This window comes from Mugil cephalus, chromosome 13, assembly GCF_022458985.1.
Source record: "Mugil cephalus isolate CIBA_MC_2020 chromosome 13, CIBA_Mcephalus_1.1, whole genome shotgun sequence".
Taxonomy (NCBI): domain Eukaryota; kingdom Metazoa; phylum Chordata; class Actinopteri; order Mugiliformes; family Mugilidae; genus Mugil; species Mugil cephalus.
In genome coordinates, this window is record NC_061782.1 from 523,722 (window position 1) to 595,024 (window position 71,303).

At 44.0% G+C, this 71,303-nt stretch overlaps 4 protein-coding genes and 1 long non-coding RNA gene across 5 annotated transcripts in view; 1 reads left to right on the forward strand and 4 right to left on the reverse strand.

Annotated features, from left to right (window-relative positions):
• Positions 1-1,844: 1,844 nt before the first annotated feature.
• LOC125018501 (NACHT, LRR and PYD domains-containing protein 3-like) lies at positions 1,845-13,026 on the forward strand (the record flags this gene model as incomplete). Its single annotated transcript, XM_047602467.1, has 6 exons — positions 1,845-3,583; positions 4,170-4,287; positions 7,676-7,740; positions 9,998-10,171; positions 11,306-11,479; positions 12,867-13,026. Coding segments are annotated over 6 exons (2,430 nt in total), but the record flags the coding sequence as incomplete, so codon positions are not given.
• Positions 13,027-21,409: 8,383 nt separating this feature from the next.
• Positions 21,410-37,878, reverse strand: mmrn2a (multimerin 2a). The gene is made up of 10 exons (XM_047602440.1): positions 37,614-37,878; positions 33,030-33,152; positions 32,268-32,374; positions 27,771-27,989; positions 26,360-26,775; positions 26,092-26,277; positions 25,138-25,599; positions 24,596-24,917; positions 23,326-23,871; positions 21,410-23,165 (listed from the first exon to the last, which is right to left on the reverse strand). The coding sequence occupies exons 1-10, from the start codon at positions 37,844-37,846 to the stop codon at positions 22,774-22,776; spliced, it is 3,006 nt and encodes a 1,001-aa protein (XP_047458396.1). The 5' UTR covers positions 37,847-37,878; the 3' UTR covers positions 21,410-22,773.
• Positions 37,879-40,331: 2,453 nt separating this feature from the next.
• On the reverse strand, positions 40,332-41,495 carry LOC125018526. The gene is made up of 3 exons (XR_007113956.1): positions 41,471-41,495; positions 41,034-41,204; positions 40,332-40,393 (listed from the first exon to the last, which is right to left on the reverse strand). It is a non-coding gene; the product is annotated as an uncharacterized LOC125018526 (long non-coding RNA).
• A 3,729-nt stretch (positions 41,496-45,224) lies between these two features.
• LOC125018518 (ribonuclease inhibitor) lies at positions 45,225-46,431 on the reverse strand. The gene is made up of 3 exons (XM_047602491.1): positions 46,227-46,431; positions 45,952-46,125; positions 45,225-45,489 (listed from the first exon to the last, which is right to left on the reverse strand). The coding sequence occupies exons 1-3, from the start codon at positions 46,337-46,339 to the stop codon at positions 45,240-45,242; spliced, it is 537 nt and encodes a 178-aa protein (XP_047458447.1). The 5' UTR covers positions 46,340-46,431; the 3' UTR covers positions 45,225-45,239.
• Positions 46,432-70,550: 24,119 nt separating this feature from the next.
• LOC125019005 (NACHT, LRR and PYD domains-containing protein 12-like) overlaps positions 70,551-71,303 on the reverse strand; it is a 13,360-nt gene continuing 12,607 nt past the window's right edge. Inside the window, exons 7-8 of the mRNA XM_047603503.1 lie at positions 71,010-71,183; positions 70,551-70,728 (exon numbers count right to left, since the gene is read on the reverse strand). Coding sequence (XP_047459459.1) covers positions 70,551-70,728; positions 71,010-71,183 — 352 coding nt within the window. The remainder of the gene's footprint in view (positions 70,729-71,009; positions 71,184-71,303) is intronic.

The following is a 71,303-nucleotide window of genomic DNA, read 5'->3' on the forward strand; positions in this document are numbered from 1 at the left end:
TGTCCTTCAAGAGCAACTGGTCCAAGGACTTTATTGAATTTAAACAAAGTCAGAGGTAAGTTGTTGACTCCTTCCACCTGATGAACCAGGCACCAGGTTCTGCAGAATGTTCTGTAACTAACCACCAGTCAGTCAGTCGTACAACAGGGTGTGTTTTAATGTCTCTAAAAGATCAGACTTTAATCTATAGAGATAAATGTCCAAGTGTATTTTATTTAAAATAACATGCAGACAGACTAGAATTTCACAGCCAGAACGTCAGAATCTGTTCTCGTGTTCTTAAATGAGGCTCTTTGGCTAGCAAGGTGTCACAGTGTCAGGATCAGAAAGAGCAGACTGAAGGTTGTCACAGATGTGGGAAGTGTCAAGGATCATTTCTATGTCCGGGTGGAAACCATGAACCTGTTTAAAGGCTGCTGATGAAGTCAGAGTAACCAGGCTTTAGGCTCTGACCTGATGAAGAAATACATTTCTCAACACAGGGATTCTCCAATGTTGTGAGATTCAGTTGTATAACAGTGGTTGGTTATGGTGTTGTGTTTCAACCTTGTAGTGGAGCTTGGACACTAGTTAACCAAACCAGTGGTGACCTACTATATGGGGACTAGCTTCTCATGTAAGAAGACAGGTTATAGCACCATCTAGTGGCTCTAGTAGGCGTAGTAGGCTGGACCAGACACTAGCTGAGATGCTCGGCAGTAACAGTCAGGGAATTATCTCCAAACGTTGACTCAACCTGGAACATGTGACAGTAACAGCTAGGTCTGGAACTGTTTTACAGGCTGGTAGCTGTGGCTCTAGATTTCACTCTGTTTCTCACTCAAACAGAAATGCATGGCAGTAACAACCATGTTTTTACATGCTACAAGGGCTAAAGCTAATATTGTATAAAGTGACTGACCTTAAATGACGCGAGCAAACAGAGATGCAGAGGAAGAGGATGTTGTTGGAATGTTTTGAAGCTACAAACTAAATGAACTTGTCTGTTGAAGAGTAATCAGCGTTGTGTCTCTGGAAGCTGTTGAACCTTAGAAAAACATGAATATTTCTTTCTTGTGTTCATGGCAGTAGTTGGGGAAACACAGCCTTAGAAGATGTGATCAATAAGTGGATATTTGAAGCAGAGTAGTGTCTTCAATCTTGTAATGGATGAGAGCTAATGGTTGATGATTGGTCCACAGAGTCCACCAGCAGAGCTCAGAGGTTCTCAGTGGTCAGTCTACCCAGCAGCATCAGACACAGCTGGACTCCATCTTTCTGGTCTGTACATGTACAACAACTACTTTCCATCATGTCCATGCTGCTCTTTGTAGACCAGTGGATTGTCAGTGTGTCCAACACGGATCTGATGTTTGTCTCCATGGTTTCAGTCTGCTTGTGTCATTCATATCGTCTTCTGTTCCAGCTGCTGGAGGACAACATCATCACTTTTGTGAAGAAGGAGCTGAAGAAGATCCAGAAGGTTGTGAGTCCAGATTACCCAGAATGCTCAGAGAGTCAGAGGGAGGATGAGGAGGTGTTGGAGTGTGAGGATGAAGAGCAGAGGAGCAGCAGAGATTTATTAGTGAAGATGACAGTGAACTTCCTGAGGAGAATGAAGCAGGAGGAGCTGGCTGACTGTCTGCAGAGCAGTAAGAGGATTTCTCTAAACATTGAAGCTGCTGGAGAAATGAGACATTTACTAATGTCTCAAGAGATGAACCAAGATATATTCACACACTCATTCTTTACAGCAATGACATGTTGGAATATTTACTGGAGAGTTTATTCATTCACCTTATTTCTTTGTTCATTCAGGACTTAAAGCTGCAGTTTGTCAACATAAAGTTAAATCTGGTCTGAAGGAGAAGTTCCAGTGTGTGTTTGAGGGAATTGCTAAAGCTGGAAACTCAACCCTTCTGAATGAGATCTACACAGAGCTCTACATCACAGAGGGAGGGACTGCAGAGGTCAATGATGAACATGAGGTCAGACAGATTGAAACAGCATCCAGGAAACCACACAGACCAGAAACAAGCATCAGACAAGAAGACCTCTTTAAAGCCTCACCTGGAAGACATGGATCAATCAGAAGAGTGATGACAAAGGGAGTGGCTGGCATTGGGAAAACAGTCTTAACACAGAAGTTCACTCTGGACTGGGCTGAAGACAAAGCCAACCAGGACATCCTCTTCATATTTCCATTGACTTTCAGAGAGCTGAATGTGGTGAAAGAGAGAAAGTTCAGCTTGGTGGAACTTGTTCATCACTTCTTCGCTGAAACCAAAGAAGCAGGAATCTGCAGCTTTGAAGACTTCCAGGTTGTGTTCATCTTTGACGGTCTGGATGAGTGTCGACTTCCTCTGGACTTCCACAAGACTGAGATCCTGACTGATGTTACAGAGTCCACCTCAGTGGATGTGCTGCTGACAAACCTCATCAGGGGGAACCTGCTTCCCTCTGCTCGCCTCTGGATAACCACACGACCTGCAGCAGCCAATCAGATCCCTCCTGAGTGTGTTGACATGGTGACAGAGGTCAGAGGGTTCACTGACCCTCAGAAGGAGGAGTACTTCAGGAAGAGGTTCAGAGATGAGGAGCAGGCCAGCAGGATCATCTCCCACATCAAGACATCACGAAGCCTCCACATCATGTGTCACATCCCAGTCTTCTGCTGGATCACTGCTACAGTTCTGCAAGATGTGTTGGAAACCAGAGAGGGAGGAGAGCTGCCCAAGACCCTGACTGAGATGTACATCCACTTCCTGGTGGTTCAGGCCAAAGTCAAGAAGGTCAAGTATGATGGAGGAGCTGAGACGGATCCACACTGGAGTCCACAGAACAGGAAGATGATTGAGTCTCTGGGAAAACTGGCTTTTGATCAGCTGCTGAAAGGAAACCTGATCTTCTATGAATCAGACCTGACAGAGTGTGGCATCGATATCAGAGCAGCCTCAGTGTACTCAGGAGTGTTCACACAGATCTTTAAAGAGGAGAGAGGCCTGTACCAGGACAAGGTGTTCTGCTTCGTCCATCTGAGCGTTCAGGAGTTTCTGGCTGCAGTCTACATGATCCACTGTTACACCAACAGGAAGACAGAGGAGCTGCAGGACTTCCTGGGAGGAAACTACAATAACTCACCTCTGGATGAGTTTCTGAAGAGAGTCATGATTAAATCCCTGGAGAGTAAAAATGGTCACCTGGACCTGTTAGTTCGCTTCCTTCATGGCCTCTCTCTGGAGTCCAACCAGAGACTCTTAGGAGGTCTGCTGGGTCAGACAGGGAACAGTCCAGAAATCATCCAGAGAACCATCAACAACCTGAAGGAGATGAACACTGATAAAATCTCTCCTGACAGAAGCATCAACATCTTCCACTGTCTGATGGAGATGAACGACCTCTCAGTTCATCAGAAGATCCAAGAGTTCCTGAAGTCAGAGAAAAGATCAGAGAAGGAACTCTCTGATATCCACTGCTCAGCTCTGGCCTACATGCTGCAGATGTCAGAGGAGGTTCTGGATGAGTTGAACCTGGATCAGTACAGAACATCAGAGGAGGGACGACGGAGACTGATCCCAGCTGTGAGGAACTGCAGAAAGTTTCGGTGAGTCCTGATGTGATCATCAACAGAATCAATCAGTGGAGATCAGTAGTTTAGTTCTTCACACGTTCTCATTCTTCTTCAGGGTTCCACTTGTTCTCTGCAAACATTACAGTCAGTTGTATTTAGTCCCAGATGTTCTCCAGCTGTTTAAAGCTGTTCTTCTCTTTATTTCTAATCCTTATTACATTTGACTCTTTTATTTCTATTTCATTATATTCACTGTGAATATTCACATGTTCACTGAGCTCAACTAAAAAGATCCAGAGTCCATTAACCAGTGAAGACAGTCCAGATGTTTGTCTCATCCAGATGTCCTCATGATGGATCAGATCCACTGACAGACTGTGGACAGTCTGGAAGCCTCAATGTAACTCAGTCTTGTCTCCATTCATCTAAACAAAGGTCTGAGAGAGATGATGACAATGATTGTTTCCTGTCAAACACAGTCAGAGAAGATGAGCTCAACCACTGATGTGGAGACAAAATGTCCAACAGGATGTGTCCAACTGTCCACTCATCAACACATCACCTTCATAGAAATGTCTTCTTCCATTATAACACATTTTATTTATTTGTCTCATTACAGACTTGTTAGATGTGAATTGTCAGAGAGTCACTGTGAAGTCGTGGCCTCAGCTCTGAAGTCCAACCCCTCCCATCTGAAACATCTGGACCTGGGCCACAACATCCACAAGGATTCAGGAGTGAAGCATCTGTCTGCTGGACTGGAGAGTCCAAACTGTAAACTGGAGACTCTGAGGTCAGTTTTCATTTCTTTTCTTCTCAGGCTTCTGAAGAATGGAGATCCAGTTTAGATGAGTTCTCTTGTCAGGACTGTCAGATAGAAAAGGAGCTGAAAGAGATGAAATGAAGGAGCATCATGTTCCTGAACATCAGCAGGTATCTCCTCAGTCATCGGTGGTGGGTCTGATCACAAACCACATCAAGTCCAGTCTTCACATGTGTTGACATTAACAGAGTTCTTGGTGTCACTGATCATTCTTTCTGTCCATACTGTCTGTGGACAAATCCCCTTATAGTCTGACTCCAATCAGACCAGATGGAGGACAACATCCACAGTGTAGTTGTGTTGTGTTGATCTTCAACTCATCTTGTTCTTCAGCACATCCAGTCAGTATCAGTTTGTGTTTCCACAGTGTTTCCTGCTGAGCTGCAGTGGAGGGACAGGAACTCAAAGAGGAACTTTGATTAGTGTCAGTCAGACTGCTGAAGTTTCATATTAGTGTCAGCTCAACAGTGGAGTTGTGTTAGGAAGAGACCACTTCACAGTCAGTGTGGACAGCAGGAATCTCAACAACTCTGGAATCAGTCCATATGACATTTGACTGTTGTTGGAAGACACACTTGAACATGTCAACTTGTCCTTTAACATTTGAATGACACAAACCTACTGAGACACCAAATCCAGGAAGAAGAAGGTCCTGGAATCAAAGAACTAATCAACAGTTTGTAGTCCAACATGTGTGAGGAGATATTGATCCTGTAATGAGGTCAGCAGCATCTTATTGATCTGTGTTGACATCAATAGTTGAATGTTGTGCTGACGTTTGGATGATGTCTGTAGAAGTCAATATATCTAATGCAGTCGTCAATTTCTATGCTGATGGCACTGTTACTTAGTTTTGACCAGTTACAGTCTGCTTTTAACGCTGTGCAGCTTACTTGCAATGTCCTAAGTTGGTTTTAAATGCCACTGTAGAAAAGGCCTCAAAGTTACTGTATATATTGCTGCTGAGCAAGTTACCACCTGAGCACAGCGACCGACCCACGGGAGGCAGCCGAGTCCTGCTGAAAGTTGTTAAGGTTTACATCCACTATGGTGGCTGAACGCTCCACATCTACACCATATTGGATGACAGTTCTCAGAAAACTATGCTGCTGCCGGGTGCAGCAGAGAAGTTGGGAGTGCGAGGACCTCTAGAGGGCTTACCTCTGCACACCATCAGACAGAAGGTCCAGTTACTCCAAGGTGCATCTGTGTCATTCTCCATTTCTTCCCCCTCAAAGCCAAAGATCAAGTTCAAGAATTCAGGTGCAATCACCACAACTCGCATCCAAGTGACTGGTCATTGCTGCCATTCACACAAAGCTGGGTTGGACACTACAGGGCCTGGCTAGTGTAGTCCGCCACCTTGCCCAACCGCAGCAGTGGCTCTTCACGGAGGTCGCATCCCAGGTGAACAAGTTGATGAGGCACGTTGAGAGGCTATGGCAGGTCGATAATGTTCCATTGTCGTCATTCAAAGCAAAATCAGGAGGCCATCAGTATCCAAGACCACCAGAGAACAGGTCGAGGGCACACTCCGTTATGCCACCCCACTGCTGTGCCGGAGGAATATGCCGCTCCTCCAGGCAACCGAAGCAGCTGTCATGCCCACCCTGCGGGGCGTGGAACGGTGATTGGCCAGAGATCCTGCACAGGCTGCTGTCTACAGAGTAGAGATGGAGAAGTGGATCAAGGGAGGCTCTGTCATTAAGTGTCCAGCTGAGGGAGGTTGAGAGGCTTGGTACATCCCCCACTATATGGTCAGTCATAATGGTAACAATAGAATGGTCTTTAACTGTTCCTATCAGTACCGAGGACAGAGCCTTACCGATTACCTGTTCCCTGGGCTGACTTTAGGAGCATCGCTCTAGAGTTGCTCCCATGTGGTCCCACTCCATGTCCAGATTAGAACTTTGTGCTGACCTTACCAGGGCACAGCTCACACAGGTTCTAAGCAGAGAGTTCACACTCAACATTGACCAGATGATCCTGTGGTCTGATACGACAACTGTGCCGATCTGGTTGAAACCTGAATCCTGCCAATTCAAGGTCTTTCTCAGCACCCGCATGGCCGAGATTTAGGAGTTGACCGATGGGCAGGTTTGGAGACATGTTGATTCAGCAAGGAACCCTGCAGATGATGTGACCCGAGGGAAAGGACTGAGAGAGCTTAACCAATACAACTCCTGGAGGGAACTGCTGGAGGCTACAGCGCAGGAGTTGCACGGGGCGGCCAACGTTAAGGGTCACATTACTGCTGAGGATTATCGCCAAGCTGACCAGTTGATCCTTCAGAGAGCTCAGATGGATAGCTTCCCACAAGAGTACGGCTTGCTGAAAGTGGGGAAGTCAGTCCATAGAAGTAGCTGATTTCTCACTCTATCTCTGGAGGTGGATGAGAGCAGAGAGTTCATCCATGTGGGAGGACGTCTCCATAGATCAGAGGACCTGGAGCCAACCTAGGTCAGCCAGGACCCAAGCCATCCAGATACTAAGCTTCTGATTCACGACGTTGACATCCAACTCCATCACCCAGGTCCAGAACGGGTGTTTGCTGAGCTTCGCCACTCTTTCTGGATCCTGTGTGGGCTTGAGGCAGTTCGGCTCCACCAGTACGACTGCGCAGACTGTCAGCACTGGAGAGTCAAACCAGCTGTACAGAAGATGGCCGACCTTCCATCAGCCTGTTTGCACCTGTTCAAGCCTGCTTTTTACTCGACGGGGATGGACTGCTTCGTGCCCTTTAGTGTCATACCAGGCCGGCGGCGTGAGAAGAGATGGGCAATCATCTTCAAGTACCTTACCACCAGGGCCGTGCACCTCGACCTTCTTTCTCTCTCTTTGGCGATTCATCGCCCGCAGAGGCCCTCTGGGTTATGTGTCTTCCGATGCCAGCGACCTGCACTGAGTTACTCCCAATGTTCTTCTGATGGGGTGGCCGGATGAATCCTTACCTCAAGTCGTCTACCCAGGGAGTGAGCTCGTCAGTTGCTGTCGCTGGAACCACTCACAAGTTCTAGCTGATCACTTCTGGGACTGTTTCATCCAGCTCTATGTGCCAAGTCTTCAAGCTCGCCAGAAGTGGGAGGCTTCACCAGCTGACATCGTTCAAGAATGTGTGGTGATGATCGCTGATCCACCACTTCCCAGGGCCCTGTGGCCCATAGGGAGAGTGATCAAGACTCATCTGAGCCCTGATGTGCACATTCGGTCGGCTGATGCGAAAGGGTTAGGGTTAGGGACCAGCTCTGAAGTCCAACCCCTCCCATCTGAAACATCTGGACCTGAGTTACAACAACCTGAAGGATTCAGGAGTGAAGCAGCTGTGTGGTTTTCTGGAGAGTCCAGACTGTAGACTGGAGACTCTGGGGTCAGTTATTATTAGTTTACTGAATTGGGACAATGCACGTTAATCAACATTGATGCATTAGTCATCAGTGTAAATGCGCTGGATTTAGCACAAAAGCTAATTTTCAGCATAGTCCCAAGATAACACAGACATAGAAGACTATAAAACAACAATCATACAACAGACAATTAGAGAACCAGACACAATCCGACAGGCATTCCAAAATATTTGTTGAGGTGCAAACAAGACTGCTTAAACCAGTGAGATACAGGTGTCTGTGCTGCTGATCATGTTGCAGCAGCTTCTTGTTTTGTTTTTGCATGGACATATAGTTCGATATCATCAGCATAAAGTTGCAGACTGACATTTGGGAAAACGTTAATTTACATAGACTGAATGGAGTGGGTCTGAGAATGGAACCTTGGGGTACACCAGTGGAGTAGCTGAGGTGACATTGAGTTTTCAATCTGCACAGTGTGTTTTCTGTTTGACAGACATGATCTCATCCAGCAGAGTGCTCCATCTGAAAAGTTAAAGAGTGGGAGGCTTCACCAGCTGACATCGTTCAAGAATGTGTGGTGATGATCGCTGATCCACCACTTCCCAGGGCCCTGTGGCCCATAGGGAGAGTGATCAAGACTCATCTGAGCCCTGATGTGCACATTCGGTTGGCTGATGCGAAAGCGACAGAAAGGGATTACACCCGGCAGGTTGCCAGGCTGGTTGTCCTCCCTGCACTTCCATCTGAAGAAGATGAGGACAATTCCCCTCCTATGATCTCATCCCAACCATAGACCTTGTTGCCTTCATTGATGAGCAAATGTATTATATACATTTGGGGGCGGCTGTAGAAAAGGCCTCTATATTGTTGTTGTTAGACATGTCAGATATTTTAGATATAGTGTTGATTGATATGGGATATGGGTCCCCTGCTGAGCTTATATCGTAATTGACTGCATTCGGTCGGCACAGTGTGTGTGGCCACAATGAATGACGAGACAGAAGTGAGTAGTGAACGTTGGGTCGTCGGGTCATGCTACGGCGATTGGTGTGTGTGTGAATGAAGCATGTAAGTGTGTGTGTGTATGTTGAAAGTGTTGGATGTCTTTGCTGCATTAGTGGACATTTTGGCCGTATAATGCGGGGTTTTAACGCTCACAGTGCTGTGGCCGTATATGCTAGTTATGACTGCACTGCACTGCACTTATACTAACTAATCCTCCGACCGACAGATATGGTGTCACATGATATGCCCGTGTTTACCAATCGTTATCATGTCGGTTATTTAGCACAATGCTGCGCACAGTGTTGTGTTAATAATGAGAGGGATTTATGATGTTGTTCATATGTGTTGATCTGATCTTGATGTGCTGGTTAGCTAATATATTTTCAGAGCTGTAATTGTGTTGGTGCTCATGCTCTTTTATGTTTATTGAATCTGATTTAAGTGGTTTGATTTATTAATGAACACTCATTCATTTATATATTTGTCATTTGTGTTTTGAATCACAGAACAAATTGCCTGTAAGGAGAATATAAAACAGGATCAGAAACATTCATCAGCCTCCTCTTTATTGATTCTCTGAAGAGTGGCTAAAAGTGGTGTCCTGGCCGACACGCCGAAGCAGACTCTGTGATAACCCCCTGAACCAGTTACATATACCTAGAGTCTCCACTATAGCCATCAAATTAAAAATCATGGTTTTCTCAAAAGCTCCTTATTTGAACGGAAATCCATCGACTGTTAAAACTACTCTAGGTAGTATTTGGGTGCCTGTCAGGTGAAGGACGTGAGGACCCAAATGCAGGAAGGATGAGATAAGGATGAGGCAGGGGATCGAGAGAAAAGCGACAGCAAACGCGACAGCAAACAAGGGAAAGACCGAGCTATATATACACACAGGGGCAGAGAGATGATGAGACACAGGTGAGAGAAAAAAGGACAATCACATGGAGAGAAACCAATAAGCAATCAAGGGACAACATGAGGAAGCACAACAGACAAGAACTCAAGAAACTTAACAAAATAAAACAGGAAACTCAAAATATAATAAGACAGCATTCAATGACATTGAAAACCTGGTTAAAAAAAACTCAGGCTAAAACTTGGTTTCTACTATAGATTTTGCTTCTGTCCCTTGAAAAAGAAATTACGATCTCAATGGGATTTATCTGATTAAACAAAGGTTTAAAAAATAAAAAATGAAATCAAGACACATTTGAGACCTCAACACAGCTGATTGATCATCACACATTACATCTTTTGTTCTTTATTCAGATTGAGTTGGTGCAGTTTGTCAGAGATGAGATGTGAATCTCTGGTCTCAGCTCTGAAGTCCAACCCCTCCCATCTGAAACATCTGGACCTGAGTGGAAATAAGCTGAAGGATTCAGGAGTGAAGCAGCTGTGCGTTTTTCTGGAGAGTCCAGACTGTAGACTGGAGACTCTGAGGTCAGTTCACTGTCTGTTACTGTTGTAGATCTGATATGTTTAATCACCAACTGAATCTAATTCATGTTCACAATAGGGATGGCTGAAAAAGAAATTATCACGACAAATTTTGCCATTCAGGCCAAAAGTGTAATACATGTTTTTGACAATCTGTCACTACATTCTGTCTTGAGATCTCTAAGATGATACTGACCAGTTAGAGTCATTCTATGACTTACTTTGCTTATCATGTGGAATGGACTGACTGAATGTGCGGCAGTCCTCTTGTCGTCCTTAACACTGCCTGTTTTATTTTTATTTAGTCTGGTCTCATGCGGGTCTTCCTGTCAGTTGTCCCAGATATTTGTATGTCGGATTTGTAACCCAGAGGGAGTGAATTTTTGAAACAGACAGATGACTACAAGAGATGTTCTTGTGTCTAAGGGCCCCGTTAGAGATTGCCTTGGAAGAAATACCAAGAGAATCTGCTAAATTTGCTCTGATTAAAGCAAAAGCAGGCCTAATTCATTAAAATGACGTGTGCATCAGGGATTGTCTTAATTGCATTTGATCTATTTGTTTTCTGGTAAATTCATAGACATTTAAACTTATAAAATCTTGTTTCAGATTACAGACAAGATGTTAATTTCGTTCAGATTCAGTTTATCTGCCATGCCATCAGGCGTTTGTGCCACCTGCTAGTGTCAGTCGAGTTGTTAAAGCGACCTCTGTCACTTTCCAAGCCTTTTTGAGTTTGGCAGCTCTGACATTGCAAGCTAAATAACTGAAGACAAATCCAAGACAAATCCGATCCTTATTATGTTTGATTTATTTTGTTAAGTTGATGCTTCATTCCTGGTCAACACACACAGATGAGACCATGTGTTCAGATGCAGGTGTTTGAGGTGTGTTTAGTGTCTGAGCTTCCTGCTGTTTCATCATCATTCAGTCACATTTCATTTGGAGTCAAACCTGCTGTGATCCATGTATCAGTCCATTCTCTCTGAACCACAGCTGCTGGAAGGAGCTCACACACCTCACACTGTCACATATTACTGTCTGTAGAAGACATGATGGAGATCCACAATAACACAAGGACAAAGTCACTCAGACATGGAGAGGAGATTTAATCTACATCTTTTATTCTTTATTCAGGTTGAAGAGCTGCAGTTTGTCAGAGATCAGCTGTGATTCTCTGGGACCAGCTCTGAAGTCCAACCCCTCCCATCTGAAACATCTGGACCTGAGTTACAACAACCTGAAGGATTCAGGAGTGAAGCAGCTGTGTGGTTTTCTGGAGAGTCCAGACTGTAGACTGGAGACTCTGGGGTCAGTTATTATTAGTTTACTGTTTTGGGACAATGCACGTTAATCAACATTGATGCATTAGTCATCAGTCTAAATGAAAGTTTGATTGGATTGTTAATTTGTACCATTACTTTTGGTGCCATAAAAAGCAGGAGGCAAATGGACAAACTGTTGTAAGTCTGACACCGCTGACCTGATTCGGATGTAAATACCCACAAATTAAAGCACATCTTGTTTGTTTCATTTCAAATCCACTGTGGTGTTGTGTAGAGCCAAAAAGAGGAGAAATGTGATGATGTTCCAATATTTGTGGACCTGACTGTAACCTGGTCTAGGAGTCCAGCCACAGATGTGCCAACATTCCTCTTCTAAAACAATATGACTAGATGTGTTATACATAGTGGTCCGTAAGTACATGGTCGAGGGTTCATTGTTGCTGCCTTAGTCCCATTTTCTGTTCCGAAGTGAGTTCTTCATCTCATTGGAGTTTTACTGTTTGATGTACTTTATTTTGCGTGTATCCAGGTTGTAAAGCAGTAATTTGTGTGAAAATATCATGGCATGCAACAGTCTTTTTACTGTTGAGGTGCAAACAGGACTGATTAAGCCAATGAGATACAGGTGTCAGTGCTGCTGATCATTTTGCAGCAGCTCCTTGTTTTGTTTTTGCATGGACATATAGTTCGGTATCATCAGCATAAAGTTGCAGACTAACATTTGGGAAAACGTTAATTTACATAGAGACTGAATGGAGTGGGTCTGAGAATGGAACCTTGGGGTACACCAGTGGAGTAGCTGAGGCGACATTGAGTTTTCAATCTGCACAGTGTGTTTTCTGTTTGACAGATATGATCTCATCCAGCAGAGTGCTCCATCTGAAAAGTTAAAGAGGGACAGTTTGAAAGGAGAATGTCATTTAATGAGTCAAAAGCTCCTTTCAAGTCCAAGAAAACAGCTCCTGCATAATCCCCATGATCCAGAAAACCTTGGATGTTCTCATGAAAATAATAAATCACTGTCTCGGTTGAGTGGTGTTTACAAAATCCAAACTGCGCTGGATGGAGTGGGTTATGCGCATTATTGAAGTGATCTGTTAACTGCAGTGCAATCCATTTCTCTGCCAGTTTTGAAATGACTGGCAAAATAATTCACGGTCTGTTACTGTTGTAGATCTCATATGTTTAATCACCAACTGAATCTAATTCATGTTCATCCAGAACTTTCCTCCATGAATCTGTAAATGTCCTTTAGTTCAAGACGAGTGTTTGTAGAAGAAACTGTAGAAAATGTTAAAGTCAATGAAGCTTAAAGGCTGTTAGGACACAGTGATGTTGAGCTGCACTTTTAAATCCTGAACACATGATTGAATTATTCATGATTTAATCTGTATCTTTTATTCTTTATTCAGATCGAGTCTCTGCAGTTTGACAGAGATCAGCTGTGATTCTCTGGGACCAGCTCTGAAGTCCAACCCCTCCCATCTGAAACATCTGCACCTGGGTGGAAACAACCTGAAGGATTCAGGAGTGAAGCAGCTGTGTGGTTTTCTGGAGAGTCCAGACTGTAGACTGGAGACTCTGAGGTGAGACTCCATGTTTTCTTTGTGTGCTGAGATGAATATGATGGTAAAGTTGTGGTGACTCTAAACTGCAGACACCGGGCTGATATTCTACTGATCCACACTGAGGATCTCCCGGTGAAGATGGCACCAGTATGTTTGGCTCGTCGGTCGCGTCGATCGCATCAAACGCTGCTGGTTTTATTGTTTGCTTTCGCCTTGTTCAGCTGTGTCTGTTGTCCGAATATTTCGGCTCAACTTATTTATGATCGCCAAACTCTTCTAAACATCCGAGACTCTGCTGAGACGGAACTCAGGTCACTCAGACTCAGACACGATCTGGTGGACTGGACCGCAAATCTCCCTCCCCAGCTGGCGGATATCCCAGCTCACCTGCTCTGTACACCTTGCGCCCTTCCCCAGAAGAAGCGAAGAGGCGAAGAAGACGAGGGGAACGGGGCGGTGTGCAGGTGGAAACAAGGCTTACCTGTCGTTTTCCTGTATGTCCGATCCTTGACTCCGACTTGAGGGTCTTTGTTACTCCTCTGCTGTTAGATGTTCACTGCAACTCAAGAGTCCCTGTATACGAGCTGTAGTTCCCAGCCCCCCTCCGACCTGACGTTGTCTCCTGGCCCGCGAATGATCTCTTCACCTCCGGGCCTGCTACCGATGCAAAGATACTCTTCTCCCGGTCTAAGGCTGGCGCCCAGTCCGCTGCTCCTCCCTGCTGTTTCACCCGGACCCCTGATGGCTCCTGCCTTCCTTGGCCTGACGACGGTGTGTCTTCCTGGACACCACCGAGCACGCAAAGGCGGTGTTGAGCACACAGACCTCCGCCCGCTGAGACGTGCCGCGGCATCGACCACCGTGACTCGCCAGGTCACACCGAAGATAGCTTTGAAAAATGCTAGATCGCTAGCAAATAAACGTTTCTTTTTAATGATTTTTCCACATCTCATGAGTTGGATTTTATGTGCCTGATGGAGACGTGGATACATGCTGGTGAGAAATTCTCCCTCCTGGCTGTACCTTTCTTAGCTCTCCGCGGACCTCCGGAAAGGGTGCTGGTGAAGCTTGTGTGTATAAATCCGGCTTCCACTGTCGGCAGATTCCATCTGTCACCTTTTCCCGTTTTGAGCTGCAGCTCAATTGCTCTCCTCCCTCGTTGTTTGCAGTGGTGTACCGTCCTCTGAAACATAACAAGGAGTTCATACAGGATTTTGAAAATTTCCTCTCCGGTGTTTTGGTTGACTATGAACATGTTTTAATTCAAGGTGATCTGAACATCCATGTGTGTTGTAAGACCAAACCTCTGATACAAGACTTCCTATCTCTGATTGACTCTTTTAACCTAACCCAGTTGGTTTCTGGCCCAACACATGAAAAAGGTCACAGTTAGACCTGGTGCTGTCTCATGGGGTGCCTGTCTTCGTCGAGAAATCTGTAGCAGTGCTTGCATTTCTGATCACCTGCCCATTTTGTCCTCTGCTATTAAGATAGTACTTCATTGATCCCCATTGGGGAAATTCAAAATTGTACCCTATTGTACTCTGCTCTGTTGTTGAAACTCATCTTGCTCATCGTCGTTACCGTGTTATAAACGCAGACAGTACACTGATGTTTTCCATGGCTTTCAATGAGTTTGTAATCTCACCTATGGATGAGCTTGGTTCTCTGGGTCCTGAAGAGCTAGTAGCTCTCTTTGATTTAAAATGTACTAGCATCCTTGACTCTATTGCTCCTATCAGGAGCAAATCCTCCAAGGCCCCTTCTGAACCATGGATAAATGACTCTATCCAAGCTCTCAGGCGCTCCTGTAGGCGTGCTGAAAGGAGGTGGAAGAAGGACAAGCTATACGTATCATGCAGGGCTGTTTAATGAAATATCAGAATGCTGTTAAAGCTGCCAAAGCTGGCTACCTCTCAAATCTCTTCTCAAACAACATCGACAGGCCAAAGGTTTTGTTCAATGTTCTAGACTCTTTTGTAAACCCATGCACCACTGATCCCATTTTGCCATCACCTGCTCTCTGTAACGATTTTCTTGATTTCTTTGTCAACAAAATCTCTGCTCTGTGGTCAGTACCGCCTCTTGTTGCTTCTGACCCCTCTGACCCCCCAATGTGCCCTGCTGTTTTTGACCAGTTTAAACTTATATTGCTTTCTCACCTGTTGGATGTAGTGCAGAAACTATGCCCCACAACTTCCCCTTCAGATAGCATTCCCCCTTGTCTCTTTAAGAAGGTTTTTAATTCTGTGGGCTCATTCATTTTATTATTGTTTCATGCTTGTTTTAGCTCAACCTGTTTTCCAGCTTCTTTTAAGCATGCTATAGGGCAGCCACTAATCAAAGCCTTGATCAAGCCTTGATCCATCTATTCTAACTTTCGGCTTGAAACTCCCCTTTTTGTCAAGGGTGTTAGAAAAAGTAATGGCTACCCAGCTGGTATAATTTCTGGAGAAAAATTACATTTGTGAAAAGTTCCAACCTGGTTTTAGACCTTGACATAGTACAGAATATGCCCTTTTAAGAGTGTTTAATGATCTTATATTAACCGTTGACTCTGGGTGTGTGGCCATCATGGTGACATTAGATTTAGCTGCTGCATTTGACACGGTAGATCACAGGACACTGCTCTCACGCCTTGGGCAGTATGTTGGCCCTCATGCTGCTCCAGTCATACCTTACTGACAGGAGTTTCTCAGTGCATTTGGGAGATTTTTCTTCTCGTGTGACCCCTCTTTCTTGTGGGGTGCCTCAAGGATCTATTTTATGTCCCTTACTGTTTTCATTATACATGCTGCCCCTTAGATCTATTTTCCATAAACATAATGTGTCTTTTCATTGTTACGCTGATGATGTTCAGATTTATCTCCCCTTATAAATGAATTGCAAAGACTCTCCACAAACTCTTCTTGTCTGTATAACTGACATCAAGACTTGGATGAGCCTCAGCTTCCTAAATCTAAATGACAGCAAGACAGAAGTCATAGTGTTCAGGAATCATAAACATTACAGTGATTGTGCTGATGCTCTGCTCTCCTCCCTGAGTTCAAAAAACTGCTCTGTCATTAAGAGCCTTGGTTGCAACTTCTGGCCAGGATAAAATCATATCTCTCTCCTTGTGACATGGAGGAGGTTATTCATACTTTTATTTCATCAAGGTTAGATTATTGCAACTCGTTATACGTAGGTTTAGACCAGGTTTAGACCAGCGCTCATTGCGACGTCCACAACTTGTGCAAAATGCTGCTGCTCGGCTTTTAACAGGCACAAAGAACTGGGAACATATATCCCCAGTTCTGGCCTCTCTGCGCTGGCTTCCTGCCTGTTTCAGAATTGATTTTAAGATCCTGATGTTTCTTTTTAAAATCTTAAACGGATTGACCCATTGTATTTAGATGAACTCATACATGTTCACAGACTGACCAGATCTGAGTTCTGCAAATGAGTCATACTGGAAGTGCCTAAATGCAGGCTAAAAACTAAAGGCGAGCGATCTTTTGACACAGACACAGTGGTTAGTAAATTATAAGAGATAGATATAAGATTGATTCAAACCAGTCTAGTGCAGTTCCTGTAATCTTGATCACACTTTCAAGTCTCTGCAGTAGTATATTGTGATCAATAGTGTCAAATGCAGCACTGAGATCTAGCAGGACAAGTATAGAGACAAGTCCATCGTCTGAAGCCATGAGGAGATCATTGGTAACTTTAACCAGAGCTGTTTCTGTGCTATGATGAGCTCTAAAACCTGACTGAAACTCTTCTAACAAACCCTTCCTGTTTAAATGATCAACCAACTGATTGACAACAACCCTTTCCAAAACTTTAGAGATAAAAGGAAGGTTGGAAATTGGCCTATAGTTGCTAAAACATCTGGGTCAAGAGTGGGTTTTTTAAGTAATGGTTTAATTACAGAAGTTTTAAAAGACTGGGGCACATATCCTGTAAATAAAGATAAGTTTATCTGATTTAATATGGAGGTATTAATTAATGGAAAAACCTCCTGGAGCAACTTAGTTGAGATGGAGTCTAAAAGACAAGTTGATGGTTTAGATGCTGTAATAACTGAAGTGAGCTCAGGAAGATCAATTAGAGAGAAATAATCCAAATACCGACTCGGTCCTACAGAGGTTTCTAATGCCACTGTACTTACATCTTTGACAGATGGAAGGGTGCTATGAATTTTATCTCTAATGCAACAATTTTATCAGAGAAGAAGCTCATGAAGCTCATTACTGCTGAGGTCTGAAGGAATAGATGCTCAACAGAGCTGTGACTCTTTGTCAGCCTGGCTACAGCTGAAAAGAAATCTGGGGTTGTTCTTGTTTTCTTATATTAATGAAGAATAATATGCTGTTCTAAGGAGAGTTTTTTTTTATAAGTTGTTAAACTATCTTTCCAGGCTATGTGAGCTTCTTCAGAACTAGTGGAATTACAAATTCTTTCCAGCTTTCGAATTGTCTGCTTTGAACTACGCAACTGTGAATTATACCATAGACTCTCTCCAAACTGCTCTCGAAACTACAAAATTATGTAATTGATAAACTGGTCTCTCAATGCAATTGACACAATTTTTTCGACGAGAAGCCTGGGTTCGGGGGAGCAGGACTGCCCAGCCGGAACGTTCGTAGCTGGCTACACGATGGAGGCGTGGGAGAGGTGGCGGGTCGTGTGTCTGGCGGCTCTTTCCGTGGAGGACATTGAAGACATCTATCTATTCGTAACCATGATTTCAGGTCTTTTGCTGATTGGATTAGGCAATGCCCTGGTTTATCGAGGAAATCAAAGAATGGAGACAGCTGTCAAAACAAAGCTGATGATTGAAGTGGTGGGCAGAGCAGTTGGCACTCAGATTGTGGCTATTCAGAACTTGAATCGCAGTATGTGTAACATCATGGAGAAGCTTCTGGCTTTCCAAAGGAGAATGGATCGATTCGGAGACCAGAATGGACAAACAGAGTAGTCGTGCAAAAGAATGCGTCTACTCGCCCCAAGACCAAACAATTCCAATCTTATCTGGGTTTGGCACCCTCACACAGCACTGGCCTCGGCCAAGGCTGCTGCTGGAATAACAACTCCCCTGAAGATCTTGTATTCCTGCCCCGACTCCAACAGACACCTGCTGATAGTTGACTCTGTTTGGGACCCGATCAAGGTTGTCTCTGGACTGAGGCACCAAGATTGTGATGCCAGGCGAAGTGGCTCTCCAGGCCCACACAGACACATACATATGGACAGATATGCAGTAACCCCCCTGCCCCCACATCCAACGCCTTTGCGGCTTTTTCACTGGTACTTGTACTAGTGACAATAAAGGGTTTTGACTTGACTTGACTTGACCATGGAGCTGCCCTCCTTCGATTTACCACCTTCTTTTTCAGAGGAGCAACTAGATTTAGAGTTGTACTAAGTGATGCTGTCGTGCTGTCAACAAAATAATCTATTTGTGATGGAGTTAGATTGTGGTTGCTCACATCCACATCACTAACATAAGGCACTGAGGTAAATACTGAAGGTATTAATTCCTTATATCTAGTTACAGCATCATCAGATAAGTGTCTACCATAACGAAATGTCTTTCCAATTTCTGTGTAATTACTTATAGTAAATGCAAATGTTAAAGAGAATGATGGGACAATAGAGGGTTGTGAGAATATACGGTTAGACCTTCAGTTTCTAGGCCATAAGTTAGTACAAGATCTAAGGTGTGATTGAAACAGTGAGTTGAACCATTTACATTCTGAGAAAAGCCAATTGAGTCTAATAATGACATAAATGAAGAGCTAAGACTGTCACTGCCAACATCAACATGGATGTTAAAGTCACCTACTAAATTGACTTTATCTGTTCTAAGCACTAAATCACAGAGAAACTCAGAGAATTCAGCTTAAAATTCCGAGTAAGGAGCAGGTGGGTGATACACCACAACAAAGAGAATTGGTTTCTGTGTTTTCCAGTCTGGATGAGCAAGACTAAGAGTAAGGCTTTCAAATTAATTAAAGCTTTGCTTAGGTCTAGGATTAATACATAAATCAGAGTGGAAGATTGCTGCCACTCCTCCTCCTCGGCCTGAGCCTCCAGGAATGTGATAGTTACTATGACTGGGTGGCGTGGACTCATTTAAACTGACATACTCATCATCCTGCAGCCACGTTTCAGTCAAACTAAATAGATCAATCTGATGATCAGTTATCAAATCGGGCACTAAAAGAGATTTAGATGAGAGAGACCTGACATTTAAAAGACCACATTTAATTTTCTTATTGCTCTGTTGTACTAGTGAATTTGTGTTGATTTGGATAAGGTTCCTATGAATAACTCCTCTATTGTTATTTTTCCATTTAAAACATCTGTGAGCAGACAGCACATCTATGGAGTTTGTGGAGTTATGGGTGTGAGACAGTACTAGAGAAGCGGCAGAGAGGCGTTCATGTATGGTTTTTTGGATTTTATTTTTTTTTTATACCTTGGTCAACCTTGGTTATGTATAAGGTGCTCTATAAATAAACGTGACCTTGACCTTGTAAAGTCTGGTTTCTTCTTCTGTGGTTCAGTCCATTGAATGTGGCAGAGCCATGTTGAGCTACACATTTCAAAGCTTCATAGAAGAAGAAAAATCCTCCACTGGATGATTGACTCTGAAACTCTGACAGTCTTTATCAAATGTTATATATTGATTCCACTCTATCTGAGTTCAGGGTGATGTCTTCAAATGTCTTAGTTTGTCTGAACCAGACCCTAAAAGAGTTCACTGTGAAGGAACAAAACATCTTCAACATGTCAACTTTTAAACTTGTTCATTCTGTACCTTCTTCAGCTCTGAACACATGATTTAAAGAAGGAACTTTACAAACTCACATCTTTTATTCTTTATTCAGGTTAAAGAGCTGCAGTTTGTCAGAGATCAGCTGTGATTCTCTGGTCTCATCTCTGAAGTCCAACCCCTCCCATCTGAAACATCTGGACCTGAGTGACAACAAGCTGAAGGATTCAGATGTGAAGCAGCTTCTTGATCTTGTGGAGAGTCCAGACTATAAACTGGAGACTCTTGGGTGAGTAGAGGGTTCCAGTCAGTCCATGCTGCTTTCATCAGTATCGTCCTAAACACAGTTAGTATCAAAGATCCAGTGTTTCCTGTAAACCTGCAGCTTCTCAGTGAAGCTGTGAGAGGAGAATGGAGACAGGCTTCAGGATTGGACAGAAAGACAGAGAGAGAGACAACAGTCAGCCAATCAGATGAGCAAGAAGCTTGTTGTGATCATGTGTTTGAGTTGATGTGAAGACGACTGTTGTTGTTGTGTTGATGTGTCCAGGAAATAAAGCTGGATTCCAGCTGACAGCCTTCCAAGATGTATAGAGACAGTGGTGGTCATTCATCACATCTGATCAACAGCTGATCACAGCTCTGAGATCAGTCTGACTGAAGCCTGCACATCACAGAAGCAGCATTACATTTAGTAACCATGAGTTTCTTAGTCAGCTGATCTTTGTTTCCATGGAGCAGCAGTAAATCCATCACTAAAGTGTTGGTGCAGTGATGAAGCGTTCAGGACTCTCAGCAGTTTCTTAGTGAAATGTGCAGAGGAAACAGACTTGATGCTAAAAGTCTCTGCAGGTCTGTGTGTGTTCACTCCAACACGTTAACATGAAGCTGAAAGGAAGCTGGCTGAGCTCCACAGCTGCTCCACTGCTGCTCTGAACAGGACTCAAGTCCCTGCTGATCTTTCTACTGGATGTGATGATGAAGGGAAACACTCCTTCACCTCCTCTCTTCTTTCTCCTCCTCTCTACAGGTGGTGGTAAACAGGAGGGTGTGTGTTGTGAGAGGATGAGCTGTGTCCTGATGATCCAGAGGTTGAAGCAGACTCTGACTGGACCATGTTACTGGGAGGTGGAGAGGAGAGCTTCATCCACATGGTCTCCATTTAAGACCATCAACAGAGCTGCACTTCAACTCTTCACAGAGCTCCAACAAATCAAGTCCAGTCCCTCATCAATGATTCAGACACATGTCAACCTGCCAGCATCAACAGTCCTTCCTGACGCTGATGTTTCTTCCAACTACATTCTGATGTCTGTCTTCTCTTGTCTCTGTATATTCTAATAATTTTATTGTCATCTATATAATGAAGTTTTCTATTACAGACTATAACGTGACGACTGTGACGTTTTATAAGAAGCAATATCCGAATATATGATAACAGAATGACAACTTTTGTTGTCCAATGAGGTTTTTAAAATACAATACTGTGATTTCTTATGGCATAATATATGAGGATGTTTTATACATCATGCAGTATCAACCCTTTTTAAAGAAGCAGCGTGTCTGTTCAGAACTGGAACAAATGAAGAATAAAATATTTATAAATGGATTAAAGAATTTAAGCTCCAGATAAAATAATCCTTTATTGATGGCACATAAATCTTTAATGATTTTACCAACATCACATCAACACACTTTATATTCCAACTCTCTCAACTACAGGTGTGTGTGTTTTCTTGTTTCCATTGAGTTCTGGGTCCTACAACTTTTTGAGGGTTAAACCTGTTCAGACTTGGTTTTATGTAAAAGTGAAGGTAGGGGTCAGGGGTTAAAGGTCCTCACAAAGATAGAAACAGGAGTGTATCCTGAGTGTGTATATGTTGATCTCAGTGAAGCGTCCCGATTTAATAAATAAAAAATATAAAAATACATTCAAATATTTTCCTCATGTGACATATGTAAAGAAGTGTATTCCTCCTGCTGGTGTTTGATCCTCAGACAGAACCGTTAAAAAACAACTAAAGTTCAGCAAATATGTTCGGACACAAACCAAACTGTAGCTGTTTCCATCACACTTACACTCACAAAATAAAAGTGATGTTTCTGAAATGTGGATAAAGTCCAGTGTCTCTGTGTCTCCTCTGAAAGGTGCTGTAACTCTGGTAAAGTCTCGTCTGCTCATATCCCATAATCACGATGGATTCAGATGAACTGGTCACATGACCCCCTGCATAATCTGCGGGGAAACGTGAAATAAAGTGTTTCCACTTTTAAATCGATGCGTCTTGGTTTTGTGCATTTCTAGGACTAATGGAAACCAGCATGTGACACTGAGGTTCAGTTCAGACCTGGTGTCAACATGAGTCCTGGTGACCTGATCAGCTTGAAGCACATGTGGGAATAAACAGCAACCAGCGCCATCATGTGGTCAGGAGAATATTGGAACAGCTGCTGTCTCTAATCCACAGGTGTCAAGCTCATTCTAGTTCAGGGGCCACGTTCAGCCCAGTTTGATCTCAAGGGGCCGGACCAGGAACACAACAGCGTATTAAAATATGAAAGACAACAGCTTCACGTGTTTCCCTTTGTTTCAGTGAAAAGAAGAACATTATGAACGCGTTTACATTTAAAGAAGTGAACTAAAAAAACACATGGAACATTTCAGCCTCAGGTTTCAAAACTGTGAAACCTTGGAACCACAGACACTTTAATCGGAACAATTGCAGTTAACTTTGCAAATCAATCCTCAGAAGGTCCAGTCTGTTTGACACCTGTGCTCTAATGGATCTCTACCTAGCTTACCTTCACAGTCTGATTAATTAAAGACAACGTAAGTGAGTAATGTTGGTCTGTTTTTGTCTGAGTGAATGAGCTATAACTCGTGGTCTCTATCGTCCCAGAACACAGATCAGATCACACCTGTTCTTCAAGCTGCCTCTGATCTCTCCTCAGCCGTCAGCTGATTGGTCCACAGCGCCCTCAGGTGGTTCAGTGCAGCAGCAGCCCAGCAAACACGTTTTCTTCTGACTCCGCCCACTCTCCTCTCCTCAGTTCCAGACTAAGCTCCTCCCCCTCCCTCAGCAGCAGGAGGCCCACACCAGTGATGGGTCCCTCCTCCGTCACTTCCTGATGATACAGAGACACCAAAGCCCCGCCCTCCTCCCCCCGCCTCAGGACCACGTGGGCGGGGCCGGGCCTCAGGTGCAGGGTGAGGATGAACAGGTAGACGCCGTCAGTCGGAGCTGTGACGACGCCCAAGTCTGAGTAAACCTGACGGTTCAAAGACGACTGGAAGACAAGGACGTTGTCAGAGACACTCAGAGGAGATGCAGCCACAAACAGCAGCGAGCCTCCTGATTGGCCGGACAGGGCGGGAACACCTGGAGGGAAACACGGAACCTCTGGTCACATCACAAGCAGAACAACTTAATAAACTGTACAACATGAACTAGACTTTAAGAAGTAAAAAATAAAGGGCAACAGCAGATATATACAACACATGAATCCAGTCGTGTAAAACCCTCCCAGAGTCAGACCGACCTGACGAATCCCTCCTCCTCCTCCTCCTGCTGCTGCTGCTGCCTCCTTCTCTCCCGGCCTCCTCCCGTCCTCCTCTCTTCTTCTTCTCCTTCCTCTCCCTGTTCTTCAGCAGCTGCCACAGTTTGTCGAGCTCCAGCGTTGTGTCCGATCTGGCCAACACGTCAGCGTTACTGAAGACGTTCTTGAACACCCTCAGATGCTCCTCCAGCCCTCTCTTCAGCCACAACACCTCCGCCTGCAGTTTGGCCTCCACGCCCACAGGGGGCTCCTCCCTCTGAGTGGAGGTGTTGGGGCAGGGACAGGGTTTCTCCTCCAGCTGGACCAGCCTCTGCTCCAGCTTCTCCACGGTTTTCTCCAGGTTCCACAGGTCGCTGCCGTCTCCTCCGAGCTGACTCAACCCAGGACGAAGGAGCAGCTGTCGCTCCCTTGCTGGAACTCCCTCGCTGCTCCTCCTCATGCCTCCGGACAGCCAGTCATCTGGGTGGGAGGAGGAGGAGAAGGAGGAGAAGGAAGGTTGGTCAGCGGATGGAACCTCCTCTGCACCTCCTGGAAACAGGAGTCAGGAGAGCAACGTTTCATTGGTGAAGAGGCCTGAAGAACTACCTACCAGTCGTGATGTTCCTGATAATGTCTCCTATAGTTGTATTTACATTTTGGTTTTATTTATCACTAAGTTGAATATTTTAGTTAAAAAATAAAATCCCGATAAATATGTGGAACAGTCAAAATGTAATATTACATTACCCACAATCCTCTCTGCTCCACTCTGCCTTACTGGATGTCACTGAAACTATAGAAGCTGCCTTCCAGAGTAGCTGGAGCTAACCAGCTAGCCTCGGCTAACAGAGAAAACACATCATCATCATGTCAGAGTTTCTTCTTCTGCCTCAATGTTTCATCAAATCCAAATTTTGCACATTAATGTATTTCTACCCTTTCAAGCAGCAGAATTATTGTGAAGGTCGTCACAGAAACCAACTTCCTGTTTCTCTGCAGGTGTTTAACTTTAAGTCAGTTCTTCTAAGGATTAGCAGTGACAGATAAGGATGACAGATAAGGATGGATCGTCTCTTTTCTCTGAAACTTTATTTAAAATCAACACTGCTGTTGGATCCTGTCACATCACATATCTGTCAATCTGAACATGTTGTAGTTTCTCAGAGTTTCCACCGGAGGCCGCTGAAGAGCTCAGACACTGTTTCTGCTTCTCTTTGCATTAGTTCTGTTAAAGTGACTTTAATAAACGGCTGCAGACGTGAACGTCCTCTACCTGTCTCGCCGAGGTCTCGTCCCCTCAGCTGCTCCTGAATCTGCCTCAGCTGCTCCTTCAGGGCCGGGATGGAGTGCTCCTCCTGGTCCTGGTCGGGCCACTCCAGGAACTCCAGCACCTCCTCCCCCAGCAGCAGCCCCAGCACAACGCTGTGACGGGCGGCGTCTTTGAGCAGAGACTTGAAGGAGATGGACAGGAGCTTCATCTCCGCCTCCAGCCTTTCATCCTCCTCCTCCAGGCCGGACAGAGTCCTGCTCAGCTGATCCAGGACGGAGGTCAGGTTCATGACGCTGCCCTGCTCCAGCACCAGAGACTCCTTCACCTGCAGGAAGGAAGGAAGGAAAGAAGGAAGGAAGGACCTTCTTTGTGACTTATTGAATCTTAGACTGACTCAGAAACAGATTTGTTCAAAGTGAAATCAGAATTCGTGTTGTGCTGCGTTTTATTTTCCCATGATTCCCAGCATGTGACTGAATTACAGAGTAAACCAACCTGTAAAAAAACACGTTTAAAACAAGCTGAAGGAGTTGTCGTTGTGTTACCTGCTCTAGATCATCTTCGAGTGCCTGCACCGCCGGCTTCCATTCGCTGGCTCCATCCCAATGCCACGCCCCCTCGCTGTTCTCCTCCAGGGCCACTCTGTTCTCATTGGCCAGCTTCGTCACATTGGCCACGCCCCTCTCCAGACGAGCCACGGCGTCCGTCAGGCCCCTGCAGTCGCAGTCCGTGGACGAGTTGCGTTTGTAGAGGACTTCCCAGACGTAGTCCAGGTCCGAGTCCATCTCCTTCAGCCGCTGCTCCTTCTGCATCTGGTTCGCCTCCAGCTCCTCCACCCGCCTCAGCACCGTCACCGTACCAGCCTCCACCTCCAGCCCCGTCTCCATGAAGAAGATCTGGCTCTGCCGGGCCGTCTGGTTAATCTCCTTCTCCAGCTCCTTCACATGATGCGTCAGCCGCTGGATGCCACCGGACGCCACCTCCACGTCCTCCATCAGCCCGCTCACCTGCACAGGACACCTCCACCTGTCAAACCTGGCTCCTCCTCCAGCTCCTCTCTTCATGAACAAGCCCTGATAAATCCACCCTGTGACCATGAACCTGAACAACTCCTCACTCTGAGTCAGTTGTTGGATGAATTCCTTCTGTTTAGTGACTCATTTATTCTGAATGTACAATAACTCATGTTACTTTATTTTCATATACTTGTACAGATTCCTTTATATATTTATTGGACTCAGAACACAGGTTCACTTGTACTTGTACACATTTTTATATATTTTTTACATTGATGTGTGCATTTTAATTTATTTGTAATTTGTTAAGGACGTAAATAGAGTGACATCTTATATCGTTATAGATTAAAGACAATGGTATAAACAAGGCTATTTGATTTCTTTTGTTAGTGTATGTAAATTGCAGACGGAGGGGGGTTGCCATAGAAACACAGTGGATGGGACCGGCTGTGGTTCTGACTCTGTGGTTTGTTTTTGACGCACCTTCACTGTGTTGTTGACCACCATGTTGTCCAGACGAGCGATGGCCTCCCAGAGCGCCGCTGTGTCTGAGGGGGGTGACAGCTGGATGGGGGGAGCAGCCGGGGGGTGGTCCAGGGCCTCCTCGGTGATCTGATCCTGGTCCGACTTCAGCTGTGTCAGCGTGGTGTTCACGGTCTGCAGACTGACCTGAGACCAGAGAAGAAGAATGAGACCTGTTTCATTTTAATTTGGTTCAAGTTCTACAGAAAACAGAGTTTGTGTCTTCGACCTGCAGCATCTTCTGCTGCCGTTTCAGCTTCATGTCAACATCCATCTTGAAACTGGTCAGGTTGTAGTGCAGCATTGTATGCTGGGAATGCAGCCTGTTTTCCATGTCGGCCCACTGGCTCTCCACCTTCCTCTGGACATCCCTGATGTCCTGCAACACTTGGCCCAGTTTGGCGTCCAGGGGCTCCTCCTCTGCTTCCAGACTCTCAGGCCACGGCGCCACCGTCGGCCGGCTGCTCTTCAGCTGGGCCACGTCACGGCTCAGGTCCTCCACCTGCCGGCTCAGGTGGTCCAGAGAGCGGTTGAAGCCCTCCAGGACCGGTGTCAGCTGGGACATGACCAGGGCCATCATGTGGGGGACCGGGAGGACAGGAGCCGCTTCCTGGTATGAGAAGTCGGGATGCAGCTCATCTTCACCTGAAAAATAAATCATTAAGTTACAGAGCAGCCGCTCACCTCCTTCAGTTCAGACATGACCGGGATGAACGTCTCCAGGATCCAGCAGTTCAGGAAGGGAGGATGTTTGTGTTTGTGTAAATCAGCAGCAGTGCCACCATGTGGTCAGTGGAATATTGTATCAGCTGCTCTCTACCTACCACTGGACCAGAACCAGGACTACATGGTTGGAGACTTTGCGTCACAGATGAACACGAATCACACGAATCTACGAATCAGAGTAAACTTTGATGTTTATGGAAAGATCATGAAAATGAATCCAACTCTTAGAAAACAAATTTACTTTTACTGTAAAAAAAAAAAAAAAAGACCCATTGACCTGAGTCAGTTAAAAAATGTACATGCTCTACGTTCTATTCTGAGGCTAAAGCTAACAGCTAACAGTTTTATTTTCCCTACAGGTGCCTGCTCCTTTAAGGATGAAGTCATGCATCACCCATAACCCTGACCCTCACCTTTACCCTAAAAACAAAGCTGAACAATTTTTAACCTTCGAAAGATTGTGGGGCCCAGAAACTCACAAGTAGATTAGATATGTGGCGGAAGAAAGAGAGGATTTCCTGCAGAGGAAGTGTGAGAGATGTCAGCGTTTTAATTTATCATCTGCACCAAAGTAAATGAAAGCAGGAGACGTTTCTAGACCGTTCATGTATTTATGATTTCAGCTCCTTCAGGTTCCTCAGAGGATGTTAACGAGACACATCTACCTGCACAAACCCAGCAGACGTTCACTGATCATCTCTGGGATGTTGTGTCTCTTAAAGAACAACTTTAAATCTAGAGGCGAGGTTGTGACCTGGCAGACCCTCCCTGACGTCTGCAGTGGGTGTCCCAGGCTCAAGCCCCGCCCCCAGCATCCCAAAAAGGTTCTGATATCGCTATTGATCTCGTCCGTGATGAAGTCACAACTAAAGATTATTTGTGTTTTTTTGGGCTGAGTAGAGACCAGAACTCACCAGGAAGCTGCTGTTTGTGCAGCTGGTGGTCGTGATGATGTTGTTGGTGCAGGTTGAATGAGTTTGTGGCTTGATGTTGGTTTTGATGGGACTTGTAGTTGTAGCCTGGGTTCTGGGGGGTGGGGGGCTGGCTGTCGTACGACGGGCTGACCAGCACATGGTGGTCGTTCTGCTCGCGGTCCGGGTCGACGCTCTGCTGCTGAGGCTGAATATCAGCAACTGAAAGAGACAAACACACTCTTCTTTTAAATCTCTACTAGTGCATCAGCTCAGTCCAACACAGACTCAAACAGCCCAACAAATGAGATGGATGATCAGGACTGCATCAGTGAAGAACGGCGGTATTAACCAGACATTAAAGTTCACTAGGTCTCCATCAAATTCTGCCCAAATGTGCAGGATGTCCATGAATCCTTCCTAGAATGTCTTTACACAAGGACAGAAAACCTGACCCCTGGAAGCTTCCATGTTCAGACACGTCTCTGATAATGAAGGAAAAGGTGTGAATAGAGACACCAGATCAGTCCTGGTTCACGTCTCAACTTAAAGCTGGAGGGTTGCGTTCAGGTTCTCCAGGACAGACAACAACACCAAGTCTGACCTTTGACTTTTTAGAGTTAAAAACAAACTTCCTCTCAGTCAGAGTCTGAACCTCAGAGACACAGCAGAGACACAGAGACAATGAGACACAGAGACACAGTAGAGACACAAAGACACAGAGACATTTTCATTATTATTATAAAGTTACAGAGCTTAATATTCAATGATCCTCTGAACTATTGAACTGCTTAAATTAAAGTGAATAAAATCTGCTTCCAGATGAGTCAGAGGATGTTACATGTGAACTAAGAGACAAAAGCAAAGACGTGGATCAATGAAAGGAGACGATCTATGGAATAATGTAGAGTAAGAAATGAAAACATGAGACATGTTTAATAGATTTAGAAACTGATTTAAAACCAGTATTATTACTAATTATAAAACTGTTTCCTGTATGTAGAATTTACACGCTATGTTCTGTCTAAAGTTCAAAATAACGTTCATTTAAAAAGAGAAGGAAAGATAAGCTTCAGCCTCCACCTTTTCCGTCCAGGTTCATTGTTTAGTTTTTTACTTTTGTAAATTATACTTTAAGGGAAAAAGAAAGAAAGAAAGAAAGAAAGAAAGACTTCTGCTGCTGGGATCAACAGGAAGTGACCGAGAGGCAGATGAATTCGGGGATTTCTCGTCTGAGTTTCCTCAGTGTTTGTTTCGCTCTGGGTTCATTGTTCAGAAGTTTCAGAACAACAGCGACAGCAGGAACACGAGGTCGGAGCCGACGACCTGAAGGCAGCACTGAGGGCGTAAAACCCACCAGACTGAAGAGGAGGGGGACGTCCTGCAGCGTCATCACTTTCTCAGGGATTCAGAATTTAAATCTGTTTCCTGATGAAGCTGAGTAACGTTCAGAGGAAAACAAGAAAAAACAGAACATTGGTAATGAAATGCATATTTTACCTTTTTTAACTTTGGAAATATTCTAATAATTAAGTGAAAATAATTGTTAGCTGCAGGACTAAACTGGTAACAGATGATTTGATGAGAATGAGAATCGAAGCTTTAATTGATCAGACTGTGGCTCCATGAGGCGATGACTCATAGAAGCTGCATTAGGAGGTGTTCCTGTTATTGTGTCCACCCTGTTTCTACAGTTGTGTGGATGATTTAATTACAGGAAGCGTGTTGAATCAGAGGCGTGGTGGGAGCGGGCCGAGCCGTGTGGAGGTGTGTGAACGGCCTGTTTGTCTTTCTTTGTTAAATTCAGCCTCTAAAGGCCAAACGTCTATTTTAGTCCGAACCTTTTTCCACAAACATCGATGTGTTTTGGTTCTCAGAGTCCTCGCTGCCACTCGCGGTATTAATACTTCATGTTCTCTGCACGTAGCAGCACCACTGGGGCTTGCCTCAACATCCGCCCTGGTTCTCCACCTACCGCTGGACCAGAACCAGGAACAGGATGGTTGGTGACTTGGAGACATGATCCAGGTTTAGGGAGCAGATGGAAAGACTCTGACATGTTAACGTTCTTCTTTATTTTAGAGACAAGGCTCAGATTAGACCTGAACCTGAAGCTTCTTCCATCCCTGAAACATCTCTGCTGAAAAAGGGAATAAAGACACCGACATGGCTGCTTTCCACACATCAACTCCTTCAGATGTGGCTTTAGATCAGATCCTGGTTGTGTTCACATCTGTGCTTAAATCTGGACGGATGTGATGAACTGAAACAGTTCATCACATCTACACCCAGGACAGACAAAAAAAACAAAACAGAATCAGACAGACTGAAACCCTCCAGATTTACAGTCTGAAGCTCCCAGGACGATGTGGAATCATTTACTTTACTGGTTTAGAAACGTTTGTTTCTCTCCTCGACTCTGACTGGATTTAATCAGCCTGTAATGTGTCATGTTTGTATTTTTACAAATAAAAACCAGAAAATCTCTCTAGAAACCCAGAGCACAGCATGTGGCCCGAGGCTGATGTCAATAGAGTGAAGGTTAGATGTTGAATTGAAGATATGTCCTCTCACTTCTTACGGTGGAACCAGCTGCTTCACTCTGGAGTAAAGTTATTCTGAAGCTTCTCCGTTGGGAACTGATTCTGCTCCTGGATCAGATCAGATCAGTCTGGGTTCAGAGTTCCTGGTTGTTAAAGAACACGTTAACCTGAATGTCAGGGAGAAGGTTCTAGGTGTGTTTGCATGTTCTCAGGCGAACCGACCAGTTACATGTTCCTTCTTTGTCTGTGGAGGTTCTCAGTCCTCCAGGCCAGAGGAGAAGGACTGAGATATATTCTATTTACAATCCAGTCTGAAGTTTCAGACCCGTTCACACCTGGAGACATAATGGGTCTAGACCATTCACAGGGACCTGAAGAGGATCCTCAGAACCTTTTTTATTTTTATTTTTTTATGATTTTTGGATATGAACTCTGTTCCTGAATGTCAGAGCAGAGCCGTCCTCCATCGTCCTCCATCGTCCTCCGTCGTCCTCTCACCTCTGACCTCAAACCTTCATCTTCCTCCTTCAGTGTGACTCACTGTGTGTTTACAGGTCGAGGACGTGACTCACCCACTCCCTCTTCCCCCAGGGGGGAGGACGGGGGGAGGATGGGGGAAGGACGGGGGAGGGCAGCCTCCATGTGATCTGAGCTGAAGCTACAACTTCCTGACTCAGTTGGAGTCTCAGTCTCTGCATCAAGATGTTCATCGCCTTCAGAGGATAATAATTAGTAGTTTTCAATGTTTTCTGACATTTTATGACTTAAATAATAAAAAATAAAAACACAACTTAAAGTCCAAAAACACTAATTTTTCTTTGTTTTGTTTTGTTTTTTTATCCTGAGACGTCTGTAGGAGAAAATAAAATAAAATAAAGAGAAGACGTCCTCCTCCAGATATCTGGTTCACTTTAAGCTCCTGACTCAACCAACATCAGCCTCTTTTTACACAGAGAACATTTGTTTGAGAAAAACAGTAACTGCTGCTTGTCTTCACCACAGCAGAGGATTGGCTGGAAAAGTTATATTACCAGAATAATGACCACCAAAATAAAAGCTCCTCCCCTCAAGGCTGTGGGCGGAGCTCCTCCCCTCTAGTCTGTGGGCGGAGCTCCTCCAGGTTTGATCCAATAAGAAGCTTCTCCAATGTCTCCAGGTTTATTTCATCCAGTGTTTTTAGTTCAGATCTTGTATTGATGATGTCAGAGTCTGAGTCTCCGGCTTATCCCAAACATTCTGTCTGGGTTCAGGTCTGGACTCAGGTCTGGTCTCATGCTCCCTGAACCTCTTTCACTATCTGAGCCCCATGAATCCTGGTGGTATCGTCTTGGAATATGGAAGAAAAACTCCATGGATGGAAGAACCCGCTCCTTCAGTGTATTCATGGAGTCAGCTGACCTCATCCTCTGGGTAGTAGACACTAGTCATGATGCCTCTCTTCTTCCCCTGATGCCCCATCACCGTGGACCATGTCCAATCTGGACTCCTCAGACCTCATGACCTCCCCTCATGTCTCCAGAGTCTTTGTGCTGCTCCCTGTCAGACTGGAGCCTTTTTTCCCGGTTGTCCTCCCTGATTAGTGGTTTTCTGTTCAGTCCCAGTCCCTTGAGTTCCCTTCACATTGTCCATGGTGTGAAATGCTCTTCCTTCCACTATTAAACACAGCCCTGAGTTCTACTGCTGCTTTTCTTCAAAACGTTTCTCCATCAATCAGGATTTATTTCTCCCTGGTAGATCATGGTTCTCCACTACCTTCCAGTCTGGAATAAAGTTCTTAAGCCAGTTTTAGTAGTTTCTAGATGTTTCCTCTGCTTGATGCAGCCAATGATTTGACCCTTCTCTACCAGACTAACATCTCCTCCCCCAGACTAACATCTTCTCCACCACCACGGGATGTGGAGGAAATGAGAAGCTCCTCATTGCATCATTTGGGTTAAATCCCTCAGTGCAGACTCACCTGTGTCCTCACAGTTGTGTCCTCCGTGTCCTGGACAGCAGTGCCACAGTAGAGCGGTGACAGTCTGCAGCTCCTGCCTGTAGCTCGGCCGCGTCGACACTTTATAGCTGCACACAAACAAACTATCAGACAAAAACCAGCCTAGAGAAACTTATTACTAGGAGCTGCATCCCTTTGACTTTAGCTTTAGATGTGTGGTCTCTAATTAAACACACTGTCAGATAGCTGTTGTCATCACCAACATTTGAAGAAGAAGAACATGAAGAAGAGTTTTTACCTCCATCTATCTGATCAACACTGAGTCTGAACACGACGTAAATACCACAGCATTACTGCACTTTCATTGCACAGCTGCAATAGTGTAAATACATGTTCTTACAGGAGAGAGTTTACATTTCAAGTTTGGAGTTCATCTTATTTTCCTGTGTTACATATCTATATCTGGTTTGTTCTGAGCTGTAGAGCCGAGCCCAGATAACATACACCTGGATCTCATGATTAAATACTCTATATTAACCATGTGACTTATTTATTTATTTATTTATTTTGACTTTTCTCAGTTATAAATGTATGCTTATATTTTTAACCCATGTGCAACTATTACCATCTTTACTGTAGTACCTTTTTTTTTTACTATTGTCTGCAGTGAAAAACACACAATATATATTATAGTATGTGGCACTGTGCATGTGACAAATCAAAGCTGTCTTTTCTCATCTTGTGTTACTTATGGTTGTGGTTTCGGTTGTCGTTGTTACTCACAGGTTCAGGTGACAGTCTGGCTTTCCGTTCGGACATGGACTAGTAGATCTGACGATGTACGTCTCTGTTCCATGTGCCACGACCTTCGTCACCTGGCGCCTCTGAACGAATGTACACCAGTTTCTGCACAAACATGAGCACAAGCTTTAGCCTAAAAGCCAATCTGCAAACAAACGCACAAACACAAACACAAGCTTTATCCTACAACACAGTCTGAGCTTCAACATGTTACTGGGAAACCCAGCGAAGTCTCAACCCCTCAGAGGCTCCAGCAGGTCGCCAGCTGTTTCCTTCCTGTTTGAGGTCAGAGGTAGAAACATGGCGTCCTCTCCTCTTGACCTCCATCGATGGCGTCAGACCTCTCAGTTCGATGAATTCACCACAGAATTTGATTATTGGAGCATATTTTGAAAGACTTAGATCATTCATTTTCCTCCGTCTCAGTCCGACAGTTTCAAGCTCGTTGTTTCATTCAGGTTCAAAGACTCTTTAGATTTGTTGTTGTCGTCCCTCCATTTCTTCCTGTTCTCTGGTTTCCTAAAGAAATATTTATAAAGTGAGAGAAGAACCAAGGATTCCTTTCAGGCGTCTTTCAGCCAGAGCAGCTACAGGAGGAAATGTGTTGAGGGTGACGTTCATGCTGCTTGTGTTGGTGCCGAGGCCGAGACTCTAAATAATCTAATAAACTCTGAGAGAAGTTTATTTCTCGGACAGTTTCCTCTAACTCTGTGCAGGAAGCTCTTTATTCCACTCTGTCTGCATCTTGTTTATCCTTCTACTTCCTGTTTGGTGAATCTGATGAAGAGTCCGTGTGGAGTCGTAACGTGACAAAGCTCCTGCTTGGCTCCTGACCTTTGCCTTTTCTGAGTAACAGTGTAGATGTTTGGGGTCTTTTGTCATCGATTGTCCTCTACTCATTCATTATATGTCATTTTGCATCCCTTCATAGTTGTGTAGCATCTATGTGTCTCTATCATTTTCACATCTTCCCACTCATTTTGCCTCTCTGTGTTTGTTTGTTTCCCATTTATCCTTTTTCATCCCTTCTTATCACTTTGCAGTCGTCTCTACAGTGATTTCGCAGCTCTTTGCTTATGTTTGTTGTGTCTTGGTTGTGGTTTTCCAGTCTTCTTGCATCCCTTCTTTAGATGTTTTCCCTTTGGATCCCATTTGGCCATTTTTCTAATATCTTTCTTTTGCAGGTATTTTTCATCTCTTTCATGACATGCTCAGTGTAGATGTTTAATGTCTCTTCAAAGTAATTTTTGGACTCTGTTGTTGTGTTTTGTGTCTCCTTGTGCTGTAGCTCTTTCTTTCCTTTAAATCTCTTTGAGACAGAATGTGTAAGAATGTTAAAGTGGCTCAGAACCATTTTGCACTTGTTATAAATGCTTTTTCTTGGAAACGTCAGCTCTGAAAAGGTAAAGTCCTTCAGCCTCACGTAGCCACGAGAGGCTGGAACAGCTTCAGAGAATAAACCTTTAATCTTCATCTTCAGGTTCATTTGTCCTGTCAGACTCAACCCTGGATGCAAAGTATAATCCCTAAACATCCTGTGATTCCAGCTCTGTATGAGCAGAACTCACAGCTGCAGAGTGAAACTCCTCCGTCTGACTTCACGTCTTCAGAGGACTTTTATTCTGAAAGGAGACACATGTTACAGAAACAAATCCACAACAAAATAAAAGTAAATGACAGAATGTTTGTTTGTGTTGGACGTTCCATCTTCGGCTCATGCCAGGAATTACTTCTGTAACAAATGACAGCAATTTCCTTGAGTTAAGAATAGCCTGCGTTTCCCAGAATGCATTTAACATGAGAAGTAAGAGCTAACATGGAGCCCTGGCTCCAGGAAGCAGCAGCAATTTAATACAAGAACATCAAAACATCATGAGATGACAGGAAAAAACTTTGTGTTTGTTTTAATCAGATACATCACCGTGACTGTTAGTGTCTCTTTGTGGTTGTGTTTCTTTGTGTCTTTTTGTGGCGGTTGTGTGTCTCTTTGTGTCTTTTTGTAGTGGTTGTGTGTCTCTTTGTGGTTGTGCGTCTGATTCTGAGGTTAAATTGTCTCCTTTTTCAGCAACAAACTAAATATTTGTTGACAACCAGGGCTGTTGTGTGTTGACACAAACGTCCGGTCATTTGGTTTCATTTACTTGTGTGGGTCAGTTTTTAAGAGGAGACGTCTCTTGGTGGCGGCTGCCATCCCTCAGACTGTCTCTCTGAGCAGCTTCATCTGTTTGGGCAACGTTCAAGAAGGAAATCTTTGTGTTTCATCCTGAGAGACGGAAGAAGACGGAGGAGGTCTGCGGGGTTCCGGATGTTTGTGAAGGAATCTGAACAAAGAAACTGTTTCATTCTGTCATCAGTGTCCTGGTTTCACTGACCGACACATGTTCAGATTTTATTCTTTCTTTTTCATTCTGCTGGTCTTTAATCCTGGCTGCGTAGGACAGTAGGAGGCAAAGTGTTTCTTTGTGGTTGTTTTGTGTTGTTTGATATTGTTCTTGTGTCTCTCTGAGCTCTGACACAGATTCGCCTCCACCTGGATGATCCTGTGTCTAAGTCTCATCCGTCCTTTAGACGTTCATCCTTTCATCTGCCAGCGTCCTGATGTCAGCTGGACCAGGAGGAAGTGATACCTCTGCAGCTTTTCCAGCTCCCTTTGATCGAGGTCTACGGGCTGAGCTTCTTCTTCTGAAGGCTGACACATCACTAAAGCCTTTAATTTTTAAGATGAGCAGCAAATCAAGCAGCGACCTTCAAAATAAGAGTTCAAAACAGGTTATCACGTGTCCTGTTGTGTTTATGGAGGAAGGTTCAGGCTGACTCCTTTGTCTTGTTCATCCTGGTTGTTTTTACAATTCGTGACATCCTATCCTGTGTTATCACTGCAGAAAGTTTGGAGCTGATCTAATGGAACTAAAAACCAACGGCTGCCTTGAAGGAAGGAAATAAAAGCTCCTTTGAGTTCCTCACATCTTCTCCTCTTGCAGTCAAACTTTTCCTCCTCCCCTTCACCAGCGCTCAGCTACCAGCTGACCTCAGATCCCCACCGCACACACCAGCACCAACCAGCACCAACCAGCCGTCGGCCTCCAGAGATAACACGGAGGCTAAAATAACAAAACAACCCTGAAAGCTGCTTCCTATTAGAGCACAAAGAGCTGCGATTGTGAACGCCGTCATTAGAGCAGTGGTTAAAGTGGGTGGGATGGGGGAGGGGGGTGGAGGCTTGTTTTGCTTCGAGCTCTCAGGGATAATTTTATCAGGGGATCTACAGGGAGATGTGTGGATGTGGTTCGGCTTAATGACGGAGGTGCTCCACAAAACGTCATTTAACCCTGGTATTTAGTCTGCCAGGCTCAGAGAGGGTTAGAACTGTTCCTAAAACATCCTCAAGTCCACATACGCTCAACATCTGGAAGAATAAAATCATGACTGATACCTACAGCGGGACGTCCAGATAGAAGACTCTCAGGGACTCTCATGTCCAGTTAGAAGGTAAATTAACATGTTTCACCATTCAACTCCTGCAGTGACCACTAGATGGCTGCTGTTCATCCAGCACCTTTAATTCTTTAATAAGAATAAACCTCACAGTCATCTGATTCAGTTCATCTGGTTTTAGTGGCAGCAGACTCAGAGTAAAGAGTGGTGGAGCTGGAGCTGACCTGGTACATCTATTTAAATCTGGCTTGTGTTTTTTTTTTTTTTGTTTCTGACATAGTTTCACTTGTGCAACAGTCCACTGTGTTTTTCTCTGGGGCTGAATTCAGAGCTTCAGGACATATTTAGGGTTTATTGAAGAGGAGGTTGAGAAGCTGTGAAGACAGATTAAAGATCTCAGTGTTCCTTTAGAAAGAGTTACCTCCTGCAGGAAGCCAGTAAAGAGATCAGGATACGACTATCTGAGAGGATTACGGCGTTCACTCTTTTTGCTGCCGTCGCTCTGCAGTCGAGATAAAATCAGGAAATTCCAAACTTTCTGTTGTTTTTGGAAATATACTCTGGGTTCATTTGATTCAAACTGCACAAATGACTGAGAATGAATGAACCTACAACGAGACGTGAGAGATTAAAGTCACTTATCCAAATCACTGTGCATTACTATTTTCCAGTAAAAACAGGTATTTTTTCTTTCCTCTTGTCTAGGTGAGTTATGTCACATTTTCTTCATGAGGGCAAATCACATGTGATGAAAATATTATTAAGGTTCGCTTACAACGAATGTAACCAAACATTTGAAGTCACGGCAGGACACGACAAAGCTAACAGAGCGAACAACACAACCAGCAAGAGACGGAGAGTTGAAGAAGTTGGTCGGTGCTGTGTTGTAGAGGAAATGCTGCTTTATTTATGAAAAGAAGGAACTTTTATATTTCAAGAAACAAGTTAAAACTGTGATGAGACCTGATGAGACCTGCACAATATTAGGAAGGTGGTCATAATGTTGTGGCTGTGCAGTGAACTCTTCGAGGTGGTTAACAATAATAATGACTCATGTGTTAGTTCAGTTAATGGTGTTAAAGGTCAAAGGTCATTAGCCTGAAGCTGAGGATGTTTTCTGTCTGGACTCACCCGGATCGGCCCGGGTTACTCCCCGTCTCTCCTAGTGGGTCGGCCTCGGTCGCCCTGTGGTGAGGAGGGAACGCGCCCCTTCCTCCTCCTCCTCCTCCTCCTCCTCCTCCACCCCCTCCTCTTCCTCGCAGCTCCTCCTCCTCTTCCTCCACCTCGGGGTCTCGAGCCCTCACCTCACAACGAGCGCTCACCAGTAAACCCAGAACCAGCAGCAGTCCTCCCACCGCCGTCATGTCTGCACCGGGACACACCACTGAGTGGAGGCTCGCACGCCCACCGGACACCTTTAAACAGCTGGAGGAGAGAGAGAGAGAGGGGGGAGGAGAGAGAGAAAGAGAGGAGGAGGGAGGAGTAAGGGGGGAGGTTACGCCCCCTGTTTCCTGGAGTCACATCCTCTCTCCTGTTCCAACATTAAACTCTAAGATTCTCAGTGACGCTCTATCAGAAACTAACAGGACAACCATAGAGACTATGTGTCAAGACCTCCCCATGATCCTGGTCTACACTGGACCAGAACCATCTAAAAGCGGTGGTGGCTAAGAACTCTATGACTCCACCCACCTTTGCTCATTGGCTCAGCGAGATGTTAATGGTTATTTAAATGGAAACAGAACAGCCCTGAGTTGGAGACCCGTCCTGGCCCAGTGTCAGGTTTTACTTGCTTTACTTTAACTACAACAACAAGTTTTCTCCTCTAAGTCTATTTATGTAAATTTACAACTGTCTGGCAGCCCCAGACAAAAAACTAAAAATATTAAATAAGTGGTCCAAAGATAGAGGAGAACCAGAGACAGGATCATTGGTTCTGACCTGTGTGGTTCTGGTTCTGATAGAAAGGAGTCAGAACACTCCCAGTGTATCCCAGACCGCAATACATGGAACCAGGGTGCATTATGGGTAGAAGACAAGAAGACAACACTGCAAATTATTTGGTTCTTGTTTTGTTTTAAGAGTTAATTTCTTAGTTCAAGTGTTTAACTTGCTTATTTCTAGATATAACAATCTTAATTTAAGAAATCCTGTCAAGTGAAACTATTTCACTTGCTTTTAGCACCGTTACCCTCAGATTTCGTGTTTTTGTCTTGTTTTTAGACCCCCCTCTGGTTTTGACGTGATCTCAGCCCAGTCCATAATCTATGGGAGGTTCTGATCCATGGAGACTCACCCTCTCCCCCTGAACTCAAAGAACTCTTCTTCAGACCTCCAGAGGAATCATGAAGTGGTCGTAATGTTGTGGCTGATGGGTGTCTTCATGTCATTTCAGACTCCTCCATTAACGCTCCCTCACTCCTCATTCAGTTCCTGTGGAAGTGATAAGACGAGAGGAAACCCACCACCTCCTTCCTCTCTGTGTTTATGAAGCTGGTGCACCATCACTTTAAAACCTTCAGACTAAACCCTAAGTTCACACCAAACTGCTTTTATGCACATTTTGTCTTTTTGAGATAAAAAACTATCTGTTAACTGTTGGCTGGTGTGTAAACATGACTCTCATCTCACTCTGACACTTTAATCCAGTCTTGTCTCTGCCTCAGATTAAAGTGAATTAAAGTGAAGTGGGCTGTTCCCGGCAGAGCAGAGGGACTTTTCCACTTGGATGGATGGAGGGGGAGGTTGCTCTCTTTGGTTGGGTGGGGGTCATTTCCGAGGATTGTTTTAAAGCAGGAGGAGGATAAGGGGGAGGAGGGGGAGGAGAGTTTGACATTTGCTGAGAAAGAGAAAGCGTAGGTCGAAGGTTTCTGTGGATCCAGCTCCATTTTATTCAGATTAACCCTTTAAAGCTTGACGTCAGCAGATCTTCCATCTGACCTCTGATCCTATAAAGGAGCTCAGTTTAACAGATACACTTCAGTCTTTATTGTGTCTTGATCATTAAGGACAGAAATCTCCCTTAAACGACTTCAGCACTTTACAAAACCACCACTTTTTGAGATATGTTTTTGTTTGTTTTCATTTCCACATCTTGTTTGTTTAGTTCATTAGCTGTTAAATTAACAATGAGTCTCAAATGAAAAAAAAAATGATGTGCAGATACCCATAACTATGCCGGGTTGGTTTGTGTTTGGTGTTCTATTTAGTGGAGATTTCCATCATTTTCCAAACTCTTTTGAGTAATGACAGGCAAACATTTGTGATATTTCAGTTACTTTATTTTCAAAAGAAAACAAAGCTCCTGATTATTTAAAGCTCCGTTAAACGTTCATGAGTCTAATTTAAGATCTAAAATGAGTTTGAAGATCACATGACAGAGACTGACTCATTATTTAGATTAAAATGAGGCCTTTTACTGTGGTTCTCTGAAGTTAATGAGCTCTTATCTCTGATTTACAGGATGTAAAGTTGCTGTAACCCACCAGTGAAGAATGAACCAGACTAAAGCCAAACATCCACTAACACTGTCACTGACAATCTGTGACTAATCCAATCAATAATCAATGAGACATAAAGCAGACTGCAGCTCCTGCTCCTATGAAATAAATATGTGGATGAAACAGGAGGAAAAACATGTGGAATCTCCACAACAACAGGAAGGACTGTTGATGCTGGCAGGTTAACATGTGTCTGAATCATTGATGAGGGACTGGACTTGATTTGTTGGAGCTCTGTGAAGAGTTGAAGTGCAGCTCTGTTGATGGTCTTAAATGGAGACCATGTGGATGAAGCTCTCCTCTCCACCTCCCAGTAACATGGTCCAGTCAGAATCTGCTTCAACCTCTGGATCATCATGACACAGCTCATCCTCTCACAACACACACCCTCCTGGTTATCACGACCACAATCTGTAGAGAGGAGGAGAAAGAAGAGAGGAGGTGAAGGAGTGTTTCCCTTCATCATCACATCCAGTAGAAAGAGCAGCAGGGACTTGAGTCCTGTTCAGAGCAGCAGTGGAGCAGCTGTGGAGCTCAGCCAGCTTCCTTTCAGCTTCATGTTAACGTGTTGGAGTGAACACACACAGACCTGCAGAGACTTTTAGCATCAAGTCTGTTTCCTCTGCAGATTTCACTAAGAAACTGCTGAGAGTCCTGAACGTTTCATTGCTGCACCAACACTTTAGTGATGGATTTACTGCTGCTCCATGGAAACAAAGATCAGCTGACTAAGAAACTCATGGTTCTAAATGTAATGCTGCTTCTGTGATGTGCAGGCTTCAGTCAGACTGATCTCAGAGCTGTGATCAGCTGTTGATCAGATGTGATGAATGACCACCACTGTCTCTAGACATCTTGGAAGGCTGTCAGCTGGAATCCAGCTTTATTTCCTGGACACATCAACACAACAACAACAGTCGTCTTCACATCAACACGTGATCACAACAAGCTTCTGGCTCAACTGGCGCTGCAGGTTTAGGTTCTTTGATATTAACTGTGTTTAGGACAATATTGGTGAAAGCAGCATGGACTGACTGGAACCTTTACTCACTCCAGAGAAATGTTATAGTCTGGACTCTTCAAAAGATCAAGAAGCTCCTTCATATCTGAATCCTCCAGGTTGTTGTTACCCAGGTGCAGATGTTTCAGATGGGATGGGTTGGACTTCAGAGCTGAGACCAGAGAATCACAGCTGATCTCTGACAAGCTGCAGCTCCACAGTCTGAATAAAGAATAAAATATGTAGATGAAATCATAAATAATTCAATCAGATGTGTTCAAGTTTTAAATGTGCAGCTCAACATCACTGTGTCCTAACAGCCTTTAAGCTTCATTGACTTTAACATTTTATACAGTTTCTGCTACAAACACTCGTCTTGATCTAAAGGACATTTACAGATTAATGGAGGAATTCTGGATGAACATGAATTAGATTCATTTGGTGCTTAAACATATCAGATCTACAACAGTAACAGACAGTGAACTGACCTCAGAGTCTCCAGTCTACAATCTGGACTCTCCAGAAAACCACACAGCTGCTTCACTCCTGAATCCTCCAGGTTGTTATTACTCAGGTCCAGATGTTTCAGATGGGAGGGGTTGGACTTCAGAGCTGGTCCCAGAGAATCACAGCTGATCTCTGACAAACTGCAGCTCCACAATCTGAATAAAAGGTCTGAGTTTAGAAAGGTCTTTCTTGAAATCATGTGTTCAGAGCTGAAGAAGGTTCAGAATGAACAAGTTTAAAGTTCACATGTTGATGATGTTTTATTCCTTCACAGTGAACTCTTAGATTCTTGTAACCCAATAGAAACTTCCTTCTTTCATTTCATTTGGTTCATATAAGCGCCAGTCAAGTTTATTTTATTGTTATTGGTGGAACCATGAAATAAGGAAATGCAATAGGCGGGAGGAAGTAAGTCCCACCCTTTTCACATAGTAAGCACTCATTGGAGCAGCAAGAGAAGAATTGAGCAAAATACGTGCAGACAAGTAGAAGTTAGAAGAAATCCCCATTGGTTGTTGCATTTGAGTTATTTGTAACCATTTAAAAGTTTTCCAAAGCAATACTAGAGACAAATGAGCTGACCCAAAGCCTGTTAATATGGGTTTATTGTGCCCAGACCATCTATCTATCTATCTATCTATCTATCTATATATTATTATATTATATATATATATATATATATATATATATATATATATATATATATATAGTTAAAGCTTACCTTTGTTCCTTAACCATTACAAAACACGCAGGGTAACAGTGCAAATTTTTTTTGGCGAGCCAGCCAGGAGGTAAATGACTGAATTGGCTACTGTAAATGAACATTAACTTCAAACCAAAATGGATGTTACTCAGAAACAGTCTGTCAAAATTCCAAATGCTGTGATAGTCAGTGAAATAGTTGTGGATGAGAGAGATGAGGGGATTGCAGATTCCCTGAAACAATATGGTTACATTTATGAAACCATCCGAGTAGATCATCTTACCCCAGAGCTTCAAAGCTTACTTTTGGTCCTCAACCATTACACTTACGTGAGTAGAGTCACAGTGCAAATTGATTTTTTGAGCCAGCCAGGAGGTAAATGACTGAATTGGCTACTGTAAATGAACATTAACTTCAAACCAAAATGTTTTTTTCCTTTCATTTTCTAATACAAGTTAAAAGTTAGGCCCATCCCTGGGTCTGTGGTCTTTCTACCTGACTGTTGCACAACATTTACCTCCACGAATCTAGGCACTGGTCCACTACTCAGCTATTATTATTATTATTATTTTTGGTCCTCAACCATTACACTTAGATTAGCAGGGTTACATTTTGGTTTAGAAATTTGAAGATATCATCTTGAACTCTGAGACAGTGGTATCAAGACGGTTTGTTCCTTCACAGTGAACAGTTAGGAGGTAACTTGTTGCCCTCTTTTGGTTTGCTTTTATGTGTGTTTAGCTGTTTTTTTCTCTCGCCTCAGGTGTGTGGAGTTGAGCTGCTGCTTGATATCCTGGGGCTGGGCTGCCATCTAACCTGCTGCTCATGCTCATGCTCATGCCCATGCTGAACCCTACTTAAGGACTTCTGCCACTCATCGTCAGTTATTCCGTTTGACTTTGTGGTGCAGTCCACACTACATCCTGTTTTGCAAACTAGCTCCTCCTGATCTTTGCGGTGGTAGTTGGAATTTTGCTCTTTTTTTCGCACCACACAACATAATTCTTTCAGATTCTGGTTCAGATACACAAAGACATTTGAAGCCATCACCTTGGACTAATTGAAAATAACTGATTGAGCTATAATATAGAACAACTGTTAGTTGGTGGCCTGCTTTTAAGTAGAAAAACTATAAGGTGGAAATCAAAAGTTTCAGAGTCAATCATCCACTGGAGGATTTTTCTTCTTCTATGAAGCTTTGAACTACGGACCTCAACATGGCTCTGCCTCAGTCAGTGGACTAAACCACAGAAGAAAACAGACTTTAACATGAAGATCCTCAGTGTGGATCAGTAGAATATCAGCCTGATGTCTGCAGTTCAGAGTCACCCCAACATTACCATAATATTCATCTCAGCACACAAAGAAAACATGGAGTCTCACCTCAGAGTCTCCAGTCTACAGTCTGGACTCTCCAGAAAACCACACAGCTGCTTCACTCCTGAATCCTTCAGGTGGTTGTTACTCAGGTCCAGATGTTTCAGATTGGAGGGGTTAAACTTCAGAGCTGGTCCCAGAGAATCACAGCTGATCTCTGACAAACTGCAGTAACTCAATCTGAATAAAGAATATAAGATATAGTTTAAATCATGAAAAATTCAATCATATGTGTTCAGGATTTAGAAGTGCAGTTCAACATTGCTGTGTCCTAACAGCCTGTGATCTTCAATGACTTTAACAACTAACAGAGGACATTTTCTACAGTTTCTGATACAAACACTTGTCTTGATCTAAAGGACATTTACAGATTCATGGAGGAAAGTTCTGGATAAACATGAATTAGATTCAGTTGGTGATTAAACATATCAGATCTACAACAGTAACAGACAGTGGACTGACCTCAGATTCTCCAGTCTACAGTCTGGACTCTCCAGAAAACCACACAGCTGCTTCACTCCTGAATCCTTCAGGTTGTTGTTAGTCAGGTCCAGATGTTTCAGATGGGAGGGGTTGGACTTCAGAGCTGGTCCCAGAGAATCACAGCTGATCTCTGACAAACTGCACTCAATCAATCTGAATAAAGAATAAAAGATGTGGATTAAATCTCCTCTCCATGTCTGAGTGACTTTGTCCTTGTGTTATTGTGGATCTCCATCATGTCTTCTACAGACAGTAATATGTGACAGTGTGAGGTGTGTGAGCTCCTTCCAGCAGCTGTGGTTCAGAGAGAATGGACTGATACATGGATCACAGCAGGTTTGACTCCAAATGAAATGTGACTAAATGATGATGAAACAGCAGGAAGCTCAGACACTAAACACACCTCAAACACCTGCATCTGAACGCATGGTCTCATCTGTGTGTGTTGACCAGGAATGAAGCATCAACATTATTGAAAGGAGTTTGGATTTGTCTTCAGTTTGAGGAACAATAACGTTATTAATTAAAATAAATTAGATTCAGTTGGTGATTAAACATATCAGATCTACAACAGTAACAGACAGTGAACTCACTCCAGAGTCTCCAGTCTACAGTCTGGACTCTCCAGAAAACCACACAGATGCTTCACTCCTGAATCCTTCAGGTTGTTGTTACTCAGGTCCAGATGTTTCAGATGGGAGGGGTTGGACTTCAGAGCTGGTCCCAGAGAATCACAGCTGATCTCTGACAACCTGCAGCTCTCCAATCTATATAAAGATTAAAAGATGTGAGTCCTTTAAATCGTGTGTTCAGAGCTGAAAAGGGTTGAGAATGAACAAGTTTGAAGTTCCAATGCTGAAGATGTTTTGTTCCTTCACAGTTAATTCTTGTAGATTCTGATTCAGAGAGAGTGGTCCAAGATGTTTTAACATTTATATATCATCTATATAAAAGCAATGCATCAAAAATAATTGTTAGTTGGTGGCCTGCTTTTAAATTAAAAAACTATAAGGTGGAAATCAAGAGTGTCAGAGTTTCAGAGTTAATCATCCAGTGAAGGGTTTTTCATCTTCTATGAAGCTTTGAAATGTGGAGCTCAATATGGCTCTGCCAAAGTCAATGGACTGAACCACAGAAGAAGAAAACAGACTTTAATATGAAGATCTTCAGTGTGGATCAGTAGAATATCAGCCTGATGTCTGCAGTTCAGAGTTCAACTTCATTATATTCATCTCAGCACACAAAGAATACAAGGAGTCTGACCTCAAAGTCTCCAGTCTACAGTCTGGACTCTCCAGAAAACCACACAGCTTCTTCACTCCTGAATCCTTCAGGTTGTTTCTACTCAGGTCAAGATGTTTCAGATGGGAGGGGTTGGACTTCAGAGCTGAGACCAGAGAATCACAGCTGATCTCTGACAAAGTACAGCTCAACAACCTGAATAAAGGAAGAAATATGTAGATAAAATCTAGTCAGACATATATGAGTGACTTTGTCCTTGTGTTATTATGGATCTTCATCATGTCAGCCTTCTACAGACATCATCCAAACGTCAGCACAACATTCAGACAACTATTGATGTCAAAACAGATCAATAAGATGCTGCTGACCTCATTACAGGATCAATATCTCCTCACACATGTTGGACTACAAACTGTTGATTAGTTCTTTGATGGACAGAAGGAATGGTTAGTGACACCTAGAACTCTGTTAATGTCAACACATGTAAACTTTTAAGTTGATGTGGTTTGTGATCAGACCCACCACCGATGACTGAGGAGATACCTGCTGATGTTCAGGAACATGATGCTCCTTCATTTCATCTCTTTGAGCTCCTGTCCAGACAGTACTGACAAGAAAACTCACCTAAAATGGATCTCTAAATGAATGAAAACTGACCTCAGAGTCTCCAGTTTACAGTTTGAACTCTCCAGTCCAGCAGACAGATGCTTCACTCCTGAACCCTCCAGGTCGTTGAGACTCAGGTCCAGATGTTTCAGGTGGGAGGGGTTGGACTTCAGCGCTGAGGCCACAACTTCACAGTGACTCAGTGAGAGTCCACATCTATAAAATCTGTCATGGGACAAATGATTCATGACGATATTATATAGTAATATATAAAATAATATTGTACTGAAATAATTATTTCTGTTAATGATCACATCAGGACTCACTGAGCCTTTCTGCAGTTCCTCACAGCTGGGATCAGTCTCTGTCGTCCCTCATCTGATGTTCTGTACTTCTTTAGGTCCAACTCATCCAGAACCTCCACTGACATCTGCAGCATGTAGGCCAGAGCTGAGCAGTGGATCTCAGAGAGTTCCTTCTCTGATTTGTTCTCTGACTTCAGGAACTCTTGGATCTCCTGATGAACTGAGAGGTCGTTCATCTCCATCAGACAGTGGAAGATGTTGATGCTTCTGTCAGGAGACATTTTATCAGTGTTCATCTCCTTCAGGTTGTTGATGGTTCTCTGGATGATTTCTGGACTGTTCCCTGTCTGACCCAGCAGACCTCCTAAGAGTCTCTGGTTGGACTCCAGAGAGAGGCCATGAAGGAAGCGAACTAACAGGTCCAGGTGACCATTTTTACTCTCCAGGGATTTAATCATGACTCTGTTCAGAAACACATCCAGAGGTGAGTTATTGTAGTTTTCTCCCAGGAAGTCCTGCAGCTCCTCTGTCTTCCTGTTGGTGTAACAGTGGATCATGTAGACTGCAGCCAGAAACTCCTGAACGCTCAGATGGACGAAGCAGAACACCTTGTCCTGGTACAGGCCTCTCTCCTCTTTAAAGATCTGTGTGAACACTCCTGAGTACACTGAGGCTGCTGTGATATCGATGCCACACTCTGTCAGGTCTGATTCATAGAAGATCAGGTTTCCTTTCAGCAGCTGATCCAAAGCCAGTTTCCCCAGAGACTCAATCATCTTCCTGCTCTTTTTATCCCAGTGTGGATCTGTCTCAGCTCCTCCATCATACTTGACCTTCTTGACTTTGGCCTGAACCACCATGAAGTGGATGTACATCTCAGTCAGGGTCTTGGGCAGCTCTCCTCCCTCTCTGGTGTCCAACTCATCCTCCAGAACTGTAGCAGTGATCCAGCAGAAGACTGGGATGTGACACATGATGTGGAGGCTTCGTGATGTCTTGATGTGGGAGATGATGCCCGCTGGCCTGCTCCTCATCTCTGAACCTCTTCCTGAAGTACTCCTCCTTCTGGGGGTCAGTGAACCCTCTGACCTCTGTCACCATGTCAACACACTCAGGAGGGATCTGATTGGCTGCTGCAGGTCGTGTGGTTATCCAGAGGCGAGCAGAGGGAAGCAGGTTCCCCCTGATGAGGTTTGTCAGCAGCACATCCACTGAGGTGGACTCTGTAACATCAGTCAGGATCTCAGTCTTGTGGAAGTCCAGAGGAAGTCGACACTCATCCAGACCGTCAAAGATGAACACAACCTGGAGGTTTTCAAAGCTGCAGATTCCTGCTTCTTTGGTTTCAGTGAAGAAGTGATGAACAAGTTCCACCAAGCTGAACTTTCTCTCTTTCACCACATTCAGCTCTCTGAAAGTCAATGGAAATATGAAGAGGATGTCCTGGTTGGCTTTGTCTTCAGCCCAGTCCAGAGTGAACTTCTGTGTTAAGACTGTTTTCCCAATGCCAGCCACTCCCTTTGTCATCACTCTTCTGATTGGTCCAGGTCTTCCAGGTGAGGCTTTAAAGAGGTCTTCTTGTCTGATGCTTGTTTCTGCTCTGTGTGGTTTCCTAGATGCTGTTTCAATCTGTCTGACCTCATGTTCATCATTGACCTCTGCAGTCCCTCCCTCTGTGATGTAGAGCTCTGTGTAGATCTCATTCAGAAGGGTTGACTTTCCAGCTTTAGCAATCCCCTCAAACACGCACTGGAACTTCTCCTTCAGACCAGATTTAACTTTACGTTGACAATGTCCTGAATGAAGAAACAACAAATAAGATGAATGAATAAACTCTCCAGTAAATATTCCAACATGTCATTGCTCTAAAGAATGAGTATGTGAATATATCTTGGTTCATCTCTTGAGACATTAGTAAATGTCTCATTTCTCCAGCAGCTTCAATGTTTAGAGAAATCCTCTTACTGCTCTGCAGACAGTCAGCCAGCTCCTCCTGCTTCATTCTCCTCAGGAAGTTCACTGTCATCTTCAGGAATAAATCTCTGCTGCTCCTCCTCTGCTCTTCATCCTCACCCTCCAACACCTCCTCATCCTCCCTCTGACTCTCTGAGCATTCTGGGTAATCTGGACTCACAACCTTCTGGATCTTCTTCAGCTCCATCTTCACAAAAGTGATGATGTTGTCCTCCAGCAGCTGGAACAGAAGATGATATGAATGACACAAGCAGACTGAAACCATGGAGACAAACATCAGATCCATGTTGGACAAACTGACAATCCACTGGTCTATAAAGAGCAGCATGGACATGATGAAAAGTAGCTGTTGTACATGTACAGACCAGAAAGATGGAGTCCAGTTGTGTCTGATGCTGCTGGGTAGACTGACCACTGAGAACCTCTGAGCTCTGCTGGTGGACTCTGTGGACCAATCATCAACAATTAGCTCTCATCCATTACAAGATTGAAGACACTAATCTGCTTCAAATATCCACTTATTGATCACCTCTTCTAAGGCTGTGTTTCCCCAACTACTGCTATGAACATAAGAAAGAAATATTCATGTTTTTCTAAGGTTCAACAGCTTCCAGAGACACAACGCTGATTACTCATCAACAGACAAGTTAATTTAGTTTGTAGCTTCAAAACATTCCAACAATGTCCTCTTCCTCTGCATCTCTGTTTGCTCGCGTCATTTAAGGTCAGTCACTGTATACAATATTAGCTTTAGCCCTGGTAGCATGTAAAAACATGGTTGTTACTGCCATGCATTTCAGTCTGAGTGAGAAACAGAGTGAAATCTAGAGCCACAGCTACCAGCCTGTAAAATAGTTCCAGATCTAGCTGTTACTGTCACATGTTCCAGGTTGAGTCAACGTTTGGAGATAATTCCCTGACTGTTACTGCTGAACATCTCAGCTAGTGTCTGGTCCAGCCTACTACGCCTACTAGAGCCACTAGATGGTGCTATAACCTGTCTTCTTACATGAGAAGCTAGTCCCCATATAGTAGGTCACCACTGGTTTGGTTAACTAGTGTCCAAGCTCCACTACAAGGTTGAAACACAACACCATAACCAACCACTGTTATACAACTGAGTCTCACAACAATGGAGAATCCCTGTGTTGAGAAATGTATTTCTTCACCAGGTCAGAGCCTAAAGCCTGGTTACTCTGACTTCATCAGCAGCCTGTAAACAGGTTAATGGTTTCCACTCGGACATAGAAATTATCCTAGACACTTCCCACATCTGTGACAACCTTCAGTCTGCTCTTTCTGAACCTGACACCGTGACACCTTGCTAGCCAAAGAGCCTCATTTAAGAACACGAGAACAGATTCTGACGTTCTGGCTGTGAAATTCTAGTCTGGCTGCATGTTATTTTAAATAAAATACACTTGGACATTTATCTCTATACATTAAAGTCTGACCTTTTAGAGACATTAAAACACACCCTGTTGTACGACTGACTGACTGGTGGTTAGTTACAGAACATTCTGCAGAACCTGGTGCCTGGTTCATCTAGTGGAAGGAGTCAACAACTTACCTCTGACTTTGTTTAAATTCATCAATAAAGTCCTTGGACCAGTCGCTCTTAAAGGACACACAGCTGGGTTCAGGTCCAGGTCCAGGTTCATTCCTGTGAACAATGATGAGAGTCATGGACAGTTTAGACTCAGACATTTACTCCTCTGTGTTAATGTGATGCCACTTTAACTGGTTTCTGTCCTGTATGAATGAGCATCCTGGTCACTTGTGAACAAAGGCCGTCTTCCTACATGATACAGGAGTGAAGTCAATGCTGTCAGATGAGTGTATAGGCTGCAGGAGTTAAATATGCACCAGATCTACCGTCATTCATGTTTTCAAGAGGAAACTAAGACAGAACGTGACTAAAGAAGTGGACACTGTGTCTCCTGAAAGCAGCAGCAGCTGCAGCATCACTAAGGAACTACTGGCTTTGACTGTCTGCTGATGGTGATTCCTCTCTGAGTCACATGGACCTGAACAAGCAAAGAATATAGGAAACCCACTCACACAGACCAGCATTTATGATTTAATTCCCACCTACCCCTGGAGTCATCAGAACCCTCCAGCCCCGAGCACAGACTGGACCCACAAGACAGGATGGAAAGGACAAGGAGGGACACACATGAAACAAACCCTCAAAACATGTGGATATCCCAACTGGGCCTTCGTCAAAGGCTCAAAAAGATATCCCAAAAGGGATGAGGAGGAGTACATCAGGAGGAAGAACATCGCCATCCGCTATGTGGCTGGTGTGTCAGAGAAACTGAGGAAAATTTTAAGAAAACACAGCATTCCACTTAATTTCAAACCTGGCAACACCCTTAGGCGGACCCAAAGAGGAAGAGACATGAAAGTAGAACCATCAGTTCCTCATGGAGGACAGCTTCACCCACTGTTTACCTCTTTGGACCAGAACAACGTCCTCCTTTAAAATTAATACCAATGCCATGTGACTGGTCGCTCTTCAAGGACACACAGCTGAGTCCAGGTTCAGGTCCATGTCCGGGTCCAGGTCCAGGTCCGGGTCCAGATCTAGGTCCAGGAGAGTCTGCTGTCCTGAAAGTAAACCACTACAGATAAATGTTCATGTTGGATAAAAACTGATGAGAATAAATTCAAATCAGAGACGTCAGAAGTAAAAGGATGAAACAAACATGTTGAATAAACTCAGTGATGTAAGAGTGATGAACCAGCTTTAACCACAAAGAGGAGGAGACATGAAAGTAGAACCATCAGCTCCTCATGGAGGACAGCTTCACCCACTCTTTACCTCTTTGGACCAGAACCACGTCCTCCTTTAAAATTAATACCAATGCCATGTGACTGGTTGCTCTTCAAGGACACACAGCTGGGTCCAGGTCCAGGTCCAGATCCAGGTCCAGGTCCCTCCAGTCTGTCCTCTCTCTGGTCCATGCTGCTGAATTCACTCTTTCTTCTTCCACCTGCAGAGGAAACACTGATCATTCATGTGAACATCAACTGAAATCATTCCTGCTGTAAAAAGATCAGCTGATCCTCCACTGATTGGCTCTTATTCATCAGCTGCTGTACTTCTATTATCAGTCCACTAGATGGAGCCATGGAGGACACAAGTGTGTTCACTTACAGTGTGGTAGCTACTGTTAGCTGGTAGGCTAGGATGCTAAGAAGAGCTACTATTATGTAGCTTTAATAAGCCACCATCAGGACGAGAGCCAAGGACATTAAGGCTGGAATGAATTACCACATCCACCACCTCATTTACACCATGAACACTGAAAACTGTGTTTGTTCAAATCTGGCATTAAGATCAGACCATGTTACAGATGTGAACACCCCCAGGATGTAATGAAATTGCTTTAGAGTACAGATCTGGTCTCAGTCCACGTGTGGAGGTGGTCTGGGGATCTGTTCAGACCTGATATAAACATGTTTCTCCAGATCTGATCTCAGTTTGTCTGTCAGTAAATAACCAGCGCCATCATGTGGTCAGTAGAATATTGTAACAGCTGTTGTGTGTAATTAAGGGGATCTGAAACTTTGTGGGGCCGGGGACCTCTTACAGGAAGGAACGTTTTCCAAGGACCTCCTTATAATCGTGACACAGATTAAAAAGTGTTGAGTCTCATACATGCCACAGGAATGGTTTAGGTTTTAAAGGCTTCACCCTAAATACTCCAGACCTGTCTAATAAAGATGGATGGAAACACTTTAACCACAGGCTCATTTTAAAGTAACAAATATTAAAGATTCAAGTTTCCAAAAAATGAACAGTGAGAAGAGTGGAACAGTCCTAATAAATCCGTTGGTTGATCATTTAAATAGGAATGGTTTGTTTGAATAGTTTCAGTCAGGTTTTAGAGCTCATCATAGCACAGAAACAGCTCTGGTTAAAGTTACCAATGATCTCCTCATGGCTTCAGATAATGGACTTGTCTCTATACTTGTCCTGCTAGATCTCAGTGCTGCATTTGACACTATTGATCACAATATACTATTACAGAGACTTGAAAGTGTGATCAAGATTACAGGAACTGCACTAGACGGGTTTGAATCATATCTGTCAGACAGATTCCAGTTTGTCCATGTAAACAACAACTCTTCTATATATACCAAAGTAAGCTATGGGGTTCCTCAGGGTTCTGTGCTAGGACCAATATTATTCACATTATACATGCTTCCCTTAGGCAATATTATTAGAAAGCACGCCATAAACTTCCATTGCTACGCAGATGATACCCAGCTATCTGACAGCATCAGCTGGTTAAACTCCAAGCGCCTTAAAGACATAAAGGCTTGGATGACCTGTAATTTTCTACTTTTAAACTCAGACAAAACAGAAGTTATTGTATTTGGCTCTAAACATGTCAGAGATTCATTATCTAATCACCTACTTTTGTTGGATGGCGTTACCTTGGCCTCCAGTACTACTGTGAAAAACCTTGGTGTTATACCCAGTTTGGGTTCTGGAATCAGACACAGTCTCTATGTTTAAGGTCAGGACTAAGACTTTCCTTTTAGACAAAGCTTATAGTTAGAGCTGGACTTAACCATCCCTTAGTTGTGCTGCTATAGGCCTAGGCTGCAGGGGGACGATGCACTGAGGACGTGTCCTCTACTCTGTCTTCTCTGGCTCCTGTCCTCTAATTTCTTATCATTTTATTTTCTATCTCTTATAATTTACTAACCAATGTGTCTTACTCTCTCCCCTCCATCATCTTGTGAGGGTCTCTGGTCTGGAGGCTGAATATCTGACCTGTGGAGTTCTAAGCTACATCTGCTGCCGTGGCCTCATCAACCAGCCCAGTCTTCATGGTCTGGAGTCTGTGTATCAGACCTGTGGAGCTCCATAAACTACATCTGTCCCAGTCTTCATGTCCTCCTCCAGGTGTCCACTCCTACCTGGATGAGCAAATCACCAACCTGCCCATGATTCCTGTTATACTCACAAACTGTCACAGATCATCAGCTATGTGTTATATTACTAGATCCTACATGTTTCCTTCAGCTTGATGTTTGTATCTATGACAGAAGTTTGTTTATCTTGTTTCTCCTGTTCTTGATATTGATATAAATTATAAGACACATCCTATTCTTTCATTTTAAAACTTTAATTAGCTACTGAAAGTCAAACTAACACTTCAAGAGCTTCCAAAAAAGTGTGGAAACTACTGTTGCCAGGGGGATTAAACGGGTTAAGCCGTTTAATCTGAACGGTCTGAACAGGGTCTGGGACATATGTGACCTCATTCCTTTGGTTAGTGTGAACACACAATGAGTCCTGGTCCCATTAAAGACCAGCTACTCAACAGGGCTGAGCTGTGGAAGAAGAGTTTAACACATTCATTCACCCACTGGGAGAAATTAACCTGAATATGTGACGTCTGTTCATTAGTGATGAGCCTTTTAAAGATTCTGGGCCTGGAGCTGAAAACTAAACTAAACAAGAAACTAATCTGAATCAACTCAGGACATGATTGAATATGAGGAGGCTGAGTGTGATTCATCATGTGGTGAATTATTGATATGATCATGTTGATGTGAGGAGTAGTGTGGAGTTAATAATCTCCAGCCTCTTTATTTATCTTTATTGCCAGAATTTATGGTGCGTATAAAAACATCCAGGTTTCAGTTGTAATGTGAGTTTAGTTCAGGTCTAAATAACGTTAGGACACGGATCAATAAGTAAGAACTTTACATGTGTGAACAAGTCAAGACTCACACACAACAACCATGTGTCCCTGGTTCTGGTCCAGTGGTAGGTAGAGATCCACCAGAGACAGCAGCTGATACAATATTCTACTGACCACATGGTGGCGCTGCTGCTGATTTACACACACTGTAACACAGAGAGCTACTCTTTTGTACTATGTGAAATAACATTCTGTGTATTTTTTATAGTTTTACAAAGTGTGTATTCCAGTACTAACTGTGTGTGTATATATAGTGTGTACCTGTACTTTCTTATACTTGTGACACATCAATAAAATCTCTCTATTAGCTGGAGGTAAAAGTTCTTAGTTACTTTCAGGGCTTTACTTTATAAAAGCAGATCAAACTTCTAGAGACAGTTTCTAAATAAAAGAAAATCACATTCAATCATATTCATGCACCGAGTGACACAAACGGACAAACGTGATCAGAGACACAACATGGAGGATGAGTTTGATGAGACTCTCACCTTTCAGCTGGGACTGAGTTTAACGTGAACTATGGAGCGGCAGATTTCTGATGATAAAAAAAAAACACCACAAACTGTGGAGAAAAAAATGGAGAAAAAGACCTGAGACACGACCCTGAAGAAACTGATAGTAAACTTAACCCAGGAAACTCATAGGGAGGTAAGAGGAGGAGTCAAAGTAAATAAGTGATCAACTAAAGAGTGAATAATGTTTAAAGGAACATCGCTGAGTAAAACACATCAAGAAGCTCCACCAGAGGGAGTTGAATGAGTCCAGAGCGTCCCCCCTGACGTCCAGCATCATGAAGACCATTGAGTGGCTGCTGCTACACCACCTCATGTCATAGTTTAGGTCTGTCTTTCATTTTGGAGACATGTTTTGAAGTTCCCTGATTCATTTTGTCAAGTTATCTAGTTTCCTGTCTGTCCTGTCTCCTTGTGGTTTGCCATGTGTGTCTCGGTCATGCTTGTGTTTCCTGTTTTATTTTGTTAAGTTTCTAGGTTTCCAGTTTTGTGCCTCCTTGTCTTGTGATTGTTAATTGGTTTCTCCTGCTGTGATTGCACTTGTGCGTCTCACCTGTGTCTTGTCATCCCTCAGTCATCATGTGTATATATAGCCCTGCCTTTCGTTTTGTTCCTTGTTGTGTCGTTTAATGTCTCCATGCCATGTCTGATGTCTCCACACCAGGTTCCATGTTTCATGTTTTTCCATGCCATGTCCATGATCCTTCTTGATTTTTTGATTTTGGATTTACCTGCCTTGCACAGCGCCTTTTGTTAATTATTAAATACCTTTTTGTTTGGAGTTCCTGCCCCATCTATTGTCCTGCGTTTGGGTCCTCACCTCTACAACCTCCTCCAACCCTTGACACCTCAGGCCCCAGGTCCAACGCGCTCTCCACCTGCTAGAGTTTCCACCAGGAGATGGTGGGGGTGGACACAATCCTCTACCTGCTCCACCGTTCTGTCTCTCACCTGGACAGGGTCCCTCAGGACTAAATGCAATGAAAGGCAATGAAAGTTGAATCAGCCTCGAAAGCTGGTGCTACTAATTCCTACAGGTGTTCCAACTTTTCTTGATTACTTACAACCCCCTCTGTCTGCATAAAAGCAGTGTTGGAACACACTGTGGTACCAGACCCTCATGAGCATCAGGTGAACAGTATTGTGCTGCAGAAAGTGGCATGTTGCTGCAAAAATGGTGAGAAAAAAGGCAATTAACAATGGAAGAGAGACAGACCATCATAACACTTAAACATGTAGGTCTTTCCTACAGGGAAACTGCAAAGAAAGTCAAGGTGTCAGTGAGAACAGGTGTCTTCACCATCCAAAGGCTCAGAAACTGGAGGAAACTCTGACAGGAAGCGTCTGACAGACCCAAAGCCACAATGGGATCAGAGGACAAGTTTCTGAGAGTTAACAGCTTGAATGATGGCGGCTCACAGGACAACAGCTTCAAGCTCAGCTTAGTAGTAGTCGTAGTAAACAAGTCTCAGTGTCAACTGTGAAGAGAAGACTTGGAGCTGCAGGTTTTACAGGACAAGTTGCAGCAGAAAGCCACTGCTAAGATGTCAGTGTAAGACAAAGAGGCTCTCCTGGGCCATGAAACACGGCCACTGGACTACTGAAGACTGGAAGACTGATTAATCAAGATTTCAAGTCTTTGGTTCATCACTCAGGATCTTTGTACGGCGTTGAGTAGACGAGAGGATGGGTCCACAGTGTGTGACATCAACTGTCAAACATGGAGGAGGACGTGTGATGGTCTGGATCCAGGGTCGGTGACTTGTACAGAGTGAGCAGCACCCTGAACCAAAAGGCTACCACAGCATTCTGCAGTCATGCAGTACTGTCTGGTATACGCCTGGATGGTCAGAGGTTCATCCTGCAGCAAGATAAGGACCCAAAACACAAGTCCAAGCTACGCCAACGCTACCTCAGGAAAAAAGCTTGAAAACATGGAGTCTCCAGACTCAAACCCATCCAGCTGGTTTGGGATGAACTGGACAGAAGAGTGAAAACAAGCAGCCTCCCAGAGCCACACATTTATAGAAACACTGACACAGACCTGGGAAGAACTTTCTGAAGAATATTTGATTTCTATTGTAGAAAGAACGGAAACGAGTGTGTTCAGCTGTTATATCTGCCAAAAGTTCAGAAAACATTTTGTCTATAAATTGATTCCATGATTTCTTTTTCAACTCAAAGTGCTTATTTGATCTATGCTTTTATTTTAGAGTGCAATGACACAAACTGAATAATTTTCAGTAAAAGAAAATGGAAAAAGTGTGGTATTCTAAAACTTTTGACCGGTAGTGTGTCTCTACAATGTCTCCCTGTGAGGACACAAAGTGTAATTACCATGGAAAAGGGTCAGCGGAATGGGCAAGGCAACTGCGAACGGTTTCGGTGGACAAGCAGGAAGTACTCGTCAAGGAAAGTCAGAGTGGATTATTGATTTATGAGGCGACTGTGGGGAAAGGAAAAAGAGAGGAAAAAAGTGAGCAGCTAAGTTAAACAGGAGTTATGTTTGGACTATCAAGACTCGCTGGCTGAATTCTGAAAGACAAATGATGCTTTAACAAAATTGCCAACTAAAGGGAGCTCATGGTTTGAGCCTAAGTTAATGTACATTTCTAGATTTATGCAGCAGGGGAAAATGTGAATAAAGGCAGCAGAAGATCCTGCTAAGAAAACTAAAAATGCGATGTGTAGCCCAGGCTGTAAAGTGACGTAATTTTATTAAGACTATGCCCTTAAAATAATCCATTTTATTTGTGGAAAAAAGAAATTAATTGAAAAAGTCATTGAGCAGTCATTAATATTCTAAAAGAAATTCGTTTTATTTCGAAATAAATAGATGTTTTACAAATCATTTTATTTTGAAATAATTAATTGAAATTGATTTTATGCACTATAAACTATTAAAATGTGTTTAAAATGGAGAAAAGGAGAAATAGAGAGAGAAAGAAGAAAAAAAAGAGTTGCTGCAGAGGGCATAGAACGAGCCTCCCAATTAGCCAAACAGTGCACCTCGTGCGCCCCAGGTGATCAACCTCGTAGGTTACATCCGGTCATCACTTCCTGTTTTGCGGCCATGTTAACGGTTGCTGCCTCGTGCGCTGTCTGATCCAACGGATATTAAACCTATTTTCATCCACGGGGTAAGACCTGAAAATAATGTTTTAAACTGAGTTGGAATATTTTTTGATGACGTTAAACACTGGTTGACCGGTATATTGTTAACATTTAAACTTTGTAGAGCAGTGTGAGATCGGACGATTTCTGCGACTGGGTGATGGTAATTTCTGGAACTTTTTTCACTTGGTGAGTGAAAAAAAAAACACTCTTTAACCTGTTCGGTTTTATTATAATGTACTTTATATTCATATGTAACTTGTTTGATTGATGGTGTAGCGTGAAGCGGCTTAAAGTTATGTTAATCAGCGCAGCAGACATGAAAAAAGGTGCTAATGGTGCTATAGCCGCCTGAGACTGTGTTATGATGCTAATGGTCCATGGACCTGAGTTAGCAGCTTAGCTTGTTGGTTTCACATCCAAATATTATTTCTTCAGTCCCCCTTCCTCACCGGCCGTGTGGTAGGACAGAATACACATACACTGATACACTTGACACAGATCTAAAGAAAAAGGGCCCCAACGCTAGGAGGGTTTTATTTTGCTGTTGTATTTTTGTTGTGTTATTGGTTATTAATAACAAGTGGCCACACAAAAAACTGAAACCATTGTTGCCTGTGTCTTTTAATTACTCAACAACAAAGGCTCTCACAAGCTTATAGTCTTCTGTTACTGGTCCATCTATTAACATTGACTATTACTTACCTGTGCTCTGATATTACATTGTAACAAGGGTTATAGATGCAGACATACAACCAGACAGTGTATCACAGGCTTCAGCTGCTGAAAGCTACAGGAGTGGTTCAGATGCTCGGAGCAAAGTGTCCACTGCTCCCTCCTCGTAACTTAAACACTGACGTAGAGAGAACAGTATTGCTTGCAAAGGCTGCAGCTCTTAAACAAAAGCAGGAGAAGAAAAAGCTGAGCTGAAAAATAGAAGCTTTGTATCTGCAAACTGCTATATCGCAGCCGCTGATCCAAAACTCAAAGAAAATTTGAGAAAATTATGCAAATCATATGCAAATGCGCTGAATGTAATGACTATCAAGTCAGGATATATGCCATTACCTGTGAGTCAAGATCCAGTTCACAATATGGAGAATGGACAAGGTGAATTTAGGTCATTGCAACCTCAGTGCACCACATTGCTGCAGTCCAGTGGTGACCTTCTAACAGACGATTATACTGTGGAGACTCTTTGCAATGTTATGGCACAACAGAATAGCATAGCAGACATTGGATTCATTAGATTCAGAAAAGAACCAATTACCATCGTGGAAGATTTTGAAGCAATGTTCCACCAGGTTAAAAGACCAGATGATGACTCTGATTTGCTGGGGTTCCTTTGATGACCGGACGGGGACTACCGTCAATTTCACTGAACACAAAATGACTGTGCACCTATGTGGAGCTATGTCCTTACCGAGCTGCACCAGTTTTGCCTTCGGGAAGTTTGCTAAAGACCAAAGTCAACAGTTCAGGACTGAAGAGGTACAGACGAATACTTCGAGTCTGTTGCTACAGAAAAAGAAGCTTGGAACAAGACCTCATGAAAATGAGGTGAAAGATGAAAACTTTGGATCTTGACCAGGATGAACTTCCTATGGAGAGAGACTCGGTCTCAATTGGTGAATCAGAATCAGAATTTGTCATTGTGCAGCAGTACAACGTAATTAAAGATAAAACCTTAAAGTGCCATCACATAAAAAGACAGACAAACAATACGCAATGACAATACCAGTGCAGACATCACGTCATTCATGTTAAAAATATAGAAAGATAAATGAAATAGAAATCGCAATAAATAAGTTAATGAATAAATGATATATATGTACATTTAAATGATGCAATGTTGTCAGTCTCTGTTTCAGTTCAGTATTGTGATGGCTTTGGGATAAAAACTGTTTTTCAGTCTGTTTGTTCTGGACTTAATGCACCTATACCACTGTCCAGAGGGAAGCAAGGTGAACAGGTGATGGCCTGGGTGAAAACTGTCCTGAATAATTTTCCTGGCTCTGTTTGAGCAACGGGAGGTGTAGATGGTGTCCAGGGAGGGCAGAGGGTGGCCGATGATCCTCTGTGCGGGTTTGACCACCCTCTGTAGCCTCTTCTTGTCTGCCTCAGTGCAGCTAGCATAACACACTGAGATGCAGTAAGTCAGGAGGCTTTCAATGCAGGCTCTGTAGAAGGTCTCCAGCAGCTTGCTCTCCAGGTTGTTCCTCCTGAGCACCCTCAGGAAGTGGATCCGCTGCTGGGCCTTCTTGACCATTGCTGTGGTGTTTGAAGACCAGGAGAGGTCATCAGAGATGGCAGTGCCCAGATATTTGAAAGTGCGGACCCTCTCCACACAGGCGCAGTTTATGTACAAGGGGGTGAGGTCAGTTCTTTTCTTCCGGTAATCAATGACTATTTCTTTTGTTTTTGTAATGTTTAGCTCCAGGTTGTTTGTTGAGCAGCAAGCTGTCAGATCCAGAGCCTCCTTTCTGTAGTTTGTTTCATCACCACCAGAGATCAAGTCCACCACAGTAGTGTTGTCAGCAAATTTAACGATGTTACCTGGGTGGGCGGGGGTGCAGTCGTGTGTGAAGTGAGAAGAGGAGGGGGCTCAGCACACAGCCCTGGAGAGAGCCAGTGCTGAGTGTGCAGGGGGAGGAAACGAAGGAGCCGAGTTTCACTGTCTGGGGGCAATTTGTCAAGAAGTCTTTTATCCAGGAACAGGTGAGTGGGGGGAGGCCTAAGTGTGTCAGCTTGGTGATCAGGATGTCAGGAATGATGGTGTTAAATGCGGAGCTATAATCCACAAAGAGCATCCTCACTTATGTCCCCTTCTGCTCCAGGTGGGTGAGTGCAGCATGAAGAGTGGTGACTATGGCGTCTTCGGTGGTTCTGTTTGCCCTGTAGGCGTACTGATGTGGGTCGAGGCTGGGGGGGGGGCTTTGATATGGTGTTGGACCAGCCTCTCAAGGCATTTTATGATGACCGGTGTAAGGGCTACTTGGCGGTTGTCCTTGGGGCTTCTTTGGGGTTTTCTTTGGGACAGGGATGATAGTGGATGATTTGAGGCAGAATGGGACCACGGCTTGTGACAGGGATAGGTTGAAGATGGAGGTGAAGACATGTGAGAGCTCACCGGCACAAGACTTGAGCACCTTCCCTGGCACTCCATCAGGACCTGCAGCTTTCCTGGGGTTTACTGCGCTGAACACCCGTCTCACTTCATGCTGTTCAATGGTGAAAGGAGGGGAAGTGGGTGCTGGTGCAGATGACGGAGGAGCGGCTGTGTGCTGGGTTGCCTCAAATCGAACAAAGAGGGTGTTCAGCTCCTCTGCTAGTGACATGTCTGAGCTTCCAGGTGTTGCTACATGACCTCTGTAGTTGGTGATGCTCTGTATGCCCTGCCACACCTGCCGTGGGTTATTGTCTGAGAAGTGGTTGTCGATCTTCTTCTTGTGAGCCATCTTAGCCTCCGAAGGAGCATGTGGACATGGCCGGCCATCCAGGGTTTGTTATTGGGGAAGACACGTATGCATTTATCCACAGTGACACTCTCAATACAGAACTTGATGTAGGACAGGACTGACTCTGTATATGTTGCTAGGTCCTCATCTTCAAATATGTCCTACATAGTGTGATCGAACCAGTCCTGTAGTTGAGAGAGTGCGTGCTAGGGTGCTGCCCGTTCACAAGAAGAGGACTTCTGTCACTCACAGGTTCAGTGTATGGTCCATTGGGCATACGGACTCCCGTATATTGTCCGTCAAGTCTCTCTTGCAAGATTAGTGCAGGATGAAGATCGGATGGGACAACAACTACCTGATCAAAAAGAAGTGGCACCACTGGCCAGTTGGTCTCTCTGCTTTAGGGCACTTCAATTTTCTCAGATGCTTGCATTCAGAGGAATTTGGAGACGGTGATTCAGCACAACTGCCTCACCTGCCATTCCATGGATGGAACTGGCTGCTGCCACTGTAGCACTGAAAATTAATGGTAGGCCTAATAGTACTTAACAATTTAAGACCTGAACATCCACCTGCACATTAACAAAAAGCTTGCTGCATTTGAATTACTCTAACAAAATTCAAAGTGTGGCTGAACACTGGGAAGTTGTGCTTTCTTGGAAAAAAAAGCTGCAATTACGGTAATGATGATGCATCGCTGCTATCGACACTTGAGGGCACTTAAGCATGAACTTTTGCTCCCATGAGGGCACTTGAGGCCAGTTGAGGGCATAACATCTCTTCTTCTTCTGTGGTGGCCACCTCTACAGTCTGACTATGACAGAGGAGAGGACACATGCTCAGATTTCTGCTTTTATTGAGTTACTACAATAAAGTACACGTAGTTCAAACCTCCAGTTCAGAGATCAGTTATTTCACTGTAACCCACATGGTTAGAAAGCCATTCAATTCAATTGCAGTGTGTGTTGCTATGCCGCGCCGCAGGGTGGCGCATCAGCCCCTTGCTCATTGCCAAGTGCACAGAGTTCACTCTTTCTTTCTGAACTGAGACACTGAGGTTCGGTGGCGAGCCGGAAGGACATCGACAGGGACGGAGAGGTGCACAGCGTGGCCAGCTGTTGGATCCACTTTAACCTGGACATTCACTTACTTCTCACAGATAAGGAACAAATCACAAAATCTACCTGGGTAGTAAAAAACTGAACTGAACACACTGAAAAAGCTCTATTTTTGTTATTCTAATTCACCAGAGAAACCTGATGGTTATTGTGAAACAATCAATTGTCAACTTTCACGCTCTCTCCTTCAGGAGTCCAACTCTTACGAACCTAGAGGTCGTTGGTGCAATTAGTGGGTTGTCAATCCAGACTAAGGGTGCTACATAAAACTTGGTGAGCCAGCCAGGAGTTGGTTTAAATTCTCCTTTGACTCTTTTATATGAAAGTTGAGCAGTTGACACTCTTTCCAGTGAACATTGATTTCATTTGACTTATTTGACTGTGGTAACATTGCAAAATGGATATTGTTGCATCTGAACATGTCAAAGTGCCCAATGCGCTGCTTGTAAGTGGTGTAACTTGTGGTGCAGCGGATGATGAAGTATTTGATAACCTGGGACAGTATGGTAAGATTGAGAGGGTAATTAAAGTTAGCAGCAGCGAAGCTAAGTTTAAAGAAACAGCTATCTTGGAGTACAGTTCAGGTAGAGCTATTGAATATATTAAGGATACTTTACCTGTTAACAGACCTACCAGTGATCCATATGTTTTCCACCACATTTCAGCTTTTGTCCGAGCTGCTCTGCTACACAGCAGACAGAGGTTCCACCTGAATGCAGACTTACGTTAAAGAACTGAAGGATGTTGCTCACCTGAGTGGAGCAGAGTTTGAGAAGGTTTTGCTAGATGAAATAGCTAGGATTCAAGAATCCACCAAACCAAAGACAACTGAACCAGATGCATAAGGGATTAACCAGGAATCTCAGCACACTAGCCCTGTCCACATACACGATGTAACTCCTGTCAACCTAAGTGGTTAGACTCTCTCTCCTGGATGTGACTCATCCCCAATCGAGATAGGGGCTGCGGTGCCACCCTCACCAAGGAACTCAATACTTGTCCCCTGAGCAGCTTTCCACTCCAGAGATAGAAAAAGTAGTGGTTGAGCATTTCATCAGGAACAGTGGTCTTTCCCCCCACTATTATAGCAACACCAGTCTCAGACCCTTCTCAGGGAGAATGCCTTGTCCCAGTTCAGAGTCTGATTACGACACATGGCGCAGCAACGTTAAGTTTCATCTTGCTGACCCTGCTATGTCTGCCACACATACCACCAGAAAGATGGTTGAAAGCCTTCTCCCACCTGCGTCCACCATTGTCAAACATCTTGGGCCCATTGATTCTCCCCATGAATATCTTACCCTGCTTGACTCTGCTTATGGTATCATTGATGATGGTGGTGAGCTTTTTGCAAAGTTCTTGAACATGAACCAAGACTCTGGAGAAAAGCCCTCTGGCTATTTGCAACGCTTGCAGACAATCCTGAGCAAGGTTACCAAAAGAGGTGGTTTGGCTGGCAGTGATTCAGATCGACAGCTGCTGAAGCAGTTCTGCAGAGGTTGTTGGAACAACGGAAGAACAGAAGAAGAACAGAAGAAGAATAACCCGTGACCCTTTTCTGAGCTGCTCTTATGTGTGCGCTCGGAGGAGGACAGACAGGCTGCTAAGTCCAACAGAATGAAGCAGCACTTGGGGGCTAAAAGATTAAATGTCCAGTCAAACACACTCTCAGTAGAGGACTATACCACCAATGATGACATAACGACTGCCCCCTACCACACACAAAAACCTGAAAAACAAGTGGCCAAGCTACAAGCCCAGATTGCTTCTCTCAAAGCATCAGCATCAAGCGTCTGCTATGCCAGGTAACAAACAAAAGGCTAAACTCAAAGTCTCCACCGAAAGAAATCCTCCACCTTCTCCAGAACGGCAACTCGTCAGCAGGAAGCCCCGCCCATGGTACTGCTTCAGGTGTGGCGAGGATGGCCACATTGCATCCTCCTGCAACAATGAGGCAAATCCTGAGTTGGTCGAAAAGAAACGCAGGGAGCTAAAGCAAAAGCAAGAGGCCTGGGAGCAAAGTTTAAACTAAGTGCAGTTCCTGCTGAGGGACAACCAGGAACTGAAAATGAGAGTCACAGTCCAAACCTAAGACCTAAGACAAAAGCATCCATCAGATCTCACAGGGTTAAGCTTCCTCGAGGGCTTGTAGGACAAAAATGTCTAGCAGATGTCAGTGTATCAGGAGTTGATACTACCTGCCTCCTTGATTCAGGGTTCCAGGCGACCACCGTAACTGCTTCCTTCACTAAAACTCACCTGTCAGAGCACCCTATCCAGCCCCTCAAAGACTTGTCTTTGTCTTTGTCTTTGTCTTTGTCTTTGTCTTCTCTGTATGGGTATAGACAGATTCTTCGTGTCCTCAAGCTCAGAAACAGGGTGAACTCTACAGGGAAAATAAGGCTAGCAACCCTACAGGGCAAAGTGCCTCAAGTCCTACCTGCCCAAGCGAGAGTCTGCTTAGAAGGGTATGTGAAAGCTGATACCACCAGTGACTGTATTGTGGTCGAGCAGCCTCAATCCTCTGTCTTACCCGGTGGGATGTTCGTGGAGTGCTGCCTTGTCAACCTGCCCAGACATCATTCTCACAAACTACCTGTGTGGATGAGAAATGAGAATGATCATGATGTCACACTTCCCTCAAATTGTGTCATTGCTGAGCTTCACACTCTCAAAGAGATCTATGACAACTTACTTGATTCAGATAAATCCCCTGACACTGTGAGATGCTGTTCTGCCATTCCCAAACCAGCCCAGGAAACAGACCAATCAGACCTGACCTTTGAATTTGGAAACTCGCCCCTTTCAAAAGAGTGGAAAGACAAAGTAACAAACAGACTCCATGAGTATCGTGATGTATTTGCCTACGATGAAAATTATTTTGGGCATGCCACCAGAGTAAAACATCACATAAATCTGAAAGACGACACACCATTCAAGCAAAAGTCCCGACCAACACACCCAAACGACTACGAAGCTGTGAGGAAGCATTTGCAAACCCTCCTAGATGCAGGGGTTTCAATATGCAGGCGCTTTCCATATGTGAGTCAGAGTCCCCTTATGCCTCCCCAATTGTAGTATCTGTGTAGTAAATCTGGATATTATCAAATTGAGATGGAGGAATATGATAAGCCCAAAACCGCTTTCGTATGCCCGCTCAGGTTTTACGAGTTCAATCGCATGCCTCAAGGCATCACAAATGCCCCCAGTACTTTCCAACGATTGAGTCATGGGCAGCATCAACTTTAAGGAAGTACTGGTGTTCTTAGATAACATCATAGTGTTCTCCAGCACATTAGAGGAGCACGAAATCCGGCTAAAACATGTCCTACAGCAGTTGAGAGAAAATGGCTTAAAACTCTCACCCAAAAAATATCACTTCTTCCAGAACTCAGTGCGGTATCTAGGCCACATAGTTTCAAGTAGAGGGGTAGAGACAGACCCGGACAAAGTCAGTGCTCTCCGCACCTGGCCAAGACCCCATAACCTTGGTGAGCTCAAGTCCTTCCTTGGCTTTGCGGGGTATTACCGCCGCTTTCTCCGCCGCTATTCAAAAATAGTCAAACCCTTAAATGACCTCACAGGTGGCTACCCACCATATCGGAAGGGCCCCAGAACACCTAGCCAGGGAGAGTACTTCAACCCCTAAGCATTTGAGACAATCATTGAAAAACTCACGTCAGCACCTGTCCTTGGTTTTGCAGACCCAAAACTGGCATACGTGCTCCACACCGATGCTAGCACCTCAGGTCTAGGGGCCGTCTTGTACCAAGAACAGGAAGGGGAAATGCGAGTCATTACTTATGCAAGCAGAGGTCTTTCATCCAGTGAAAAATGATATCCCGCCCACAAGCTTGAATTCCTAGCCCTTAAGTGGTCGACCATTGAAAAGTTTCATGACTACCTTTACGGAAATGCATTCACTGTCATAACAGACAACAATCCTTTGACATACATCCTTAAGTCAGCTAAGCTAGACGCTGCCAGTTATCTTTGGCTAGCTGCCCTTTCACCCTTCGACTTCAATAATAGTACCGTGACTGAAGTACTGTGCTGGATAGAACAACCAGGACGCTAACGGCCTTTCCAGTCGGCCACATGACAGTATGCCTGATGACCAAGCAACCCTTGATGGAAAAAAAGCATATCAAGAAATTCACCTCACACCATCTCTCTTCATCTCCTGATCATCTAGATCTGCCTGGAGATGCAGTCGCTGTCTTGTGCCAACACCGTCTTCTGAACAAGGCAGACCATGACCTACCTCCTATCACCTTGGCAGAATCAATGATGATTCAATCAATGAGATGATAACATGTTAGGTTGCTCCACCATACCTACCTATAGTCTTGAAGATCTGCAATGCTATAAAAGGTCTGACCCAATCATTGGACAGGTTGTCAACATCTTGGAGAGCGGAGGATAGACAGACCTCGCTAGAGGTCAAGCTGATGCTAAAGGTAAGAAGGAGGTTAGAGATGAGAAATGGTCTGTTGTACAGAACATGTCAATCAGAAGATGGCGCAACGTACCAGCTAGTTGCCCCAGAGTCTCTTCGTGCTACAATTCTCAAGTCTCTTCATGAGGATATGGGGCACATGGGTCTGGAGAGAACCCTAGATTTGGTTAGAATGAGGTTCCATTGGCTGCAGATGTGGAGAAAAAGATTAAGTCATGCGGGCGTTGTGTCAGACGGAAATACAGCTGGAAAGAACAGCACGTCTTGTGAACATCCACACAACTCCGCCCATGGAGTTGGGTGCATTGATTACTTGTCCCTAGTGCCTGACAGTCACAATACCAAGGACATCCTGGTCATCACAGACCATTTTACGAAATACGCCGTTGCTATACCGACCAAAGACCAAAAGGCTACAGCGGTCGCCAAAACCCTTTGGGAGCAGTTCTACGGCTTTCCTGAATGACTTCTTAGTGATCAGGGAAGGGATTTCGAATCCCAACTCATCAAAGAACTCTTAGCTCTAAAAGGCGTCACAAAGGTGCGCTCCTCGCCCTATCACCCACGAGGAAACCCCGTATAGAGGTTTAACCGAACCCTATTAGGCATGTAAGGAACCTTGAAGGAGAAAGAGAAAAGACAATGGAGAGATTATGTAAAACCACTTACCCATGCCTATAACCGCACCATGAACAACGTCACAGGTTTCAGCCCATATGAATTGATGTTTGGGCGCCAACCCCGCTTACCTGTAGACATTGCCTTCTGCCTATCTGTAAAAGATGGCTCTCCCAAATCTCATTCTCAGTACGTGAAACATCTGAAAGCACGCTTAGATTCAGATTGCCACAAAGAATGCACAAAAGGTTGCTGACCGGAACAAACGCCGCTTCAACAAGTCAGTACGAGAGTCAACATTAGAGAAAGGTCATCAAGTGCTGGTGAAGAATCTGAGGTTCAGAAATAAGCATAAGCTTGCCGACAAGTGGGAGTCCACTATGTACAAAGTTCTGGTAAAGATGGGAGACCCACCTGTGTGCAAAGTACAGCCCATCAATGGAGACGGTCCCATCCAAACTCTTCATAGAGACTTACTCCTCCCTTGTGGTGACCTCTCTGAAACAGAGTAAACTGAACCAGCCAACCCTAAGGTCCATCGACCCAGAACTAGACAGACTCATCCACAACTCTTGGAAGAAACCTCAGATTCTGAGGATGATGTGTCCATCTACCCTGCTCAGTCCTCTGTTGTTCCTGAGCAAAGATTCACTCAGGTGTATGAAATACCAAGAAAGCAGCAACACAATGTAAACCCAGAAGAGGACAGTGCACAACTGGATGTGGCACATGGAAATGAACAGGATATGTAAAATGGAATAGATATGACAAATGAACTGGATATGGAAAATTAAATGTATATGACAAACAAACCAAATGTGACTAACTTACCAGATATGACAAACAAATCAGATGAGACTAACTTACCGGATGTGACAAATGAAAAGGATGAGACAAATGGAACTGATGAGGAAAATCCTACAGATGGAGAAACTGTGGAAGTTCCTCAGGATGCTGGGCCACAGCACATTCAAGCACCTGACACATCCCACAAAGAGACTGAAAATGAGATTGCAACAGATGGAGTTTTAACCAAGCTCTAGACACTATTGACAACTATGACAATCCCCATGCAGAGAGAGACCAGCTCATGAAGGGACTCATGCAGATTTAAGAGGGGAGGATGTAACCCACATGGTTAGAAAGCCATTCAATTCAATTGCAGTATGAGTTGCTATGCCGCGCCGGAGGGTGGTGCATCAGCCCCTTGCTCATTGCCAAGTGCACAAAGTTTACTTTTCCTTTCTGACCTGAGACACTGAGCAGACCAAGCTGATGAGCTTCGGATTAAACGTGGCTCTGAGAATTCATGAGAGGAGCCCTTATAACAAGTGGGCCCTCTGGGAAGAAAAGCTCCGATAGTTTTTTTTTTTTTTCCCCGGTGTGGATTAGGAACGAGATTTCCGAGCCTTGGAGGTTCGGTGGAAAGCCGGAAGGACATCGACAGGGACGGAGAGGTGCACAGCGTGGCCAGCTGTGGGATCCGCTTTAACCTGGACATTCACTTCTCACAGATAAGGAACAAAACACAAAATCTACCCGGGTAGTAAAAAACTGAACTGGAAACACTGAACACTTACACACTGGACAAAGGAGTATTTTATTTTATTTTTTTTATTTTTGTTTCTATGAAAGAGCTCTAATTTCGTTATTCTAATTCACTAGAGAAACCTGATGGTGATTGTGAAACACTAAATTGTCAACATTCATGCTCTCTCCTTTGATTGATTCAGGAGTCCAACTCTTACGAACCTAGAGATCGTTGGTGCAATTAGTGAGTTGTCAATCCAGACTAAGGGCGCTACATCACATTTTCATTACACAAAGAGTTTCTAATTGTTTAAAGCTCTGTTAAAAGTCCATGACTCTAAGTTCTAAAATGTACTGAGTCTGGAGATCACATGACAATGACTGAAAGCTCTGGAAGAATCAGACTCTGTCATTGATTTAATGTGACTTCTGACATTTAGTTCTGAATCCAGAATAACACAGAGACTTCTAGTTTGATTCTTAATCTTCAAGACCAGACAATTAAAGTCTAGGATCAATTATTTACACACTATTTAGATTAAAATGAGGCCTTTTACTGTGGTTCTCTGAAGGATAATGAGCTCTTAATTCTATTTTACAGTAACCAACCAGTGAACAATGAACCAGACCAAGCATCCAACAACAGTGTTACTGACAATCTGACTAATCCAATCAATAATCAATGAGAAATAAAGCAGACTGCAGCTCCTGCTCCAATGAAGTAAATATGTGGATGAAACAGGAGGAAAACATGAGGAATCTCCTGTTTCTACAGAGACAAGAGAAGACAGACATTAGAATGTAGTTGGAAGAAACATCTCCACAACAGCAGGAAGGGCTGTTGATGCTGGCAGGTTGACATGTTGTTGATGGATGTGTCTGAATCATTAGATGAGGGACTGGACTTGAATTGTTGGAGCTCTGTGAAGAGTTGAAGTGCAGCTCTGTTGATGGTCTTAAATGGAGACCATGTGGATGAAGCTCTCCTCTCCACCTCCCAGTAACATGGTCCAGTCAGAGTCTGCTTCAACCTCTGGATCATCAGGACACAGCTCATCCTCTCACAACACACACCCTCCTGGTTACCATGGTTATCACCACCTGTAGAGAGGAGGAGAAAGAAGAGAGGGTGAAGGAGTGTTTCCCTTCATCATCACATCCAGTAGAAAGAGCAGCAGGGACTTGAGTCCTGTTCAGAGCAGCAGTGGAGCAGCTGTGGAGCTCAGCCAGCTTCCTTTCAGCTTCATGTTAACGTGTTGGAGTGAACACACACAGACCTGCAGAGACTTTTAGCATCAAGTCTGTTTCCTCTGCAGATTTCACTAAGAAACTGCTGAGAGTCCTGAACGCTTCATTACTGCACCAACACTTTAGTGATGGATTTACTGCTGCTCCATGGAAACAAAGATCAGCTGACTAAGAAACTCATGGTTACTAAATGTAATGCTGCTTCTGTGATGTGCAGGCTTCAGTCAGACTGATCTCAGAGCTGTGATCAGTTGTTGATCAGATGTGATGAATGACCACCACTGTCTCTATACATCTTGGAAGGCTGTCAGCTGGAATCCAGCTTTATTTCCTGGACACATCAACACAACAACAACAGTCGTCTTCACATCAACTCAAACACGTGATCACAACAAGCTTCTGGCTCATCTGATTGACTGACTGTTGTCTCTCTCTCTTTTTTTCTGTCCAATCTTGAAGCCTGTCTCCATTCTCCTCTCACAGCTTCACTGAGAAGCTGCAGGTTTACAGGAAACACTGGATCTTTGATACTAACTGTGTTTAGGATGATACTGATGAAAGCAGCATGGACTGACTGGAACCCTCTACTCACCTCAGAGTCTCCAGTTTATAATCTGGACTCTCCACAAGATCAAGAAGCTGCTTCACTCCTGAACCCTTCAGGTTGTTGATTCTCAGGTCCAGATGTTTCAGATGGGAGGGGTTGGACTTCAGAGATGAGACCAGAGAATCACAGCTGATCTCTGACAAACTGCATCTCCACAACCTGAATAAAGAATAAAAGATGTAGATTAATTCAGTTTAATTGTTCAATGAATAATTCAATCAGATGTGTTCAGGTTTTAAAAGTTTAGCTCAACATTACTGTGTCCTAACAGCCTTTAAGCTTCATTGACTTTAACATTTCCTACAGTTTCTGCTACAAACACTCGTCATGAACTAAAGGACGTTCACAGATTAATGGAGAAAAGTTCTGGATGAACATGAATTAGATTCAGTGGTGATTAAACATATCAGATCTACAACAGTAACAGACAGTGAACTGACCTCAGAGTCTCCAGTCTACAGTCTGGACTCTCCAGAAAACCACACAGCTGCTTCACTCCTGAATCCTTCAGGTTGTTGTAACTCAGCTCCAGATGTTTCAGATGGGAGGGGTTGGACTTCAGAGCTGAGACCAGAGAATCACAGCTGATCTCTGACAAACTGCATTCAGTCAATCTGAATAAAGAATAAAAGATTTTAGTTTCTTAAATTCCTCCTTTAAATCATGTGTTCAGAGCTGAAGAAGGTTCAGAATGAACAAGTTTAAAGTCGACATGTTGAAGATGTTTTGTTCCT

What these genes read in the sequence shown, in the direction of transcription:
- mmrn2a (XM_047602440.1), bottom strand. Translation starts at nt 37,846, where the DNA reads ATGACGGCGGTGGGAGGACTGCTGCTGGTTCTGGGTTTACTGGTGAGC. An exon ending in AGTAACCCGGGCCGATCCGG is followed by an intron (nt 33,153 to 37,613) that starts GTGAGTCCAGAC and finishes ATGTTTGTGCAG; the next exon opens with AAACTGGTGTACATTCGTTC. An exon ending in TGGTCAACAACACAGTGAAG is followed by an intron (nt 25,600 to 26,091) that starts GTGCGTCAAAAA and finishes TGTCCTGTGCAG; the next exon opens with GTGAGCGGGCTGATGGAGGA.
- LOC125018518 (XM_047602491.1), bottom strand. Translation starts at nt 46,339, where the DNA reads ATGCTGCAGATGTCAGTGGAGGTTCTGGATGAGTTGGACCTAAAGAAG. An exon ending in AGGAACTGCAGAAAGGCTCA is followed by an intron (nt 46,126 to 46,226) that starts GTGAGTCCTGAT and finishes GTCCCATGACAG; the next exon opens with ATTTTATAGATGTGGACTCT. An exon ending in TGTAAACTGGAGACTCTGAG is followed by an intron (nt 45,490 to 45,951) that starts GTCAGTTTTCAT and finishes TCCTTTATTCAG; the next exon opens with GTTGTTGAGCTGTACTTTGT.